At 41.3% G+C, this 72,089-nt stretch overlaps 1 protein-coding gene across 3 annotated transcripts; it reads right to left on the minus strand.

Annotated features, from left to right (window-relative positions):
* Window positions 1–12,016: 12,016 nt before the first annotated feature.
* On the minus strand, window positions 12,017–50,990 carry ccnd3 (cyclin D3). 3 transcript variants are annotated; one of them, XR_013500913.1, is made up of 7 exons: window positions 50,615–50,964; window positions 49,040–49,255; window positions 33,074–33,233; window positions 30,766–30,908; window positions 18,125–18,259; window positions 14,300–14,401; window positions 12,018–12,652 (listed from the first exon to the last, which is right to left on the minus strand). XR_013500913.1 is itself a non-coding variant. In XM_078242191.1 (6 exons), exons 1-6 carry the CDS (start codon window positions 50,810–50,812, stop codon window positions 12,593–12,595), a joined length of 912 nt encoding a protein of 303 aa, XP_078098317.1. In that variant the 5' UTR covers window positions 50,813–50,990; the 3' UTR covers window positions 12,017–12,592. The 3 variants fall into 3 exon arrangements, 2 of the variants coding, with proteins under 2 accessions (XP_078098317.1, XP_078098316.1); XM_078242191.1 differs by lacking the exon at window positions 14,300–14,401 and having other exon boundaries at window positions 12,017–12,652; window positions 50,615–50,990; XM_078242190.1 differs by having other exon boundaries at window positions 12,023–14,401; window positions 50,615–50,969.
* Between the last annotated feature and the right edge of the window lie 21,099 nt (window positions 50,991–72,089).

A 72,089-nucleotide genomic window follows, 5' to 3' on the forward strand; every position in this document is an offset into this window, starting at 1 on the left:
ATAATTTTAATCATGAGAAATTTTTAAAAAACGTAAAATCCTGAGTTTATTAAATACAATTTTAAACATGGAATTGTTTTTTTAAAAAAAGTAAAATCCTAGTTTATTAAATACAACTTTAAACACGAGAGAAATTGTTTAAAAAAGAGTAAAATCCTGAGTTTATTAAATATAATTTTAAACATTAGATAAATTATTTTTTTAAAACGTAAAATCCTAGGTTTTCATTAAATATAATTTTAAACATTAGATAAATTCTTTTTAAAAAGCGTAAAATCCTGGGTTTTCATTAAATCTAACCTTAACCAGTGAATAAACTATTTTTAAAAGTGCCACTTGCTGGGTGTTGTATTGAGTACTGTGTTATTAGATACTTCACAATTGTGCAACACACTGACAGCTTTGCTACATTCGCTTGCTACATTGCCATGACGTACGCTGGGACCTTCCTCTTCACCGCGCAGACGCAGCTTCTTGCAGCCCAGCTGTTGCCAGGCAGATGTGTCCTGAGGTGACCTCGTAGGTGCGCGTGCGCCGCGCTTCCTGACCATATATAGGGGTGCGGGTGACGTGTTGGGGACGGAGGCGGGCCCCCTCGCGCAGGCGCGCTCGCTCTCCCTTGTTGCAATTTGCCACATGCAGAGCATGCGCCATTGGCTTCATAGCTGCCAACTGGGGCAGGGGAGTGATGGGGCACTGAGAATGGGAGCCGAAATGTTTTTTTAAAAAAGCATTCAAAATCTGACGTGGCTATGCCAACACATTCACCCAGGAAGAATTGATCCCACCTTAAACATTCACTCCCTCCATCAACAGTGCACAGTGACAGCAGTGTACACAATATGCCCTACAGCAGTATATGTCATGTACAATAGACCCTACAGCAGTGTATGCCATATACAACACGCCCTACAGCAGTGTATACTATATACAGTAGCCCCAATAGCAACTCACCTAAGCTCATTCGACAGCAGTTTTGAAATCTGCAACTACCACCTAGAAGAATCATGGAATCCCTACAGTGCAGAAGGAGGCCATTTGGCCCATCAGGCCTGCACTGACAAACATCCCACCCAGGCCCTATTCTTTTAACCCCAAGTATTAAACTAACCTACGCATCTTTGGACTGTGGGAGGAAACCGGAGCACCTGGAGGAAACATGCAGACACGGGGAGAAAGTGTAAATTCTGGATAATGATCCGAGGCTGGAAATGAATCTGGGTCCCTGGCGCTGTGAGGCAGCAGTGTTAACCAAACTATAGTTTGCCTACCACCGCAACAGGTCCACAGCAGACATCATCTCCTTGGCCCTGCACTCAACCCTGGAACACCTAGATAACAAGGACACCTATGTCAGACTCCTATTTATTGACTATAGCTCAGCCTTCAACACCATTATTCCAATGAAACGCATCTCCAAACTCCATGGCCTGGGCCTCGGCACCTCCCTCAGCGACCGGATCCTGATCTTCCTAACTCTCAGACCACAATCAGTAAGGATAGGCAACAACACTTCCTCCATGATCATCCTCAACACAGGTGCCCCACAAGACTGTTCTCAGCCCCTACTATACTCCTTATACACTTATGACTGTGTGGCCAAATTCCCCTCCAATTCGATTTTCAAGTTTGCTGACGACAGCACTGTAGTGGGTTGGATCTCAAACAATGACGAGACAGAGTACAGTGAACTGGTGCGGCAACAATAATCTCTCCCTCAACAAAACAAAGGAGATTGTCATCAACTTCAGGTAGCGTAAAGGAGAACCTGCCCGTCTACATTAACGGTGACGAAGTAGAAAGGGTCGAGAGCTTCAAGTTTTTAGGTGTCCAGATCACCAACAATCTGTCCTGGTCCCCCCATGCTGACACTATAGTGAAGTAGGCCATTTTCCAAAAGCCATATTTTTATTATCTCATCAATATTCACCTCATTAAACATATTCATTTATTGGACTGATTGGCACCATTCATAACGTGCCCACAATGCAGAGGGGAACACCCGAATGGACATTCGTTTAAATCCCCCTCTGCACAGCTGAGAGACCTTTAATTTCAAAGCCGACAAAAGATCCTTATTCTGCCCAGCAACAGTACGAAGCTGCATTTTAAACCGGCCCTTGGCCAGAAGATCGGGATATCTGCGACTAAAGACCTGGAGTGGGTTATATGGCATAACCGGACTGTCAATAAAATATTACAGGAATAAAATGGCCAAGGCAGGCAAAGAAACTTAATAAACCAGGATAAAAAGAATAAAAGATTAGATTAAATCCCCCTACACACAGCAGGACAAAATGACATTAACACCTAATCTCGCAAGCATAGAATACAGACACAAAACATCAGAGGTCGATTTAGATAAGGGGACACATCGAGAGGATAATGGGAAACACATTAAAACACCGGGGCAAGAACAGGCAGTCCCATTAACACGGACACACACCATACAGATGCAAATTGACAAGCCTCCCAGGGAACTTCCTGACCAGACAGGCCACTTTTTAGGTATTGTAAAAATGTATGAGCAAATGTTCCCGCTCGAATTTGGATTCCTATAAATATCCAGAGCAAATGTGTAACTATTGAGATCAACGTGGCCAAGCACTGTTTCTGAGCTGGTTACAGGGGTCTCCCTGGGATCCCAGTAATTGTACAATAAAGAAAAACGCTTTGAACTTTGCCTTGCGACTCGACCTCCTTGAATGCACTGGTACAAGGGATTTTTCCCTACAACAATAGTTAAGAAAGCCCACCAGCGCCTCTACTTTCTCAGAAGACTAAGGAAATTTGGCATGCCAACTACGACTCTCACTCTTTTATAGATGCACCATAGAAAGCATTCTTTCTGGTTGCTTCACAGCCTAGTATGTCTCCTGGTCTGCCCAAGACTGCAGGGAACTACAAAAGGTCATGAATGTAGCCCAATCCATCAAGCAAACCAACCTCCCATCCATTGACTCTGTCTACACTTCCCGCTGCCTCGCAAAGCAGCCAGCATAATTAAGGACCCCACGACCATGGACATTCTCTCTTCCACCTTCTTCTGTCAGGAAAAAGATACAAAAGTTTGAGGTCATGTACCAACCAACTCAAGAACAGCTGCTTCTCTGCTACTGTCAGACTTTTGAATGGACCTACCTTGCATTAAATTGATTTTCTCTACACCCTAGCTATGACTGTAACACTACATTCTGCACTCATAGAATCATCATAGAAACCCTACAGTGCAGAAGGAGGCCATTCGGCCCATCGAGTCTGCACCGACCACAATCCCACCCAGGCCCTACCCCCACTCTCTCATTTCCTTCTCTATGAATGGTATGCTTTGTCTGTATAGCACGCAAGAAACAATACTTTTCACTATATGTTAATACATGTGATTATAATAAATCAAATCAGAAATCACTGTCACCGTTCCGCCTCTAATTTACATGCCATCTGGACATGGAAGTATCACATGGGGCTAAATCCTGAAACTCCCTCCCTAAGAGCACTATGGGTGTACCTACAGCACACAGATTGCAATAGTTCAAGAAGATGGCTCATCACCACCATTTCGTATTCCACGAATTATTGAAAAACAGGTACAAAACAAAATCAGAAAGTTTTACTGACTTTATCCAGGGCAAGGAGAGCATAAGAAATAGGATCTCAGGTAGGCCATTTGACTCCTTAAGCTTACTCCTCCACTATTCAACAAAATCATGGTTGATCTTTACCTCAGCTTCACCTTCCGGCATTATCTCTTAATTCCCTTTGTAGCCAAAAGTCTATCAGTATCTGTCTTTAAATGAGATCGTTACCATCAACTGGAGTCGTAGATAGTGTCCAGTTTAATATTTTGTCTGAGAAACAGCAACCTCCTGTAATGCATCACTCCCTGACTACTGAATCGAATTGTTGGCCTGGATTACATACTCAAGACCATAGTTGGACTACTCCAGGCACCACCTCATGGGCAATAGGACACCATAAAAGCAGACTCAAAGAGCCAAATGGCCTCCTGCACTTATTTCTTGTGTCCTTATGTTGCAACTCCATAGCCATCTCCATTGAGCGCTTGTGATGGAAGACTTAAGGCCAGTTGCAGTTTCTCTCCTGAATGCTCTTACTGGGTCATGGAGAGCTTGAAACTTCAGTACGCATGAGCCTTCCATGGCCAGATCTAATATATGGTAAGGATTGGATCAAGAGAAGCTTCATGAATCCTTCGTACAACTCAGTGCTGGCAAGTGTTCTGTTCCCATGCAGATGCTTGGATATACTGAGAATGTGCCCATTAGCTGGGTCATGTTAGTTATAGGAACAGATCAGGCTGATGCCTCATGGGAAAGTGCTATTCCCACCCAACAGCCTCAACTGACAGGACAAGTGCAAGATCACAGATAGCCATTGCAGTATCAAATATATTCCAGAATTCACAGGGACATTTCATAAAACCAACTGTAGAATGGAGGTAGAGACATTTGCAGACAACTAACAGATGGGCACTATACCTACTTATGCCCATGAGAAGTTACAACTCTGGAAAGATGCCAAAAGGTGAAGCTGAGGTAAAGATCAACCATGATTTTGTTGAATAGTGGAGGAGTAAGCTCGAGGAGTCAAATGGCCTACCTGAGATCCTATTTCTTATGCTCTCCTTGCCCTGGATAAAGTCAGTAAAACTTTCTGATTTTGTTTTGTACCTGTTTTTCAATAATTCGTGGTATGCGAAATGGTGGTGATGAGCCATCTTCTTGAACTATTGCAATCTGTGTGCTGTAGGTACACCCATAGTGCTCTTAGGGATCATTATGTTAACATGTATGTTATTAAGCGGTGCAAACACTTTTACATTGAATATAAATGCACTTCAGTTCCATTCGGTCCTAAGTGCCCATTTCTAATGGTACAGAATAAGATAATGGGCAGCACGGTGGCATCGTGGCATAGAGACCCAGGTTCAATTCCTGGCTTGGGTCACTGTCTGTGCAGAGTATGCATTTCTCCCAGCGTCTGCGTGGGTTTCCTCCATTTGCTCCAGTTTCCTCCCAGTCCGAAAGACGTACTGTTTAGGTGCATTGGCTATGCCAAATTCTCCCCGTGTCTCTAAACAGGTGCCGGAGTGTGGCAACTAGGGGATTTTCACAGTAACTTTATTGCAGTGTTAATGTAAGCCTACTTGTGACACTAATGAACTTTAGCAGATGAAATAAACAGGTGCACATGCATGGTATTTTGTGGTACTTGTACATAAGACTGCATAAGCAATTAAGGCAGTGAAAGGCCAGCTAAAAGCACAGTCATCAATTTCTTCAGCCTCATCTTACTCTGCTGACACTTTGTGAATGTATCTCGTCGTCTTTTTTGCTGCAATAGTAATAGATTTTTGTATTGTAAAGGTGTGATGTACAATGCCCATCTATTTTAAATATCTTTTCTGGATTAGGTCCAGTTTCCTCATTAAACCCGTTCACCCCTCAAACTACTTTTAAGGCAGTCCTTAATGCTTACCTCTTAATCAAAGGTGAGAAAAGCATACCCTAATTATCCAGCTTTGCATGCTTATGGTTCTGTGAAGCACACTGGGATGTTTCTCTATATTAGAGGCCCTATAAAAGGCACAGTACAAGTTGTATAGTGCAAGGCAACCTTGATCTGTCCAAGTATTGGAACCTGTGCTTTACCATGCCACTCGTTCTGGCAAATGGTTCACGAGTGTCCTTTAGGAAGGAAATCCTTACCTGATCTGGCCTATATGGGACTCCAGAGCCACAGCAATGTGATTGACACTCAACTGCCCTCTGAACAAGGGCAACTAGGGATGGGCAATAAGTGCTGGTCAGCCAACAACACCCATTTCCCACAAATTCATTAAGAAATGACAGTACAGTAGTGCTTGATGGCTAACCTTTTTGCAGGGGTGATCTTTTCAAGCAAGCCTTGAGCATCAAATCATTAAAATTTTAGTTGGTTAAATTAGTTATAGCTCCATTTTACAATTTAAATAACCTGTTTTGAAGATAACATTCAGTGCACTGCTCTATAGGCACTGTCTCAGATTGGCATACAAGAGGACCTTAGAGGTCTCATGAAATTCCTCAGTGACAAAATTAGTTCTAGCCAAAATGTTATCACTTTATTGGAGATATTAAAAGGACAAATCATTCCAGGTGATATATGACTAGCCTTTGATCCAGAGTGTGTGCGAACAAAGCAGCCCATTCCTTTTGTTCATATGTAGAATAGGTTGTATGGTGATGCAGTACATTTTGGCATTAGTGATTCACCCAGCTTAGAAAGAAGTATCATTTCAACTATCCAGATCCCTTCAAGTTACAGATCTTGGTTCCAGTGCCATAAGGAGGCAACCTTCCCCTTTCAGAAGCAGGTTGTTGGGATGTTGGCACTTTTGTTCCAGCAGGCAGTTGAAGAGTGCTGGAAGTGGCTTTCCAGCTTGCTGTCAAAGCTGTGGAAAATATAGTGCTAGTGAAACACATCAAATACAGCAAGGTCTTTGATTCTCAATTAAAATTGTAAGCTGTCCTCCAGTTTACCTTTTCAGGTCAATCCACTATTAGTTTCACAGTTTTCAAAGTTTATTAGTGTCACTAGTAGGCTGGCATTAACACTGCAATGAAGTTACTGTGAAAATCCTCTAGTCGCCACACTCCGGCACCTGTTCGGGTACACTGAGGGAGAATTTAGCATGGCCAATGCACCTAACCAGCACGTCTTTTGGACTGTGGGAGGAAACCGGAGCACCTGGAGGAAACCCACACAGACATGGGGAGAACGTGCAGAATTCACACAGTGACCCAAGTCAGGAATCGAACCCAGGTCCCTGGCGCTGTGAGGCAGCAGTGCTAACTACTGTGCCACCAGTTATGATCATCTGCTAGCATTATTTGTTGAAGTTTGATACAGGCAGGGTGTTTTTAATTATGGTGCAATATCAATGATAGGGACATCTGATAAAGCATTAAGAAATTACTTGACTACTACAGGAACGTAATACACTGCATACATACTAGTTTACAATGCAGCATACTATGCTTTTCAAAGGGTTATAGAACTTCACAAATCATCATCCAGAAATTAAATTTGCAGTTTTATCCAATGAAACACAATCTGCAACACTCTTCCGTATCAGTCTCCTTCAAAACCATAATTACTGAGTGCATGGGTCCCTTACCATAAGGTTTCCCTTCTCACTTAGCTGCTTGTTTCAAATTCACTGTCTGGCTTTTATTGGTGCTTCCTTTCTTTTGTTCAACATATATGGTGAAAAAAAGCATAATCACAGGCTTGCTATGTAAGGCTAAGACACCAGGAAATACAGAGCATATCTTCCTGCAAACTTTATTTTGGCGCTGTGTGTTGAAATAACCAGTGCCTTCAATATTTGCTTCTGGTTCGCATGTTATTCATTGAAACCTTACTGTAGTGCATCTTAAGCCATATTGCTGAAGAAAATAGGCACCAGTCCCTTGGTGTAATTCATGCTGAGTCTGATGTACTACGGATGTGTGTATCCAAAGGTGCGTGGGAGGCATAGGCAGCTGAGAGACACCTTGACTGAAACCCATGTCTAAAGAGGTGTGAAGTATAGAAGTGAGACATCAGATCATTCAATTTCTAAAGAGTCCACTACCTCAAAAAAAAGAAATATGATACCAGCATACATTTAATTTGGAAAAACTGCATTTATTGTTCAGTGATTGCCCCTGCCGGTATTTCACAAGGTTTGTACAATGGAACAGTGGAATCATGTAGCTGCTTAGGGATGCCACCACATATTCAACTCGTATGATATTTCGCTCAAGCTTTGGTTAAATCTTCAGGTTTATTAACATTTTTGAAAGCAAAATAAACTCCAGCCTTTCAAAATATACCTAATACTTCTAGTGACAGTAAAATTTAATTGAAATTAATGCACGAATGTTAAACCCATTTAAATAAAAATTCAATATCTAAATTTAAAACAACGGAGATTCACTTTCATTAAGCATGCTGGTAAAATCACTCTGTAGTTTCCAGGCTTATGTGGTTAGGTAGGAAAGATTAGCTAGATATTATTTTTTGCAAGGATTTCACATGTAGTGCACGTGTGTGTGTGTGCATAAATACATATTTACATACAAAACACACGTGTCCATAATAACAACAAAACTGAAAGATGGAAAGAATTACAAAACTGATGGCTCAATGCTCCTTGCCTGTCATGCAGGCAAACTGTTGAACCATTAAAAAAAAAATGGGGTTATTGATGTTATCAAATTGGGACACTAACACCAGCCTAGCAACAGGCCTGTTCAGTCATCAATTAAAAATGTTCACTTTCTTTCTAGAGTTCATTTTGATTTGCATATCCAATCAGCAACTAGATTTCTTTGAACAAATCTGTCACTACGGTGAGGAGCACAAAGCTGGACCTTACTTGGTGAAGATGTGGTATTTATGACACACCTAACGCATTTAACAATGAACAAAAAATACATTTCTTCTCTAAGTACTGATGACAAAATACGAATAAGGACTGAAGAATTAATCATGACAAGGGTACAATCCAATGCCAAAAAAGCAAACACAAAACAAGCAGAATGAATGAAAATTTAAAAAGCAAAAAAAGAGTTGAGGATTCGTTACACCCCATTGTTAAGATAGCAATTGTAAGGGCTCTAATTCAATGTGTTCTCTTAAGGCGGCTGCATTTGATAGCACTTCTTAAGTCTGTTTTACCTCCTGAAATGTTTCCATTGCTTTGAGTCAGCAGCAAGCGGGAGGGAGCATTTCAAAACATGTGACACTTCAATGACCTTCAACGAATTATTTGTTATGTTACCCTGCTTAATACCCAGGTTGGATGAAACTGTCACTTCAGATTGTTAGGCAGCAAACATTAGAGAAACGAACAATTGTAGAGAGCCCCCAAGTTGCAGGAATAATGCACCCAATAACCAAATGGATGAGGAGGGTGAAACGCCACAAGAATGGAGTACTCTCAAAGAATTGAGATAACAGGTGAAGATATTTTTAAAAAATACTTTCATGGCAACTAACAAGACAGACTTAAAACCGACATAAACCAAACTTCATGACATTTGCACAATAAGCAACCAAAGCCAACTGCACAAGAGGCTTCTAACTGCTAATGACTAGTAGAACTAGCTCACGTTACTGAGCAATGCTGTTCTTAAAACCAAATCTTATTTGTGAAACTATGCCGTAGCAACATAGAACTTGGATCCAAATGATTTGATACTTGGCGGTTTTTGATGGCATCCCAAAAAATTACCATTGTTTCACACTTGTGTACAGTTTGAGCTGCGCGGAGCCTTTTCTATTAAGCAATTCAAATCTATGTATACGAGTCCCTCATCAGGATGGAGGATGGTCCTTCGCTGACGATCTTGCTGGAAGATGTTTTAATACAATTCTAAAGGTGACGGTCAGTTTCTGTCATGTGTCCACACTTCATGTCAAAGCCCGGAGAGCTGGCAGGGCTTGATTTTATTTTTAAAAACCGTCACCTTCTTGCCCGAAAATTGAGCCATCCAGCAGAGGAAAATTAGGGGGAAGGAAATGAAGGCTCCAGCTGCTGTGGATGGCAAAGGCAATTTTCAGCTGGGCCTGTAGATCAGAGCACAGCATTTCTGCTGATTTCAGGTGGGAAGCTATTTTGCAATGCGAGTCGTGGTCCTGTCCCTATCCATTGTGGGGCACAGTCTGCAAACTCTAATGTACAAAAAATGGCTTTTGTGGGGCAACACGGTGCAATAATAATCTTGCTCTTGGAATGACCCTTCACACCCCAACCCTCTTGCTAGACCTGCCGGCTAGTCGAGGCATTTTTGGTTGCTTTCGCAGACGCCCTGTGTACTTTATAGCTATTTTGGCCATATGGATAAAATTGCCCAGTGTCAGGAGGCAATCTACCGTAGGGGAACATTACAACTAATTCTAGTCTGAACCCACCTAATGGACACCTTAGTTCTGCTGAATCCTTGATCGTGCAGTTGGCTGGTGCTTTCAATGTATTATTAATGCTTCAGTCCTGCATAAAGTTACTGAGTATAGTTTCCGATAGATAATCTTAAGTAATAATCAAACTTTTGTAATATTCACGCTTTTTTTCTGTTCGAGTTTTCCCCAGTCCTGCTACATACAGAAACTCTCCTTCAGTCAGGAAGACAAACATGGTTATTCAGATTAAGATGCTTTATAATTGTTGCAGAAGCTACTCTATGATCAGCTAAAGGAGGCTCTCATGTTGCAGGTTGATAGGGTCGTATCTGTGTTCCACCGTACGTCCACCTAACAGCTTGGCTGGCGATTAATAAAACTCACCTAACCTGCTCTAGGGTAGATAGGTCTGCTGTAACATTCCTCTCATCCTCCATAATCTGGTTGTGCAGCCATTGCTAGACTAACTGAACCACCAATTTAAATTAATTAAGCTTTTCACTACCTTTCTTGGACTAACACTAGATTGTAAGGAGGGCTTAAAATTACAAAGGAAAGTTATTGCAACAAATTTAGCTTTTTATGTAATGTTTACATTAAAACAACCACACACACTTGAGTATAAGGCAACACATAGGTAAGTAAAACAAAAACATTACCCCCAAAAAATTACAATCGCCTCATATTAGAAAACCAAAATTCTGTCTATTTTTGGCTGGTGTCCATGAATACACATTTGCCCTTTCTCATGTGCACTCATGCTAGTTGTTGCTCCATTGTTACGCTGCTATTTAAATGAAAAGACTGTTTCTCCCGCACCCAAATACAATCCTGTCCTCTGCTCCATCTATGCCATCTCGGATCCCAGAGATTAGTCACTAGTGCTGATACCCTACTGCTGGAAAAGCCAGGCAGATTAACAGCTGACAGCAACCATGGAGGAAGGCACTGATATGATGCCGTATCCAAGTGTTGGAGAAATTGCTATGCTAGGAAGGAAACCAGCCGTGACTGAAACTTAAAAGCAGATACAACTCATAGTTAAGATGATCCCTATTTATTGCAAATTTGTACAGTAAGCACAGATTGAAATCCAAAAGTAATTACTACCAAGCACCCATTGCCTTAAGACCCTGTTGTATTTATTATTTTCCTACAGTTTCTATCATGACTTGTAAAACAATTTGAGCACATGGATTATTGAAGCAGTGAAAGAGAGTTGCACAGTTTTTTGACAAAGAATTAGACCATATTACTGACAAGAATCAAAACATATTATACCTAAGATGGGCTCCTTAATGCTAGTCAGACAATACACTGATATAATATGGTCCAAAAGTTTGAACGAGGGAACAACGCTATGAATTGTGAAATAATCACCTTAAAAAGTACCAGATACTTCATAGACTAAAAAAAAATGAAAATTGCAGAAGCATTGTCCCTTTTGGTAAAATGGAATAAACTAGATGATTGTTCAAAACTCATTAGTTATTCAATAAAACAAAATTAAATGTTACAGTTGGCTCACTGTCACCACTTTTAAGTTATCCAAAAACAAGGGAACAAGCTTTACTACTCACTCTAACTTCACCCTTCACTCTCGAAGGCACTGATTCAAGCTGGGAACAGGTTTCCACAAGTATCAACCACCCTCTCGTGCCATGTCCAACCAGCTAACCTTTTATGTAAGAGTCTTGGCAAAGAGCGCTAGCAACGAGAGACATTCTAACGTTGGGCACAACGCCCTGACCGAGCAGAATTCTGTTCAGTACACCTTTCACTTCCTAGCAAGGGTAAAAGCAGCAACTGGGAACAGGAACTCCCCTCCTCCCTCCACCCCCCCCCCCCCCCCCCCCCCCCCCACACCCCAAACTGACTTTGCTGGTATGTACGGTTCAACTTCACATTGGGTGGTGCATTTACCAATGAAGAACTTGTAAACTAAAACTTTTATCTACATAATGCACAACTAGTCATCAGTATATATGGCACATTAAGCATGTAGCTATCCAAGAAAATATTATACAGTGGATTTGTAAGTGTGCTCATTTTCAAAAGACAAGTTCAAAGGGCTAACATTTATTTTTTCCAAGGATCAGATGTACAAGTCAGAGTGACAGTAATTAATCGGAACTATTGCCATTCCAGAGCAATCAAAGCTTTTGGTTTATACAAGTCAGTGAAATCAATGGAGAATGTTACGGGTTAAACACACAATTACTGTATTAAGAGCCATCCAGCCATTTGCTAAACTTTGGTCAAAGAGGTGTCATTTTTATACCAGTTATTTCTCAAACGGTTTTCACTGACAAAGCATTGTAACTTTCCCTAACTTTATACAATGATGCATTTATTAACAAATTGCTGTTGCAGAAATTAATTCTAAGGTCTCAGAAGAAACCATCAGCAATGCTTGCTATAAGTTTTCATAGTTTAAAATAAAATGTTAATACCAAAATATATGGTGTGCAACGAAGCTGGCACCAAACAAGAAAAACAACAAAATGATACCAAACAGATGCCCACAAGGAACAAAAACTAGTGATTTACCCGACTCTCAAAAACATTTACACCAACTCCTGTCCCCGAGGAAGGGCTTCAGACAATGCTATCTCCTTAGGACATTGTGTAATTGTGATCTTTAAAAAGCCGAGGTACCGTAGAAACTGTCTGGTAACCTGAGATACTGTAAGTGGAACATCTGCAGACAGAAGAGGCAACTGAACAAAGTCAAATTTACATAGGTATTTGAGTACATTAATATTCTTGTAATTCCCCCGCCCCCATTTTACTGTCCGACTTTAAACGTAAGCAGCAAAAAAAAAAATTATGATCTCCTTTTATCAGGCATAAAACAGTGATGCACAACCAACTGAACCAGTTCTTATTTGGTCTCCGATATCCAAGCATACGCAGGGAACAGCTCAACAGAAACTGTGTTCGATACAGACCATTCGCCTTTCTCATTAATAATTAATAAATGCGGTAGCAATATTAATATTTAACATATCGAAAATACCCAAGAAAATTACAAATCCACCTCAAGGTCTTACGACGTGAACACCACCAATGGTTTTCCCCTCCTTTCGAAAAACCACCACAGCATTCAACATCATTTTTGAAAACATGAGAGGTTTTCGAACTGGTTGGATCACTTAAGTATGGAGATTTTAAATAGTTTTAGACTACATCCTTGAGAGGCCAAGATACACATCCCACTGTCTCCTCAATCAACAGATACTTTCAGTTCAGTTGTCTGTACAATTCTGTATACAAAATAAACATAGCAGCAATTTTCATCAAACAATACAACTAAAATAAAATGTAAAACATCGGCCCTTTTAGCAGCGCAAAAAAAAATAAAAATCACACCATTTATTTATCGCCAAACTCAGCAACAGCAATGCACAAATGTTTTAAAGGCTTCAAACTCAAGCCTGCTTTCGGAGTGATCGCAGGGACCAAACTCAATAACCAGAAACGGCTTGATTTCAATAGGGTCCCACATGTCGCCATTTTTTAATAAAGAGTTTCAATTTTTCGTGCAGTGACAAGCAGAGGAAAATTATTAAAAGTGTCCTAAATAAACAGAAAAAAAAACATGCTTTTGATTTTTAAAAAAAACGGGTGCCCCAGAAATTGTGAAACTATCAGTTTAGTCCCTTTTAATTTGGTCTTTCGCATCTGCCAGGTTTTACGTGGCATAGATATTTAAAGTACAAGCAGATCTGATGTCAAAACACTGTCAATGTTTGGCTTAACAAGCCTCTAAGATTTGATGAGCTTCCGCAGAGGAAATTAGACAGCATGTTACTCTGTTGATCAATCATTGATTTGACAAGAATCTGGTTTGGGGGGGCGGGGGGGGATGCATGTTGGTAAGAACCAGTCAAAATATGATTAATTGGCTCAGGAAGATATACAACCTTCACAACACAAAGGGACTAAGAACACATCATTCTGTTCCTGGGACAGTTCTGTGTCCACCAAGTCTTTGTGGGCAATTTTCTGAGCAAGTCTTGAGCAGTGATGAACCACAATGCCTCAATTATTTGAGCATGGAAGGCAGAGAGGGTAAGGTTCCAGTCTCCCAAGCACATGCTCAGAAAATGACTCCTTACATGGTACTGCCCAATTATACAAACCAGCCACTCAACAGACTGCACTAGTTTAAAAAAAAAGCTGTGCGTGTATTAATGGTGGCAAGCTGCCAAAATCTGTAATATTCTCAACGATAGGCTGATTGAATATAGTTCAGCAAAAATAAATGAGCTGCAATCGAAGTGGCTGATGTAGGGCAACTTAAAATCTCCACGAAAGAGAGCATTTTGCCATATTTTCCATTCACCTGGAGCCCGCGACCATTGGAGGCAACACTGTGTCAGAACTGACGGGCACATCATCATGGCTGTCACTGCAGCAGGATCAATCTCATTAAAGAACCAATTACCTGACAAAAGATAGTACCAAGAGAAAGTGAGGGGTGCATTACTTTTTACTTAATTAGGCACATATGAATCTTAAAAGGGGCTGCATGGTGTTCCAAAACCAAAACTCCATGGAGCAAAATTGTAGATATTGGCAATATAAAAATAGAATAGAGTCTTTACATGCAGCATGGGAGCAGGAGGAAGTGTTCTCAAGATATTATACAAGTATAATTCAGGAGAGATATAATGTTATACGATTTTTCCCCTTTGAAAGACAAGCCTGATTTATTGGAATGTGGAGGGTGAATGAGTTAAGGAATATAAGAAAGAATCCAAGCGAATTAAATGACTGATGTCATAGCTAGTATAGGAATTTCATGCAATTTAGTGTGTATCGAGTTATTTCTGCATGACAATACAGCCCTTTAAGCTCATACTAAACATCCAATCACATACATTACTAACTCAAGAGCTTATTTCAATTCTCCTGTTAAAATCCATGCATCTCTTGGGATATTTCTGATCACCCCTAGTTTGCTAAAGCATTGTACTTAATCAGCAAATAACTGTAGCATTTAACGCAATTAAAAATAGGCAGACAAGTCCGTTTACTTATCAAGGGAATAAGGAATACATAACTATAAAGCAGAGTTAGGAAAAATAAAAGGCAACAACACATTAAATATATTATCCATGTCTGTTGACTATTAAATGCTACACTTCAATTCAGGAACATTTTATCAAGTGCTTTTTAAAGCAGATTACAGCATGACTGAATTGTATCTCCAGGTATAAGATGCTGCAACAGGTTGTGGCCAAAGGGTTTAAATCACTTCCAGAAAATATCAGGTAAATCTAAAGTTTAGGGTCTCATTACTGTATGATACCCACTGAAGAATACTACACAAATCATTGCCCTGGCAGAGTTAGATTATTGTATCCATTTCTGGGTGCCCTTCTCAAAAAAGAATGTTAAGGCCATAAAGAGGGGTGCAGAAGAGATTTACTAAGAAAATGTCCCGAGATAATAAGCCTTATTTATGAGGAACATGCAAACTGGGTTTTGTCCAATAACACGGATGAGAGGCGATATGACAAAATTACAAAAATATTTAGCCAAGTTGAAAGGGAAAAGCTATTTCAAGAGTTGCTACATCAGTAAGAGGGCAGAAATGTCAGATAATGATGAAAAGGAACAAAGGGAGGGGATAGGATTTTTTTTTGTAGAGGTTTACTTAAATTTATATCAGAAACAAATGTACAATGAAAACAGAATAATGAATAACTTTTAAATAGGGACATAGTTAGGTACTTGAAGAAAGGCATTAAGATGAGTGGGTGGCATTAAGTGGGCAGCTCTTTTAGAGGCTACACAAGCACCATTTAATTTGTACCTGAAGTGCTTTTAGATTTTTTCTGTTAAAGGTTGGCTATAAACGAGTGTTGTCAGGCTGAATAGCTGACAACTTTAGCTGCCAAATTCTGTGATTTTACCATTAACCCTAGAAATGTAGCCCTTTATGAAAAAGCATCTGAAGATTTTTATTGAGGGGGCTGAACACATTCACACACACACACACACACACACACACACACACACACACACACACACACACACACACACACACACACACACGTTATCTATCATACATGTTGGCTTATTACTGTGTACACAGACACATCCATCCAAGGACTTTCGGACCGTCTACTGGAAATGTAAAATTAGCTTCAATCTACAAATTTAAATAATTATCTATAATAATGAACAGTGGAAATCTCTCCTCGGCTAGACAAATTCTCAATGCAAAATTGCCTTCAAAAAGGGGAGCAGCCTTTGCAGGGAATGGCTTGCCCCGACTCTGGCAAGCCAATACTATTTCCTTCAATTGATACATTTAGGCAAGGAAGCAATAATTACAAAAGTTGCTCAAGTCACTTTAGTCATTTGCTGCAAGATCAAACTATTGATAATTTGCTATTATACATCCTTTGGCCCACCATGCTGCAATTGTGGCCCTGGTACTTATTGCATTTACCCACTTGGATACTTGAACACATTCTTACTTCCATGAGCTTGCCAGCATCCTCTCATTAGTGAGCGAATGTGGCTTTGGAGACTTGTTCTTTTCATGATTCAGCAACACAGCTTTGTTTGCTGAATCAGGCTAATGCTGCAAGCAACTATTGTGGACGCAGTTTGCTAGCAAAATCCATTAACTAATCTGCAAGAGACAACTTCAGGTTCCTCAGTCACCCTCAGCTCTCTTCTGTATAGGAGGGTTTGCCACAGTTTAATATTCAGCAAGTGAAAAAAGCTTTAGCCTTCCAGGAGAGGCAAACATTAAAGAATTTTGTCTAAACTAACACATTTCCTGTGACATTACTAATGAATGCATTTTGTTTTTTTGAGAGTCATTTTTATGTACATAGTATCTTGCAGCAATGTTCACCCCTCTGACAGGCTAAGGTATGAACAAGTGATGCTGCCAGAACGATGCGGATAAGCCTCGTTTAATCAAAAATAAAACTGACAAGTCCACTGTAATCTTATACAATAATTAAGTTTTAAAATAGATTTGGTTTGAACTGTAAAATTTTGACAAGCATTGTAAAGACTGTAGTGGACTTTCATAGCTCTAGCTCGTCCTTTTTTGTTTATATACCCGAATTCTGGTTTCTGTGACGTTGTGTCAAGGTCATTAAATATATTTCATGATGGTATACATTTTATGTTCAAGAAACCAGTACTCGTGCGTGTATACATATATATTTTTAAATAAGGGCTGCACCAGATATTTTGCTTCAGAATTTGAGTCTGCTTTATCTCCTCATTTCATATCCCACCAGGAAATCTTGCTTTCTGTTACAGCCTTATTTTAAATATATTATATACAATTAGATCCTGATACACAATGTTAATTGTCTCCAAGGATCATTACTAATCTACACATTGTGGAATTATAATATCGTACATCACTGTGCAAAATAGTCAAAGTCTGTTAATTGGGACATCATAATATAAAATGCCCCACTTATCAGATTGTCTCCATTAAGCAAAATATCAATACGGATTTAAACAGTGAATCAGATGGCGCTGAGTGATTTCCTCTAGTAAACGAATGGGGAATGTTGCTGGTGTGTCAAAATGGTGCAATATATCCTTCTTTTCTCTTAAATTGTGGGATGACGTTCAGTTTAGACCCAAGGCGACAATCTTCATATGCCCCTGAACCTCTGCTTTTTGTGTGTGAGATGCTGGACGCCATCAAACTGTGTGACTTGTACCCAAACAAGTTAACATCAAAATAACGGCTTGATAAACAAGTACCTTGCACTTTTTTTTGGGTGGTCATTTTTGGGAAGGCACTAAAAAAAAAATTAGAAACCAGACCCCTGAATATTTATTACAATCTGCCAACTTCACAATGTGCAGCTGTCTTCAGTATGGGTTGGTCAACAAATCACAATCAAACCTTATATTTAAAATATAGGTAGTTGCTGGGTGCAGGAATTTCACAAGATGATCGCTGTTATATTTCTCTCCACCTTGACTGTCCCTTCAAGCTTTATCCTCTTTTCACCCCACATGTTATATAGAAGTAGATCTTGCTGGGATATGATTGCATCTTAATTATAATGAAACTAAATAGTACTAATTCGCTACATTTGCCTTCATAGCGCAGCAGGGGTGTATATAAAAAAAAACAATTGCACGTGGATGATCACAGGTTGACATCCCTTACGTCTGTAGGAGTGCTGATTTGGTCTGACTCATGTACAGTCTTTGAGGACATGGTTTGCTCCAGCTGTTGTTGAGAAAGTTTTAAACTCTCTGCCAGGGTAACTTCAATCTGTTCTTGGCAAGCCTTCAGGCAGTCCTGGTATAAAGAACAATGACATCAATGAACAGGTAAATGAGATAACTCGTATACATTTTTTAAAAAAACCTTCAAGGTGGCTCAGTCTCAGAGCTACTGAGAACATGATGATGAAGTAATAACACCATTCAGTCGCAACATGTCCTGGTCAATATTTATTCCTCGAACAACATCACTAAACAGATTATCTGGTCATTAATGTGAGTAAACTGACAGTCAGGTTCACTAAATTACAACAATGACAACATTTCTAAAGTACTTCATTGGCTGCAAAACTCTTTAGGATATCCCGAGGTTGGGATAAATGTTACATAGTTGCAAGATTTTCTTCTCACTAAGACAACGTGATGGATAAAACCGAATAGAATCAGGGGCGGAATTTTCCCGCCCCGCTCGTCACGGGCATGCACGGACCATGCAAAGGTCCGTTGATCTCGGGCGGGATTTTCTGGCCTTGGGGCGAGTGCGTCCAGAAAATCCTGCCCACAGGATCCCTACAGTGCAGAAGGAGGTCATTCGGCCCATCGAGCCTGCACCGATGACATTCCCACCCAGGCCCCATCCCTGCAACCCCACACATCTACCCTAGCTGGTTCCCCCGACACACAAGGGGCAATTTAGCATGGCCAATTAACCTAACCCTGCACATCTTTGGAGTGTGGGAGGAAACCAGAGCTCCCGGAGGAAACCCACGCAGACACGAGGAGAACGTGCAAACTCTACGCAGACAGTCACCTGATGCTGGAATCGAACACGGGTCCCTGACGCTGAGAGGCAGCAGTGCTAACCACAGTGCCGTCCATCTCGAATGCAAGGGCAGTGCAGGTAACCCACGAGGAGTGTGTGAGCCTAGCCCCAGTGAAAATAAATGAAGAGCTCCTGAAATCAAATTCAGGTTTCACCAATATATCTATTCATAAATCATTTTGCTTATGAAGGGGAATATTATGGGCTAAACTTTACAGATGGTGGGTTTTGCGTCCCACAACTGAAAAGTCGGCAGCAACACAGCCCCACCGACTCAGAGTGCCCACAGCTATTTCACGTTCGAATGAGTGTCAAGTGGCTGCAGGCGGGATTTCCCAGTTCCTCACCCGAGGAAATCCCACCTTGGAGACCTGCCATGTAATCAGATTGGCCGACAACTCTCCAGTCCCTGCAGCGACAAGAACTGCGCTGGACTGAATAGGAATTGCGTGTGGATGCCTGAGACTAAGTCCAGCCACAGGAGGCCACGGTAAGTTCAAGGTATCCCAGGGAGGAATGGGAGGGAAGTCCGGCGGTCACCTGATCTTAACTGGCTGGGAGGGGTGAGGAGACTTCAGAAGGGGGCTTTTTGACGGAGGGGTTTCTCTCCCACTTCCCTCCCGGAGATCGACGTCCACTGATTTTCAGGCTTCCCCTAAGCACGGTCAATCCTCCCGCCAGCCTAAAAATTGAGGTTAGGTCAAAAATGGCCCTGAACTGGGCACTCAAGGGACGCAATTGGGGCAAGGGTGGCTTTGCCCACCCGAGTGTAAAATCCCTGCATGGTCGCTGTGGTGGAAACCCAGAGGGAATCCCGTTCCTTCAATTTCACACTCCCCCCTACCTCCTTCCCCTCCCAAAAACCACTGGCAGGGGTGTGTGAAACTCTGGCCTGTGTGTCGATTATCTACCTTACACAGATCAAGGTGCTTACAAGACAAATAATCAGTGCAAACAGAGTAAAATCCAGGACACAGTTAATATCAAGCCTGAAAATTCCCAAGAACCCTGGTTCTTTTGCAATGCTTAAGTTTAAAATTAGACAATCAGGAATAATTGGTGTGTGATTAAACAATTTATGCTTGATACGCCTTTAATTTATACAGCTACCGACTAAGGCAATTCATACTCCCAGTCTGATGTTAGTAATGGTGTCATGCTGTCCATTGGGACAAGGGAAGTTGGAAGGAAACAGGCAAAGCACTTTCATGATGACAGCTATAAATGAAGAATGGAACACAGGTCACTATCCTAGTTACATTTAACTCACTTTCTCCACCCAACACCGAGGACAAAAGCCAGAAAACACTAGAATGGTCTCAACTAGAGTAGCATATCCAATTCTGGGCACTACACTTCAGGAAGGACATGAAGGCATTAGAAAGCTTGCAGCAAAGATTCAGGAGAATGATCTCAGGGGCGAGGAACTTCAGTTACACATATAGATTGGAGAAGATGGGATTGTCCTCCTTGGAGGAGATCGAAGGGGAGATTTGATGGAGGTGTTCAAAATCATGAGAGAACCTGGACAGAATAGATAACAAGAAACCGTTTCTGTGAGTGGAGGACAATGAACCAGAGGACATTGATTTAATGATTGGCAACATGAGGAAAAGCCTTTTTTAAAAATGGTAAATGCGGTGTGTGGTTAGGATCTCAAATGCATTGCCTAAGAGTACTGTGGAGGGAGATTCAACCATGGCTTTAAAATACAGAATCAGATAATTATCTGAGGAGGGAAGGTTTGCAGGGCTACTAGCAAAAGGTAGGGGAGTGGAACTGGCTAACTTGCTCTTTGCAGGGAGCTGGCATAAACACGACAGCCTGAATGGCCTCCCTCCGTGCTGTAAACATTCCATAATTCTACTCCTGCATCAAATCAACTCCCCACCCCACACTTACCTCTGATGGATCACTAAGATCTATCCTCCATTCCCTCCTATTTTGCTTCTCAGCAACGTCACCCAAAGGCAGGACATCAGGTTACACCTATAAGCTGACCACAAACTCCACCATCTCTATATTTTCTGAGCTTCAATTTTCGCCACTTAAACACTGGAAGTACTAAAGTGTTTTTCTTCCACTGCAACTCCACCATCAGCCCCACTACCTCTTCAACCAATGCCTGCTCCCTCACCACTGTCTTCGGTTCAATCAGGCTATTTGCAACCCATGTGCCCTATTTGACCCCAAGTGGATCTGCCAAACACATTGGCTCCTTAACAAAGGCTCTCTACTTCCGTCTCTATAATCTCGTGTCTCTGCTCTTGCCTCAGCTCATCAGCTGTTGAAACCCTCATCCATGCTTTTGTTACCACCAAACATGACAATTCCAATTCTATCCTGGCCGATCCCCCATCTTCTTGCCACCATAAAGCTCAGTGCATCCAAACTACTATCTATATCCTCTCGTACACAGTCTCATTCACCCATTATTCCTGTGCTAACTGACCTACACTAGACGTTGGTTCACCAACATCTCAGATTTAAAATTCTTATACTCATACCCAAATCCTCCATGGCTTTGCCTCTCTCTAACCTCCTGCAGCCCAATAACTCAGTGTTCCTGCAACTCTGGTCTCTTATGCTTACCCTCACCTCTTTTCCCTACCATCGACGATCTTGCCTTCAATGCCTCAGCTCAGAAATGCCCTCCCCAAAACTTTCTTCCCTCCTTCAGGTTGGTCCTTATGGCCTTCCCCTTTAGCCAAGCCTTTGTCATTTTTACTCGTATCATGCTCCCTGGGGCACTTTCCGACAATAAAGTCATGGCGACAAATATCACTGTTATCGTCATCTCTCTCCCACCCATGCGCTTCACTCCCCAGATGAGGATGGTATTCAATTAGAGTCAAATAGAACAATCCTTAATGCGTTTAACAGGCCAATGATCAGCTTTTGATCTGGTGAGTGGGGTGCTCAACCACAGGTTTCCCCATTTGGTTCCCACGTATACTCGACAGCAGCTTGCAAGGGCGCCACTCGACATCTTGGTGAGTGCTATGATTTCTCAAAAGCAGCGCAGTTACCAACTACAGAAACACATTACCAGCAAAGGTTATTGAATCAGTCCGTGAAATTACTGTTGTAGTGCGAACCACATCATTTTTTGCAGGAACATGCATAACAAAAGTAGGTGACCTTTTAAACAAGAGTAGGTGGCTGCAGTGGTCACTGAACAAGTTTAATTTCGAGTTAACTCAGCTACAGTATACACTATGCGAAATTCTCTACATGTAATTCATCCCCGACTGGCAGAGTTTGGGCATCCGACTGTCAAATTTTATACACCTTGTTAAGCTGCATACTTACTGCAACAGAAAGCAAATCTATAGCTTTGTCAGTACTGCTCATTTGTTGCTTTAACAGCTTAAGTCTTACGTTTAGATAACTTATTTGAGCTTATTAAGGTGGGGGCCCAATGGATAATATTCTAACCTGGCGCTCTTCACAGGAGTCTCACTCACTGGGTTCATATTGGAACATTCTTACCAGAGTGGAGATGGTTGGAAAATGATGATTCACTAATTCCTGTTCTGGATTTCTAGAAGGGAGCTAGCTCCACCCAATGTTCTGAATTCAGACAGCGTAAAGATCCAGAATCGTATTAGTTATACCATTTGTGACTGCTCAGATACTGAAGCAGTCCATGTTTAAATGTAACAAGACTTGGACTCAAGCTGACAAGTGGAAAAGTAACATTTGCACCACACAAGTGCCAGGCAATGATCATCTTCAACAAGAGAGAATCTAACCATCACCCCTTGGCATTCAATGGCATTACCATCGCTGAATCCCCCACTATCAACATCCTTGGGGGGGGGGGGGGTGTGTCACCATTGACCAGAAACTGAATCGGACTGGCCATATACATCCTGAGGCCACAAAAGCAGGTCATCAGATATGGGAAATTCTGCAGCAAGAAACTCATCCCCTGACTCCCCAAAACCTGTCCACCACTGACAGGTCAGGAGTGTAGTGGAATACTCTGCACGTGCCTGGATGAGTGCAGCTCCAACAACACTTAAGAAGCTCGACACCATCCAGGACAAAGAAGCCATTTGATTGGCACCACATCCGCAAACATTCACTCCCTCCACGACTGACAAATAGTGGCAACAGTGTGTACCATCTACAAGATTCACTGCAGGAACTCACCAAGGCTTCCGAGGCAGCACCTTCCAAACCCGCGACCAGTAGCATCTAGAAGGACAAGGGCAACATATACACGGACCTCCAAGCCACTCACCATCCTGACTCAAAAATATATTGCCAAACCTTTACTGTCACCGGGTCAAAACCCTGGAACTGTCTCCATAACAGCACTGTGGATGTACCTACGACACATGGACTGAAGCAGTTCAAGGCAGCGACTCACCACCTTCTCATCCCTGCAGTTAGGAATGAGCAATACAATTCTGGCCTAGTCAGCAATGCCTGCATCCTGTAACTGGATTTTTAAAAAACGAACAAACTGAAACTAACTTTCCAAGCCTACAGATGGCTAGACAAGAATAACTCCAGACTTGAAAGAAAGTGGGAAGGCTTCTATCAGTGGAACCAGCTGACATCTGCGTCAAAATCCTGAAAAAATGGCAAGTTTTTCTGCCTTATACCCCATTGCTCCAAACTATGCAGCCTCTCTAATTGCAATACACAGCTTCTTATGTACATGGTGCCACCCATTTCTGGCTTTAGCAGCTCTGGTGGATAGATAGAAAAGCTGTGAATGCGGAATACACCTCCTGCATAGGCAGTGCACATCTACTTTGGCATAACGCTGGTTTTATGCAACATAGAATGCATCGATTAATTCACAATTATAAATTTCCACGATCGCTTACGGAAAGAAAACTCAACCAAGTTTTAGAGCAAAATCTCTTGACGTGCGCAGTTCCAATCTGTGAGCTGCTATCGCGTTTGCTGAGTTTCCTCTTCAGCCTTTAAGGCAGCTTACAGGCAAGCCATGACTACCAATATCATTCTGCACCTCAAAATATAACTTCACTGTGGATGAGTCAATGGCAAGGTGCAAGTTCTCCATCATGATTCACCACAGTATATCTTTGTATTGCCATTGGCAACTGCTAACCGGAACCCAAGTACTGACCCTCCTCTGCCTTCCCCCAGGAAAGCAAGAGCATTGAAAGGTGAATGACCCAAGAAGAAACCTTCCAAGCCCAATCACTTGGCAGTTAAAGACAGCACGGTCTAAAAAGGCAATGGGAAAGAGAAAGTGAAATAGTTAATGCAGAAACTTGCAAGAATGCTCCTGGCCTTTACTTGAGTGCTGGCTGCACTGTTGTAGCAAAAGCTCAGATCAGAATGATTAAAAAGTCAACTGTACCTTTATCTCACAAATGCGACAATTAAAAAAAAAAATGAGGGCAGTCTATTCTTACCAGGAATTTAAAAGAAATGCTTCGAGGTTCAAATTGCAGAGGAAGTGGTGAACTAAAATAGTACCTCCACTACGTCAGTACTGAGAATTCTCACCTCCTGCACCAATGGAAACATTGGTGACTGCATTTGTCAATCCTAAATGTTATACAACAGAGTCAAGTGTTAAGAGTCCAGAGCCACGCCAGTTATAACCCAAGAAATTTAAAAGCAAAAATGCAACCATGAAGCATGTATTTAATACAGAGCTAATTCACGCCCGCCAGATCTTTATTAATAAAGATCCAAGGACAGTACAGCAGCGTCCACTGAGGTTCTGTTACTGTAATATGTTTCAATCTTAAAACATCTTTTGTACTGGGGTGGGGAGGGGTGAAGAAAGAGCCATCCTAGTTAATCGTCTTGATATTTCCCGACAGATACTGCGCTCCACTAAAAAAAAGAGATGAATGCAGCCTCCCATCTGTTCTCTTTCAAGCAGGCTGCCCCACAAGGCAGCGTACAAATACCTAAGCTATTGGTTTTGTCTGCATCTATGCGGTTGTCGTAACTTTAGAAGTAGCCAGATTCCTTTCACCTATTGCCATCTATTATACACCACTCACTGCAGCATTTCCAATCCACAATGCTGAGGCACATCCCTCAAAGAGCAGTTCCTTTTTTTTTATCTTCAACAGCTGTCAAGGAGGAAAGCAGTTGAAAACCGAAGGGAACAACAACTCTTGGGAAAAAAAAATAAAGCCAGCTGGAGTGCAGGTAACACTGCTGCAGAGCAGTGGTATTGAGTGCTTGACAGAAAGCAAGATCAAAGAGCGAGAATAATACACTGTAGTAAACTCATCCCAGTCTTTCTGCTGCAGAATGAATAGCAGAACAAGGGCCTTTGGGGCCAGTCGCACCATAATTGGTTCCAATTACCAGGATCAAAGGAGAGGCAGGAAACTAGACTCTGAGCAGCCTAAGCAGCTAACAGCTTGGCTATTTCTTATTTCTTCCCAGTTGACACCCCCCCCCACCTCCCCTTACTTCTGTTTTTAAAAAAAATCACAAAGGGACATGCAATAAAAGCAACCCGCTTAAGGACATGTTAAAAAAAAAAGCTTTGGAACAGTTCTGTGCAAAATATAAATATCCAGGATAATGTGATGAGTGTACACTCGCTGCTTCCTATACTGAAGGGAGTTACTTGGATATAAATACCAGCAGCCCCCCCCCCCCCCCCCCCGCCAGTCAAATTTGAAGGTTGATACTTTCTATGCAACAGAGCAACGCATCATTCTTGACAGCCCAACAGTGACCTCTTCTTTATCCTAATTTGCATGAGGCATCACCCAGATTCTGTGCTAAATAGGCAATTGTTGCTGTGGCAATCGGATTTCCAAAGCATGTCACAAGAGCAGGGCACTGAATAGCTGGATATATCCTGTACATACCTCCCCCAATGGCCTAGCGGGTAAATGCATCACTCGAGTGCAATACTGCGCCACTCAATACAATGCAGAGCAGGCAGCTTCCCAGATAAATCTCCAGCCTATGTCAAGCCTGCTGGGACGCAAGAACTGGGCTCACAGCTTCTGCAGAATAAACGAGAGGGGGTGGCTTGAGGAGGGGAGTGTTGGTGAAGCAGCCAAGGTTAAGGATTGGTATTCAGCATTCCATGTTTAAAAATGCACGGATGTTTCAAGTAAGTGTGTGATCAGTTAGGGCGTCCTGTATCGTTAGTCTGCAAAACACTCTGGGAAGAATGGGTTGCCAACACCAATGGAGCTGCGCCCAACATGAATCAGCCATCCCCAGGTGAGCAAAGGACTTCTGGAATTTCAAGATCGTTCAATGCAAGAGTTGATGCTCTGACGGAGCATTTTAAAAAATATATTCATTCGTGGGACATGGGCGTCGCTGGCTGGCCAGCATTCATTGCCCATCCCTAGTTGCCCTTGGATGGCAGTTGAAATCAACCACATTGCTGTGGCTCTGGAGTTGCCAGACCAGGTAAGGACGGTAGATTTCCTTCCCTAATGGACACTGGTGAACCGGATGGGTTTTTCTGACAATCGACAATGGTTTCATGGTTATCAGTAGATTCCTAATTCCAGATTTTTAAAATTGAATTCAAATTCCACCATTTGCCGTGGCGGAACTTGAACCCAGGTCCACAGAACATTAGCTAAGTTTCTGGATTAATAGTCTAGTGATAACACCACTAGGCCATCGCCTCCCCGGATAACTTATGACCAGTTGCATTCCACAGGTAACGTCCTAACAACACTGAATACATGATGAAAATTGCATAAATTGCTCATCTATAGAACACTACACAGACTTCAGGTGTTTTATGAAAAGACTCAAACAGGTTAACACCATCCCTTAAAAAAAAAATGCAGCACTCCAGACTATTAGAACAGTACAGCACAGAACAGGCCCTTCGGCCCACGATGTTGTGCCGAGCTTTATCTGAAACCAAGATCAAGCTATCCCACTCCTTATCATCCTGGTGTGCTCCATGTGCCTATCCAATAACCGCTTAAATGTTCCTAAAGTGTCTGACTCCACTATCACTGCAGGCAGTCCATTCCACACCCCAACCACTCTCTGCGTAAAGAACCTACCTCTGATATCCTTCCTGTATCTCCCACCACGAACCCTATAGTTATGCCCCCTTGTAATAGCTCCATCCACCCGAGGAAATAGTCTTTGAACGGTCACTCTATCTATCCCCTTCATCATTTTATAAACCTCTATTAAGTCTCCCCTCAGCCTCCTCCGCTCCAGAGAGAACAGCCCTAGCTCCCTCAACCTTTCCTCAAAAGACCTACCCTCCAAACCAGGCAGCATCCTGGTAAATCTCCTCTGCACTCTTTCCAGCGCTTCCACATCCTTCTTATAGTGAGGTGACCAGAACTGCACACAATATTCCAAATGTGGTCTCACCAAGGTCCTGTACAGTTGCAGCATAACCCCACGGCTCTTAAACTCCAACCCCCTATTAATAAAAGCTAACACACTATAGGCCTTCTTCACAGCTCTATCCACTTGAGTGGCAACCTTTAGAGATCTGTGGATATGGACCCCAAGATCTCTCTGTTCCTCCACAGTCTTCAGAACCCTACCTTTGACCCTGTAATCCACATTTAAATTAATATTAAAAGAAGTTTATTTTCTGACTCAATTCAATTGCTGAAATGCCTGGAACACTCATCATAGAATCCCTACAGTGCAGGAGTCCATTCGGCCCATCGAATCTGCATCGACCACAATCCCACCCAAGCCCTATTCGAGTAACCCCACACACTTACCCTGCTAATCCCCATGACACTAGGGTGAATTTAGCATGGCCAATCAACCTAACCTGCATATCTTTGGACTGTGGGAGGAAACCGGAACACAGGGAGGAAACCCACACAGAACACGGGGAGAACGTGCAAACTCCGCACAGACAGTGACCCCGAAGCCAGAATTGAATCCGAGTTCCTGGCGCAGTGAGGCAGCAGTGCTAACCACTGTGCCACCCCTAGTGCAGTGCAGTGCTACATTCCAGATCATCCAAGGAGCTTGCGTAGAGACACATTGTTTACACAAATGAAGGGTCCTCGCCCTCAAACAGAAAGATGCTGTGGTGTTCAACAACTGAGACTCTGTCAGGTGCACTCCAGCCTCCCAAGTCAGAAGGTTGTGGGTTCAAGTCTCAGTCCAGAGATTTGAGTACTAAATCTCGGCTGAGATTTCAATGCAATACTGAGTGCTCACTGCTGGAGATGCTCTCTTTTGGATGTGATGTTAAAATGAAGCCACCACCTGCTCCCCTCAAGTATATATAAAATATCCTAGAGGACTAATTAATTCCTCTTCTGTCCACACAATGTGAGCCCTCAATCAAAATCACTAGTTTTTTGGTCATTATCACGTTCTTTGTGGGAGCTTGTTATAGGCACAGATCCAACAGATATTACTATTGCTGCATCCTAAGTCTAATAGTGAAAGAACAGTACAGCACAGGAACAGGCCCTTCAGCCCACCAAGCTTGTGCTGACACATAACGTCCTTCTAAACTAAACACCTTTTGCCTCGATGCGGTCTGTATCCCTCTATTCCCTGCCTATTCATGTACCTGTCAAGATGCTTCTAAACGTTGTTGTTGTATGTGCTTTTATGACCTCCTCTGGCAGTGAACTCCAGGCACTTATCACCCTCTGTGTAAAAAAAAACTTGCCTCTCACATCTCCTTTAAACTTTCCCCCTTTTACCTTAACCCTACATCTCCCAGTAATTGATATTTCTACCCTGGGAAAAAGACTGACTATCCATTCTAACCCTGCCTCTCATAATTTTGTAAACTTCTATCAGGTCACCCCTCAGCTTCTGATATTCAAGTGAAAACAAATCAAGTCTGCCCACTCTCTCCTCATAGCTAACACCCTCCAAACCAGGCAACATGCTGGTAAACCTCCTCTACACCCTCTCCAAAGCCTCCACATCCTTCTGGTAGTCTGGCAATCAGAACTGTGTGCAATATTCCAAATGTGGCCAAACTAAAGTTCTATGTTAACATGACTTACCACTTTTTATACTCTATACCCTGACTGATTAAAGCAAGCATGCCATCTGCCTTCTTGACCACCTTATCCACTTGTGTTGCTACTTTCAAGGAAGTATGGACCTCTATGCCTAGATCCGTCTGTATGTTAATGCTTCTAAGGGTTCTACCATTTGCTGTATACTTCCCTCCTGCATTATACTTTCCAAAATGCATCACCTCGCATTTGTCTGGATTAAATTCCATCTGCCATTTCTCCACCCATGTCTCCAGCCTATCTGTACCCTGCTGTATCCTCTGGCAATCCTCCTTACCATCCGCAGCTCCCCCAATCTTTGTGCCATCCGCTAACTTACTAATCAGACCACCCTATGTTCTCCTCCAAATCAGTTATATATATTATATATATATATTACAAACAACAGGGGTCCCAGCACTGATCTCTGTGGAACACCACAGATTCCAGATCTCCAGTCAGAAAAACACCCTTCCACCATTATGACCAAGCCAATTCTGTATCCATCTTACCAGCTCACCACGGATCCCATGTGACTTCTCCTTCTATATCAGCCTGCCATGAGGGACCTTGTCAAAGGCTTTGCTAAAGTTCATGTAGACAACATCCATCGCCCTGCCCCCATCAATCATCTTTGTCACTTCCTCAAAAAATTCAAATCAATTTTGTGACCCACGACCTCCCCTGCACAAAGCTATGCTGGCTATCACTAATAAGTCAATATTTTTCCAAATGTGAGTAAATCCCATCCCTAAGAATCTTCTCCAATAATTTCCCTACCACTGATGCAAGGCTCACTGGCCTGTAACTTCCTGGATTATCTCTGCTGCCCTTCTTAAAGGATGAAGCAACATTGGCTATTCTCCAGTCTCTGGGACCTCTCCTGTGACTAAAGAGAATTCATGTAAGAGGAACGTGTAAATTTATCATCAATAGGAGAGTAATACGTGGAGCCCAAAATGTAACTTCAGAGTTGCTGATTACTGCAGGTTCCTTTGATCTAAAACGTTAATGAAACCCAACTGACAAGAAAAATGCTTAATTGGTTACTCTTAAGATGAGGCATTCCAGCAAACAGTGGCTCAGCTAGTGTTCCAGAGATGAGTCAAGGACACTGTGTACAGTGGTTCAAAGTCTTCCACTTACAAAAGTGAAGAATACTAGTAATCCAGTTCAAACACTTACAAAACTCATCTCAGCAGATACAGTAGCATCTGCATATTGTGTGGACTGAAGAGGAATTAATGAGATGGCAAGTAAGGTTTTTACTTTACAGAGTATGATTAAGTACTGATATTAATCACCATCAGTACTCTCTATAAAACCTACCTCCCTGACCAAGTTTTTAATCTTCTGTCCTGGTGTCTGTGCCCAATCTTATTTGATAATGCACCAATGAAGCACCCTGGTATGTTTGACTATATTAAAGGTGCTAAATAAATGCACGTTGTCGTCGTTATAATACGGGGGGTGGGGGGGGGGCAGAGAAGAACGAGAACCTTAGATTGCAATGAAACTTTGTGATGTATCATGAATATTTTTACTACCAAATGCAGTATCAAGGGATGAGCAGGTCTGGAATTAAAGCTGAGACTTCAGTGAAGCAGCTGCGACGCTGATTGATAAAAATGTTTAGATTACGTTCCAACTTGAAAGGAAAGTAGAAAAAGCATTTTTAGTTTTTAAAAAATAAAATGACCGATTGCAGATGAGTTCCCTCTGTTTCCCTGGTTCAGCCTGTAGATCCACGATGATCTAGGTGGTCCATTCATTAGTTATCATCTCTGATAAACTTTGTTCCAAACTCACCAGTTCTGTGCAGGTAATCTTGGCCAGCAGCTCGGTCAAAGACTCTTCTGAAAGGGAACCGCCCTGGATGTCAAGTCCATTGATTGCTGCAGCTATGCTTCCTGTTGCTATCATTGATGGTGGGTACATGGCAAAATTAAAATCTGAAACAGATAGACACAACAATCAAAAAAAAATCATTGCAGGATTTTCAAAACCTGAATCAACCGAATAAGAGCACCAATTATCCTACAAATATTTAATTTGTGTATTATTCAAATACATTAAAATGGATCGGCAGTGTTTAGCACTGCCACCCCATAGTGCCAGGGAGCCAGGTTTGATTCTTGGCTTGGGTCACAGTCTGTGTGGAATCTGCACATTCTCCCTGTGTCTGCGTGGGTTTCCTCCGGGTGCTCCGGTTTCCTCCCACAGTCCAAATATGTGCAGGTTAGGTGTATTGGCCATGCTAAATTGCCCCTTAGTGTCAGGGAGACTAGTGCATTGGGTTATGGGGATAGGGCCTGGGTGGGGTTATGGTCGGTGCAGACTCGATGGGTCGAATGGCCTCCTTCCGGACATTCGGGATTTTATGAAATTCTAACAAGATTCCACAGATAAAAAATAGATCAGTCACTCTTACGTTTTAGTGATGGTTGTCAAAACACAGACCACTCTCTTTGAATAATGCCTTTAAGATCCACTCGAACAGGAAGACAAGTTCTTATTTCAACATCGGTGCCTCTGTAGGTACAGTATCTATCAGCACAACACTGCAGCTTTAGTCAAAAAACTGTGCTCCACTCTGCCACTGAGGCTCAACCCCAAATCTCAAAGGCAATAACCAAAGTGAGTAAGGCTAGAAGGATTGTTTCATGAGTTATTGCTCTCAAAGGCACCGATTCCCAAACCCAATATTAATTGGCACCACCCAAAACGCTGGCTTTTCTTTGCCTTCCTCAGTCTGCTTCATGATGCCAAACTGGCTTTGGGGTGCATCATGTGCCCTGCACTAAGCCACTAACATCTTAAAAAGTCAGCTGCAATTCAAACTGTGCCATTCCCTTGACTGGAGGGAGAGATAAAGGCAAACAGGAGCCGCTACAAATGAAGGATTACGCCTGTATTTTTGGGATGTGTTAGCCCTCTTCCGACTGGCTCAATAATTTACAAAGAAATTAAGTTTTGTTTCCTGTCCAATAATAGTGTGGCCTGTGATTGTCCCCCACAAGTTCCTGGACTGACAGCATTGCCATAATTTACTAGTGTCACAAGTAGACTTACATTAACACTGCAATGAAGTTACTGTGAAAATCCCCTAGTCACCACACTCCGGTGCCTGTTCGGGTACACTGAGGGAGAATTTAGCACGGCCAATGCAACTAACCAGCACGTCTCTCAGACTGTGGGAGGAAACCAGAGGAAATCCACGCAGACACGGGGAGAACGTGCAGACTCCGCACAGACAGTGGCCCAAGCCGGAAATTGAACACGGGTCCCTGGCGCTGTGAGGCAGCAGTGCTATCCACTGTGCTGCCCCATATAGGTGTGACACAGAATGGCAAGCTGCTACATACACCATATGGCAAAATTTCCAACTTCAACTGCACCATTGGTGACCAGTTCATTATGGGACCAGACCTTTGCTTTATAAAAGGGAAAGGAGCGACTTACTCCAAGCTGTTTTTACACACTTTCCAGAGACTGATAACAAGAGTGGGATTCATAGAAGGCCGACATCAGCACACTGACTGCTCACCCCCACCCCCCTCCCAACTGCTGAACCGCACACGGCCTCCAGGCATTTTAGCATTCAGGATAATCGCGAGAGTCGGGTTTTCATCCTGCAACAGTGAGGCAAGGAACTTTCCTTTGTGCTTGCATCTTCTATGAACTAAATCCAACATAAAATCAAGGAAAACATGGCAACGAAACAACAGTTTTGCTGCTGCCAGAATCTTTATAGCACTTGTACACGCCCTGGGCAGAGAATGGGAATGGAAATCTTGGCCACCGATAGCATCATTTCCAATGTAGTGGGTATCTTCCCTGGTTAGTTAAAAACTACAGCCAAAGAACAATGGAAAGCTGTGATTGCATCAGCTTTTGGAAATACCATTCATCTATTATTCTGTTTCAGAATGTGTAACAAAATAACTTGCGAAGAGGAGATTTACAATTTTATTACACACTGCGAACTTGAAAAGAGCCTCCCCTAGAGATTAATTGGAGCTGCCCTTAAATAAGAACTAGCCTCTCAATCTCTGCATTCATATAAAGTAAACTTCCTTTATTTCTGATAAAAACAGAATGTCAAACAACAAAGTACCTGTAGCACACATGGCAATGAATGTTTGAGTGTGTTTCTTAATAAGTTCCAGCTTGTCCACTGGAATAGCCAGCTTCCCCAGGATATGTTCAATAAAATCATTTGGAGTTATGGCTGAGAGGTCCCACTTCAGTTTCCCAAGGACAATTATCTCCCAGTCCTGAGGAAGAGAAAGAATTCTCAGTGTTACACGATTGCTAAATGTCTCGACGTATTTATTTTTAAAAAAATGTCTTGCAACTGCACTATTTCACGCTAGGACACTTCAGTATTTCCTGTGCCATGATTTAGCCATGCCTCGTATGATGTTTTAGATCCTTGCCTGCAATGCCTGTCCCTGTGGAATGCATAAGGAATAACACAGTAACAAACTCAACTATCCATACTTACCATTATACTCACCTCACAACGTTTGGTGACGCTGCTACCCTTACTCGTCTCCCAAATGCCTTCACAACAGGCCTGTTTCCACCCACTTCGGGGCACTTTTCCATTTTTTTCCCCCACATAACTAATTGGCTTGCTTGCATTTTTCTCTGCCTCATGAAAATAAATATGCGATCCCACTTTAGGAAAACCATCACCGGGGCAATTGCTCCTCGTGGTCTTTGACTTGCCAGTTGAAAGCTTCTACCTCCGGACTTGACGATCCAAAATCTTCCACCTTGCCATGCAAATTTATCTGCCCCAGGAACGCTTCCCCCACCCCGCTGTGACTCCTAACATGCTGATCAGGTATTTCCCTGCACTGCCACCCCTTACACTTGCAGCCCTTTTAATTAGAAAGAATAAGAACCCACCCCACCTCCCACTGCCAACTTTGTCCAACGCGGTCCTACTGGCATAGCTCCATTCCCACGTCTGATCAATCTCATCCATTTGCACACTACCCTGAACTGCCATTTACATGACAATTTTCAATACTGATTGTGGCAATGAGTTGGTTTCAGATGTCACCGAAAGAGCAGATCAGATTAGGTGACACAAAGATGCCAGTGTGATCAGAGGACAGTGGGAAGGAAGAAGACAATGATACAAGGAAGCAGAGAAAGATAGGGGGGAGATATACTCTGAAAGGCGTGCTGGTTACGTGCACTAGCCATGCTAAATTCTCCCTCAGTGTACCCGAACTGGCGCCGAGTGTGGTAACTAGGAGGTTTTCACAGCAACTTCATTGCAGTGTTAATGTTTGCCTACTTGTAACACTAATAAATAAATATCTAATGGCAGATCAATATAGGGGTCAAAAGGGAAACACATCAGTAAGATAGGTAGAGTAGTAACGCCAGAAACCAGAGGGACAATGGGAAAGAGATCATAGAATCTCTACAGTGCAGGAGGCCATTTGACCCATCGGGTCTGCACAGACACTATGACAGAGTATCTCACCCAGGCCCTTTCCCCCACCCTATTCCCGTAACCCTGCACATTCACCATGGCTAATCCATCTAACCTACACATCGTGGGACACTAAGGGGCAATTTAGCCTGGCCAATTCACCTAACTTGCACATCTTTGGACTCAAATAGATAAATAAGACACAAATAGAAAATTTACCAAAACCACTATTAATTTCAGCAAATAAGATTTTTGTTCAGTCTCAGATTCACATAAGGCTGCGAGAGACAGGGTCAGAGATAAATACTGGACGACAGAGGGATCCAGGAAGAGAAAAATTAGGGGACAGAAATGAGGGGGATTGACAACAGAGAGAAAATAAAGTGAGAGACTCCAAAAGGGAGCAATATCAGATAGTCATTGTAGAAATGAACAATAATTCAAAGACAGTTAGGTAGAGAAAGATAGGCAATTCAGGCAACATAAAGGCACACAGATCAGAAGTGATGACATCAATTGTAAGCAGATCCACAATATTTATATACACAAGTGAGGTCCTTGTTAAAAGGTTTGAGCAAGCACTAAATGGAAATGGTTGTGGTTCCCACCTCTGCACCCCTTGCAGAAGAGGTCACTGAGGCATATGTCAATTCTTACATTGTATTAAAGACATAGGCATAAACTCTAGAGACCAATACTGTGGGCGGCACACTGGCACAGTGGTTAGCACTGCTGCCTCAGCACCAGGGGACTGAGTTTGATTCCCGGTTTGGGTCACTGTCTGTGTGGAGTCTGCATGTTCTCCCCGTGTCTGCGTAGGTTTCCTCACACAGTCCGTAAGACGTGCTGGTTAGGTGGACTGGCCATGCTAAATTCTCCCTTAGTGTAACCCAAACGGGCGCCGAGTGTGGCGACTAGGGGATTTTCAGAGTTACGTCATTGCAGCGTTAATGTAAGCCTACTTGTGACACAAATAAATAAACTGTTATGAAGACCCTGCCCAACTACTTTCCCTTTACTTGATACACTTACGTCAGGAAATGCCAAAAGCTGCATAAATAACACAAACATAAAAAATAAAAGCAGGATTAGGCCATTCGGCTCCTGCTCCATCATTCATTTTGATCATCAAATTCAATATCCTGATCCCGCCTTCCCGATGATCCCTTTAGCCTCGAGAACTATATCAAGTTTCTTCTCGAAATCACACAATGTTTTACCCTCAACAAACTTTCCTCGATCACCCACTACACAGGCCAAAGTCTGGAGTATGCAAAAAGATGTGAAAGTGAATCAGTAAAGTTTAGGGCAAAAAATAATTTCGGCACTTCGCAATCGTCGAGACGAAGAGAGTGATGAAGGTTCTGTAAGCAAACCATAGGGCATTTTCCCCAGTGTAGGGAACTCTTGGAGAAGAGGGTGGGGTGGACAAGCCTTGATAGGTGCTCAAGACGATGAAATTGCCAAAATCAGACAGTCATCTGGGGCTGAAAGGATAAAACCAGTGAGCAAAGTCTTCTCTGATTTGCAACATTCACAGGAAGAATCTGAGGGATGAACCATCTCAACTAAGAATGTATTTCTATTGGAAGGTTAGCAGGGAAGGTGCTGGAGGTTTTCCTTTTTGCGTTCATGCCCACAATACTGTGCGCACATTTTAAAAATATATCCCGATGCCTCAACTAGACAAAATCCCATAATTCTTATTTTGATGCCTTCCTAACATAATTGCCAACTTTTTAAATCTGTCCTGGTTTGGACAAGTTACATACACAAATTCTATTTGTTCTACAGCAGCCTTTATCTCCGTGATGTTGGTCAGCTGTTTCTTTACAATTTGTTCATGGAGTGAGGGTGTCACTGGCAAGGCCAGCAGTTGCAGCCCAGCTGTAGATGTCCTTGAGAAAGCGAAGAGCCACCTTCTTGAACTACTCCAGCCCATGTGGCAATAGTGCAACCATTTAATTTATCAAAATACTTATAAAGAACAGAGAACCTGCTTCCCCCTGACTTGGCCTAATGTACACGTAACTCCAGTTACACCTTACGTGGTATGTGAATCATAATTGCCCTCAGGGCACTTAGGGATTCCTTTTCAGTGTTGCCCACTCCACCAGAACAATTGGAGATACTGGATGCCTGTCAGTAAGTTTGAAGTGATAATCCAATGTTAGCGTTCATATAGGATATCCTACACCACAGGAAGAGTTTATTTTTACTATCTGAATGCCCAGACTCGATTACTGTTTTGTATGTCACTGACAGCCTGCAAGAATCCTTGGCTTGTACCATGACCTTGCCTTTACTATCAGCGCTATTTGAAGTCTCCGGGGGCCACTTGAATCACAGCACTGACTTGTGTAGACCCACGTTGCTCGATTGTGTCAGACCACACAGGAACTGAACACCTGTACTGACAATTTAATAGGCAAGAATTTTAATTAACCCAAAAGTGTGAGTGGAATAGAAGAGTGTTGACATTTCTCATCCCTTAATGGGTATAAAACCAGTAGCCACAGGAACTGCTGGCCTCTGCAGACATAACATTTTATGACAGGGATGAAAAGCAGTAAAAGTAAGAGGGTAATTCTCCTTTAATTCATAATTTGTAGTGGTGGATACAGATGCTGATAACCACTAATTAGAGGTGCCATCCATTTCAGTCAGGGTATAATACACAGACTAGCACTTGAAACTAAACAGATAGTAACCATTACTGCTGGCATTCCATAGAATAGCACCACTTTTGTGAATTCCAATGCATTTGCTCCAAATCAGTGATTTGTTTTTGAGACTAAAAGCCAATATGATGGAGGTAGACTAATGTAAATGGAAAGAATTGTTAGTGAAGTCTACAAATTACAATTGAAATAAATTTAAGGATGCCAAGTCACTGAGGCAAAATGGTAGGAGCAGCCACACAAAAGGCCAACTGGACTTGTTCCTTCTTGAAGTCAACTGGCGAAGTGATGGAGCAAACAGTGGGTGAAGTGTATTCCTCTGGAACTTTTAAAATTGATTGACGAGTTAAGAATAGTTTGTAAATATTCATAAAGGGCATTGCAAATTTCACTCTGTAGCACCGGGAGATCAGCAGTGATTAAGTTAGCTCAGAATTCCTGATACCCAAAGAACCCCAAGACCAGAAAGTCAGGGGCATCAAAACTGGACAACTGACAGGGTAGACAACGACAACTTGCATTTATATAACTCTTTTACATAGAAAAACATCCCAAGGTGCTTTGCAGGAGTGTGCTCGTGCATAAATTGACGCTGAGCCAAAGGAGGTACTGGGATCATTAGAAAGGTAAGCTTTAAGGAGGGTCTTAATAGAAGGGCAAGGTGGAGAGGTTCAGAGTTACCAGAAATTAGGGTCTCTCTGCTGAAGGTACTACATGACCAGCCTTAATTCTTTCACTGGATCCGGATCACAAGCATTTCTAAATGCATTCTGACTGTACAAACTACTACTTGCGGCACACTTTCACATTTAATCGGGTGTGTGGATGAGTCAGGCTTGTCCGTCGGTTCTTTCCCATTAACCATCTTGTGAACAAATGCAACTTTAACACACGAAAAACACGCTTTGGTTTAAAGAGCTGAAATGTCTCGCTTTTCTTCCCACTATTGTTACAGCATGTGGCGGCTTTCCCAGGTGCTAAGGTGCACACACACAAGTCACAGGATCCTTTTCTATGCGTTTCCTCAGCAAACACTTTGCAAACCGCCAACATCAGCACTGCGATGTATATCTAAAAACAAAATAACCCAACATCCAGCCAGCAAACAAAACTAAGGAAATGCCTTGATAGAGAACTTTACCTTGGCAAAAGTACTGTGAAGCTCAAGTGTGTATGTTGTGCCAGTGCAAGTCAAACCTCCTGCAGGCTGAATGGTATAAAGGTTTGTACCAGTACACAATCATACTCCCCAAGTTACTAAAACCCACTACAAGATACAACCTACACACTAGATGCTGTGTACATATTTGCGCGATTGTCCAGTTGTCTACTCCGGCAGTGGAAACCTGTGGCATAAATGGTATGTCCAATTTAAACGCTGAAGCTACATTTTTCCAACAAAGCTATTCTAGGTTTCTTTTTCTCCCTGTCGTCTTACTCATGGCTATGCCTGCTTAGTGACATTCCCAAACTGGACCATTAGCTTACTTGGTTTGTAACGAGTGCAGCAAGCTTCTGCACATAGGAGTTGCCTTTTACTTTCAGTCCCGAAACAGCAACCATCCTAGAGATTCATAAAGGCTGCAGTCTGATGTACAATTTGTAATTTTATTTATGACATTTGCGCAATGCTGACATCTCCTACTGCTCGTGCGCATCTCCCCAGCGCCCCCCCCCCCCCCCCCCCCGCCAAATCTCTAATCAAAATAATCTTCTCTGTCCAATATCTGTCTTCCTGCACAACTGTTTATGATCTGCTGCATCCATCTGTTTCTCCCATGATCTATGAGCACCATCTGTCTGCTTCTTGCGAAGCTCACCCATATCATTAAATGTTGCTGCCTGTGTCTTTCTCTCTGTGGTGTCTCACGTTCTTCATCTTGCAAGTGTCTGCCCTACAACCCTCAAACCTGCCACTCTAATGTGCTGTCAGGACCGCTTGTTTGATATCAGACAAGCCCTGCAACCTCCTCCACTTAAATTTAAAGACTGAAGCCAGCATCTTTTGGCCCCTGTCACAATACCTGAACTCCCTCTGCGATTATTTCTCTTATTCAATCCAACACCTGAAATGTACAATTTGGTTATTTATTTCTTTTCTGTTTGTGGACCTCACTGTTTGCAAATTGGCACGAACATTTCTTACAATAGTGACAACACTACAAAAGCAATTTATTGGACATTGCGAATGGTGCTATATAAATGCAACTTTGTTCCCTCTCTCCCCCTGGTTACTATCGTAGGCTGAATGATGATATTTGCAATCTCAATGACCTGTTTAAGTCTATGGTGAGTTCTAAATCTTCGAGCCTCCCAATTACAATACTATTGATTTTCACCTCAAAGCAGCTCCAACCCAACACACACTAGAACAATTGGTGCTTCTGTTAAATGGAAGCAGGATTACTACAGTGCTCTCATGCCCTGCTACAGCATCTGTAAACTTCAGCTCAACTACAGCCCCTAATTAAATAGAAATATTTAGTTTCTAATGTAAAACGCTGGCTATAGAAGTTACTCAAAATCATGAAAGTGTGCAACATTTTAATATATTAGGCGATTTCCCTGCACCCTGTCCCACGCCAAGTCATTGTCACCACACACATCTACAGCGGCTCGCAATTTTAAATCTTCCATGGTCCCCTACTGCCCCAAGACCTAAACTCAGGCCACCTTGTGGATCCCCCACATCCTTGTGACCCACCATTGGTAGCCATGCCACCAACTGCCATAGTCCAACTTTATGGAATTCGTTCAACTTCCCGGTCTTCCTAAAACCCATCCAACACAGAAGCTTTTGATCATCTCACCGAATGTTTGCTTCTTTATGCCTTTGAAGCACCACTACATGGTTTCTTCTACATCCATAACTATAATTTGATGCAAGTTGTTGTCTTTTCCCATTTTTATGCGGTCACTTCTCCCTGATCTGACATGGTCATGTCTCAACCACCTGCTGACTTGCATGCCTTTCCCTTTTTACCTCTAACGCTGACTCACAATAGAATCCCTACAGTGCAGGAGGCCATTCAGCCCATCAAGTCTGCACCTACCACAATCCCACCTAGGCCCTATCCCCGTAACCCCAGATATTTACCCTGCTAATCCCCCTGACACTAGGATCAATTCAGCATAGCCAATCAACCTAACCCGCACATCTTTGGACTGAGAGAGGAAACTGGAGCACCCGGAGGAAACCCATGCAGACACGGGGAGAATATGCAAACTCCACACAGACAGTGACCCGAGGCCAGAATTGAACTGGGGTCCCTGGCGCTGTAATGCAACAGTGCTAACCACTGTGCCACCATGCCTATGCTGTTCTCTAGCCTCTAATCTACTTTTGCATCTCTCTCTTCCCTTCTCATTTGTCCCATTTCTAATCTCTCTCATCCCATGCCTGTCAGTCTTCCTCTCTCCCTTGTGTGGCTCACTTATACCTCACCCTGCCCCTTTATAATTCTATCGTTCAAATCTTTACATTTTTCACATCTCCAAAGATGTGGGGGTTAGGTGGATTGGTCATGCTAAACTGCCACTTAGTGTCAGGGGGATTAGCAGGGTAAATACATGCGGTTACTGTGATGGGGCCTGGATGGGATTGTTGTCGGTGCAGGCTTGATGGGCCAAATGGCCTCCTTTGGCACTGTAGGGATTCTATGTTCCTGCTTTCGGTACCCTGGAAAGCCAAGAGAGACAGTAAAGGAGGATGGTTTGCCGGGGTCCGAAAGGACGTCAGAGCCAAAGCTTTTGATGGCGAATATTAGTGGTCAGAGGCTGAGCTGCAAAAGACAAGGGATCAGGAAAGGACAGAAGAAGAGAAGCTAAGATGCAGGCAGATCAGGAAACAAAATTATAGTTACAGGACAGGAAGGTAAACAGATAGGCTTAGAAATTTAGGCAAACGACCAGAAAAGGCTCAACAGTTTGGCGTTTGGATGGAGGGAGGCTGGTGAAGTCACGAGTAGGAAACACAATTACACCAGGGATGGCTAGGTGGTCACATAGCAAAATTACCACTTTTAATTCAAAGTTGCTTAATTCAAAGCTCTGATCATTCAAATTTTCACACTAAAGTTGCTGCCCTATTTATGTTGCTTAAATAAGTTTTTTTTAAAAAAAGCACAATAAAAAATTTAAATCAGTCGACGAAATATTTAGTTTCTAATGTAAACTCTGGCTATAAAAGTTACTTAAAATCATGAAAGTGTGCAACATTTTAATATATTAGGCGATTTCCCATTACGTTGCTAATGGCAAGATGGAGAATGTGCAATTCTTGTCACTGATGTCTTCATGCTACTGTTTCTTGGTTTCCTCTTTTCTGCACATCACCCTTCCCTAACTCTTGTCTCATTTGCTCTGTTTTTAAAAAAAATTCTTATTTCCAATCAGATGGGTGGTATGGCAAGACGTGATACCGAATGGAGCCAGCAACTGAAGACTGCATTTGTCCTGGTGGTTGCAAGGAAAATGGGGCCTTTGACCACTTCCACATCATTTACGCTACGCCCACTACAAGTTATAACTTGGGTGGTGAAAGGGTGGGATGTCACCTTAACCAGAAGCCACTTTCTGTAAGGCGGGCCCACCCTCAAGGCCCAGTAGCCTCCCAACCACACTTTCCACCCCACCCAGGCCTCTCTCCCCAGACCCTATTATCCCCTCCTAGGCCTTCCCCACCCCTCGAACTTAACTGGACGTCCTCCTGCATTTCTTCTTCTGTCTCTTGCGGTGTTGGTGCTACAGGGAATGGGGAGCTGCCAGCCAACTGCACTGACGGTGGGACATACTCCCGAGCGAGTAGTCCTGCCTGCAGCCACTCAACACTTACTTGAGCGTGAAGTGGCCGTAGGGCACTCTGAGTCAGTGGGGATGTCAGGTGGCAGGAATCAAGACTCTGCCATCCAAAAAGTTCACGTTCCTACTATCTCATCCCCTTCTTTCCCACCCCACCTCTTTGTTTACAAACCGAAGTTAATGGTTTACATCTGAGACACTTGGAGCCAGGCGTGGCCATTTAGCCCCTCATATGTTAACATTGTTCATGGCTGATTAGAACTTCCAATCTCTTGAAATACCTACCCACAATTACATTCTCCCTCCCATGCTCCAATGTCACCGTTTACTCTCCTCCCACTCGCTCCCCCTCAAATGCACCAGCATGCCCCCAAACATCAATTCCCATGCTTGGCTCCCCCACTCTATTTCCCTTGAAATGTAATACCTGGTTCAATATTCAACTATTTTCCCCCAAAAGCAAATAATCAAAATACAAGGAGGCAAGAAATTGCTGGTTTTCTTTCCTTTCTCTGTCAATTTCAACCTCCACATTTTTTCTCACCTGCCCCCTTGCTCTGATTTTGTCTTCCAAATTCTTCTATTCTATTCCCTCATAAACGTCTTCCCGAACACTTTCCCACTTCCTCTCCTTTGAACTACCTACTCAACCTATTTATCAAGGGGAGTGAGGGGCTGAGAACGAATGAAGGGTCAGAAAACCCCAAACACCAGTCAATTTGCCACCCCCTTCTACTCTCCTTTTCCTTTTTTGTCTTCAACAACGCTTGGTTTGCTTTGAAAATTCAATTTGAAAAGAGAAATCAAATTAGAATAAGGAAAGAACACGACTGTCTGCCTTTCTCTCTTTGTGCCTCGGTCTCTCGCTCATCGTCTTTCCGGGGCTAGAGATTAGAACTTCTAATCAGCCATGGTCCCACTGAACGATGGAACATACGAAGGGCTAAATGGCCACACCTGTCCCCAAGTGTCTCAGATATAAAACATTAACTTTGACTTGTAAACAAAGTACAGGTAAGGCAATTAAAAGGCTTAAAAATTTAATGGATGCTCATTCTTCGTCTGATAAGTGTGGTAACATTACAAGAACTCATTCTCTCCTCACTGCCCTCTTTCATTTATCTCTCTCACACATAAGACCTCTCTCATAGGATCCCAACAATGCAGAAGGTGGCCATTTGGCCCATTGAGCCTACACTGATAACAACCCCACCCAGGCCCTATCCCCGTAACCCCACGTATTTACCCTGCTAATCCCACTGACGCTAAGGTCTCATTAGAGAAAAAAATATATATTTTTACCTCTCTAAAGCTTTTGTAGTTTATCTCTCAAAACAACTTGGACAGAAAATGTTAGAATCTAAGCAAAAAAAAACTTTTAACAAATTGAGCATTGGAGTATTTTGAGGCTAAGGTGCACTTAAGATGTTCAGCCTGCACAAAGCATTTCAGTTCACAGCATTACAGATCTGGAAAAAATATCAATTCAAGCCCTGGCTATTGGGAGAGACAAAAAAAAAGACGCAAAAGACAATTCAATGGATGAGTTTAATCATATTGTGCTGAAATGCATATTTTTAAAATCTTGATTTAATCTTTATTTTGGGCATTAGAAATGTCAGTTACTGAAAATTGACAGATGAAAAGAGTTCTCACAAAGTATTGACAGAAATGTGTCAACTCAGTGACCACTTTTCAAAGTGACAGGTTTACATGAGTGTTTTTCATTACAGACATGGACATAGAGTCATAGAGCGCTGAAAAGGCTCTTCGGCTTATTGGACACAGAACAGAAAATGAAGAAAGTTGACAAAAAAGTGTCTAAAACTTGACAACAGAAGATCAGGTGGGTCAGACAGGAAGAATACGCAGTTGCTCGTGTTTAATCTATTATAGACATATAGCGATTTTCAACCACCCTTCCCCACCAGTTATTACTGTACTAGAAAACCAATGAGTACTGGCCATTAACCTATTGAAAATAGTACACCAATACCATTGCAAAATGTGGAGAAAGTATTAGACAACATTTATAAGCTCACAGTTGCAGAAAACAAACAGGTTTATAATAAACCTCAGCTCTGTATAATCACTTGTCGAAAGTAAACTCACTATTAATAAATTAAATTAGACAGGAAACTGAACTTGCATTTATGGCCAACTTCACAACCTCTGGATGTCCCAAATATTTTGCAACTAATTAAGTACTTCTGAAGTGTAGCTAATTTCCACACAGCAATGTCCGACAGACATCAATGAATTAAATGAACACACCACTTGTTTTAATGATATTAGAGTTTACTGTCTAGAAGGGTGGTAGAAGCAGAAACGTTAACAATATTAAAGAAAATTGGATAGTCATGTGAGAGAAATAAACTTGTAGTGCCAAAGGCAAAGTGTGGGGTGATAGGACTGGCAGAGCTGGTATGGACTTAATGGACAGATTGGCCTCTTTTTGTACCTTTATGATTCTATGACTATGAACAAAGAACAGTACAGCACTGGAACAGGCCCCTCAGCCCACCTGCGTGGGCACATGACAGCTCTCTAAATTAAAGACCGTTTGCCACTATGCAGTCCATATCCCTCTATTCTCTGCCTATTCATGTAACTGTCAAGATGCCTCTTAAACATTGCTATTTTATCTGCTTCTACCACCTCCTCTGGCAGCGCATTCCAGGCACTTACCACCCTCTGTGTAAAGAAACTCGCCTCCCAACTCTCCTTTAAACTTTCCCCCTTTTACCTTAAACCTATATCCCCTCATTTCTTCCCTATGGCTGAGGGACACATACAGACGAGGACACCAGGAGAACACCTCAAGTCTTCTTAGACTATGTCCACAGGATACTTTAGGGCCATCTAAGAGGCCTTGGTCTGATCTATAAATAAATCTCAGGACTACACTGAAGTGGTTAGATGATGGGCTCAAGTCTCTGGATTGCACCTTAAACATACATCTTTTAGATTCTAAGGCACATTTGTGAACAAGTCAAAGCTGACACCATTATGAGAATATTTTAAATACTTTGTCACAAGAATTCTTCAGAAAAAATATAGCTGGAGGTGAAATTCTTGTGTTCATTAATTTTACATCTGGAGCAAGATAAACTCTTCAAACCAGTTCTATTTAGGGTCCATAAAAAATTATTTTACCCCACATTTCATACCCATGCTATTTGAAGACCCTTCATTTTTGTAAAACTAATTTCCCTCTCCTATGTTTTCAGAGATCTGAAATGAAGAGAAAGCGTCCAAAAGATGACAGTACTCATGATAACATCTTCTCTTAAACATTAGATGTCTCTATTGTTAATCATAAGCAACTCAATTTTGTGTGGCACAACAGAATAGAAACAGGCCATTCGGCCCAACTGGTCCATGCTGGTGTTCATGCACTGCACATACCTCCCATCATTCCTCTTCATCTAACCCAATCAGCATAACCTCTAGACCTTTCTCCCTCATCTTATCTAGCTTCCCCTTAAATGCATCTGCATTCGCCTTCACTAATCGTGTCGCAAGTTCCCCTTTCTAGCCACTCTCCAGTTTCTTCTGAATTCTCCATTGGATTTATTAGTGACTACCTCATAATGATGGCCTCCTATCTTGATCTCTCTCACAACATCTTCTCCAAATGTCAAAGTAGATGATAAGTTGAACTGGAGGGAACAGTGACGGGCAGGGGACATACACAATTATACAACCTCAGAAAAGTTGAACCCTTTTGATTCGATCCTACTATCATGAAACTGTACTTTATGGCTGTAGTTGAGAGTGCTATTCATTTTGCACGTCTCGCCTGTTACTGCTGTCTTAGGAAAGCGGACTCTAAGAGTACAAACATCAGTGAACTAGGCAGGAAGGGTTTTTGATGAGCAGATCTTTCTTAACAAAATTGGCCCTTGAAATATTTTGACTAAAGAGAGTCTTGAACAATGAGAAACACCACTCCTTCTCAATATTACTGCTGGTTGCGGTCAGGGAAAGGTCAACAATCTCTCAGATGCAGGACAAATCGGTTCCTGAACTTCTTTGGATCCTTCTCCAGAACTTTTAACAGGAGTTTGATATATGGATGAAGATATGCACCAAGGGAGGGTCTCACTGAATGATTATTTTAATGTATTGGAATAGTTTTTAATACATAGGTTAAATCAAGTTAGATTTGTGTGACAGGTTAATTTTCTTTCATCATTAACTTGCACGTAATCTTTCAATGAGTTAGTAACATACCCAAAATGAATTTCCAGCTGAACAATAAAGTGAATTGAATCTACATATACCCTATTAAACCCCGCCATATATTTAACACCTCTAACACGATGTTCCCTCAGCCTTTTCTTTTCTAAAGAGCCCCAATTTGTTCAATGTTTCCTAGGAGCAATAACCTCTGAATTCTGGTTATCCTCGTTAATATCTATTGCACTTACTCCAGTGCCTCTAAGTCCTTTTTACATGGAGGCAGGTGGCAAAACTTCGGAATCTAAAGTATTAATCGGGTGACGATGGACCGAATGGTCTCTTCTGCACTGTAGGGGATTCTATGATAACCGATACACACTACAGTGCGACAGCATTCAAACTCAGGCCTACAGTTTCCAACACAGGAGAGCTCTTCAGAATTTTGCACAGTCACTGAGGAAATTGCTTTCGCAAAAGGAAAAGCAAAATATCAGTTGTGAGAAAGGTCTTGCACGCCCATTAACAGCTGGCGGCAAAGCGATATTGGCAGAGCTCTGGGGCTGGAGAGCTGTTCAAAGACCCAAATGAAGTCAGAAAAATAATAAAAAACCATATCAGAAAATTCTCCTTCTTGCAGCCAGAGGTGAGAATGTACGGACTTCAAATTCCTCAACGAAGTTTTTCTATTATTGGAAATAATCCAATCCAAGTATCCTGAGAAATAGTGAAGCTACAGTTGAGTGGACATGAAAGCTGAGGCTACAATTCCTAGCCGAGTTGCTCCAAATGGGAATGAATGTTTGGCCATTCTTGTGTGAAGGGGATTGGGAAAGGTCAAGCAAATGCTTCCATTCACCATAAAGAAACTGGCATTTCTTTCTCAAGTTGAACCATGCCAAGAGCAGCTGGTCCCCTGAATTCAACGCTTCCGCAGGTTAACGCCTGTCGCAAAGATCCAGGATACTATAAGCAGCAAAATAAAAGTAGGTAAAAGCATGAAAATTAGGTCATTCTTGGGGCCAACACTAATTTCCCAGCAAGGGAGTCACTGGGGATTGTGATGAGGAATGGGAGACCAAATGAGCTCAAGTAACTCATTCTGTATCACTCAGTACCACATCCTGCTGAGACGTTACCCACTCATTTAATAGAGAGAGCTAGGCTGGTTAACATGGACAATCACTGGATCGATGTTGCTGGTTTAGACCAAGTCAAACTTTTCAGGCACCTCTCCTCAATGAACCATTCTGTACACCCAGACTATGCACACAAACAATGCAAGTAATAATATATCTATTCCATACAACTAGAAAGAGTGACAAGTAGAACTCCTTTTAGACATGATTAAATAATACTGCGCTGAAACAACTCAAGTGTTTTCATGATAATTGGACAGCTCATTGGAGAGCATAAGTACGACACAGTGATAAACAGCAGTAGGCTCTTTTTCTGGTAACTATTACTAAGCAGATTAATAGAATCCTACATTTTTGTTTTGCATCTCAGGCAAAAGTTTGTAGTATGGATTCAGAATATAATGGAAGCAGATAAAAGAGACCAGAGTTTGAGCGCTCCATCCAAATTTGACAATGTGCAGAATCGCGATAGGAGCCCAAGGAAAGAATCTGCCATGTAAATGGGCCACACAACCACGAGTCACTTATCTCTTACACAGGATCCAAGACCATATCTTGGTGTTGCCAAGTTCTACATTAACACTTGAGGCTCTGGATGTGCAGCTAACTGCAATAGTGTGTTATCTGGCATTGTAAGGGTTGAAGCAGCAAAATTTCACATAATTATGAGGTTCACCAGCTGACATCTGTTGTAACATCCAGCAGCTCACATTTCTTGCTTGCTTCTAAGTCTGGTGCAAGAAACAACGCGAGTGGAAACTCACTGAAGCACTCGTAACAAACTTTCCCCAAGTAAAATGACAGGGTGCCCTGCAGAGTGTCGGGGGCAGAGTTAGGGTGTTAATGTAAAAAATAAAAATTGAGTGCGTCTCGAAAGGGAAACAAAAAGAAAAATGGTAACAAACTTCCACCTATGCAGGATGCTCGAGCAAATTGCATCTGTGTGGTCCTGCTGACCCAGTTATTATAATGGTGCACTGTACACAGCCAGATGCAGCAGGCTTTCTATCACAACTGTCCCTGAAGGATCACACAGGTGTGGAGTGGAGCCTGGCGACTTACCAGCACCCTATCCCATAAAAGGTTATTTGCAACTGAAAAATATATTCTTAGGAGTCTTAGATGCTCCAGAATGGAATTGCAACGGCCCTTGCATCTGATTCATACGAGCCTAACTAAAATTTAAGCCTTACAGAGGCAGATTTGTAGGCAGGTAACCTTCGATCAGCTCAAAGTTCACAATGCATAACATAATCTAAAACAATTTTCATCCCTATTACAATAAATGTTACACGCTATAAAGTGGTTATAAAACATAAACAGGCAGTCCAAAATCCAACCCTCATTACACTACCCACATTCTATAATTTTCACTTCTACGGCTGCATGGATCATGTTTCAGTGAAGTGCAAACCAGCAAGGATTATTAATTGCAAAATTATTAGAGCGACGCTTCATTTGAAAGCACCTAGATACAAGGCTTTGCAAAACTGCACCAGAGGGCGCCAGAAGCTCAGTCATTGAGTGTCAGTTCAATGGACTGGACTCTGATCAATAACTGCAACCATACAAATGAATCAATTTCTTAATTAGTGTCAGAAACTTTGCGACTTGGACAACAACAAAAAAAGTTTCTTGTGCACCTGGACATAAAAAGTTTTTTAAAAAAAAAAAGTTAAATCAAATTACAAAGTAATCTTATTTCTGACCTAAAATTTCCCAGAGAGGCTGTGCAATAGATATATATATTTTTTTATAAATAAAAAAAAGAGAGAAATGCACGAAATAAGACGTGTCAACTGGCAGAAATATGTGGTTGAATTTACCAGGAGGTCTTCTGGGATGATTGAATTGTCTGTGTAAATGCAGAGTTTCTCAGCTGTCAGGGGGATCGTCTCCTTCAGTTTTGACGCTAAGAACATGCAGACTGCCCCTAGCAGCTGGAGGTGACATTTTCTAGTGGGAACCGAAGATAGAAATCTATCCAGATAATTCATAGCCAACAGAAAGACTTCCTCTTCGCATTTCTGCTCTTCGCACACCTAGAATGAAGGGAGGGGGAAGGGAGGGAAGGAGGTCAAAAATAAAAACACAGAAAACAAAACAGGAAAAAAAAAGTCAAAAACATTCAACAAAGCCAAAAAAAAAATCATTCCAATCTTATGCACCGAAAATTTAATCGAAGGGAAGGCAGCAATTTGCGGAAAAAAAACGTCAGAAACACTACCCCTTTTTCGACCTACCCCACAAGGCAAATGTATTAAATATCCGATACATTGGCCCTCAAAGTTGTCCTTTTGATGCAAAGCTTGAAGAGTTTAAGGGCACAAGGCAGCCAAGCCGTGCCTCTCGACCGTGGTGGTGGCGGGGGGAAGGCAAACAAAAAAAAACAAAACATTAAAATTAAAAAAATATATATATGAAAAAAAATATCGCGTGGCTGCCACCTTTTGTTCGGCGCAAACTTTCGAAAAATCGGGAAAATTAGACGGTGGCGCCCACAGCCACGGTTCTCACATGTAAATAAAGGAGAAATCCTCAAGTTTGATCGGGGCCGGGAGCCGACAGCCGGGGAGCTTGGCCGGGGTGAGGAAATTGGGGGTTTCTGCCGCGAGAGCAGGAGGAGGAGAAGGAGAAAGGGAAGAAGGGGGGCCCCGAGGATTGTGCAGTCAACTCTCCTCACAACCCACCATGGCAGAGAGAGAGAAGTTTAGAGAGAGAGAGATAATCGACCGACAGGCTACTAAAATAAAAAGGACAACTTTTTTTTTGTGGGGGGCAGCAACAGGCAAAAGAAAAAATGATACAAAATACAAAACAAAATGCAACATCTTTTTTGTTTAAACCTTCTTAGCAATGTTACACTTTAATGATTCCCCCACCACTACTAACAACAACCCTTCTTTCTCTCTCTCTTTATTAATTAAAACCCATTTGATTTAAAAGGGGGGGGAAAGAGAATAAAAAGTTTTTATTGGGGGAAAAGTCGAGTCAACATGGCGACAGTATGTTGTTTATCAGCCATCATTTCAACTTCTTTACAAAATTGTGTTAAGGGGGTAGGGGGAGGGGAAGAGAGAGGGTAGAGGAAAAGTATTTTTTTTCATCAAATTCAGCATTCCCTGCACTGGAAGAGTTAGCTTGTTAAACTTGCACGCACACTTTACCACAAAAGCGACGCCTTACCTCCCCCCCCCCCTTCCCAATCTTGCTCCTTCACAATCTGCAACATTTTAAAATCACTCCAAAAATTATATATTAAAAAATATGACACCTCCCCAAATACTTTTGCCCAAAGCTCTGAAGAAGCATTTGCAATGTTGAATTAAGTGCAGCAAACACACACTCTTAATTACTCTTATTCCCCACCTCCTCTCTCTCTCAAGTTTTCTTTTTTTTACCTCCAACATCCAAAATGCAACCATTTTTCTCATGTAGGGTTCGATTTCTTTCTGGACACATTTGAAATAAGAAGTCCTCGGGATGTATCTGTCCTCGACGTGCAGCAGGTTTTGCAGGACTCGGTGGTCAGAGAGGAGTTTTGGGTCCGGGAAGGCTCGCTGGATTTTGGGGGCATTTTCCATGCAGAGGAGCTCCATAGTCTGATGTGTGTGTGTGTGACTGTATGTATGTATGTCTATGTGTGTTACTGTGTCTATGTATGTGTGTGTGTTGGTGATATGACCCTGCTGGCGATTAAGTTGCTGCTGCCTGTGCTGCACTGGGGGCTCCCTCTGTGTCTGTGTGTATGTGTGTGAGTGCGACAGGAGGCAGACAGGCTGAGAGGGGAACCTGAGCGGCGCCTGCGCGGGAGCCTCTTTGATTGATTGATACACTCGGGGCTGTGTATCCAGCGCGCTGCCGTCACCCCAGCAACCTGACGTTCCATCGCGCGGCCCCCGCCCAATCCGCGCCCCGCATTCCCTCCCCGCCTGCCCCGCCCACCCACGTCACAATCGGCCTCCGCACGCCGCCAGCCAATCAGCCGCGCCGCCGTGGGCGCGAGGAGCCAGGAAGTGGAGCACGTGCTTGGGGGGGGGGGGGGGGGCAGCGTGGGGAGCAGCCCCATTCATTCATTCAATCAATCTCGTAAGATACCCCTCTCAGTGTCGGAGGAAGCCCCATTCAGCCCCCACCCACAATAATCCCACCCCGGCCTTTATCCTTGTAACCCCACATGTTTCCCCCCTGACACTTAAGGGGCAATTTTAGCATGGCCACTCAACCTAACCGGCACATCTTTGGGAGTGTGGGAGGAAACCGGAGCACCCTGGAGGAAACCCACGCAGACACGGGGAGAATGTGCAGATTCCACACAGACAGTCACCCGAGGCCGGGATTGAACCCGGGTCCCCAGTGCTGTGAGGCAGCAGTGCTAACCACTGTATCACCGTGCTGCCCAACCTCCACAACCCAACCTCCCCTTCCAATCTTGCTCCTTCACAATCTGCAACATTTTAAAATCACTCATATAAAAGCAAAATACTGTGGATACATGTGATGGAGACTGGTCCACCATTGCTCCAGTAAATCTTTCCAACAGCACAGGTTATGGAGACTGGTTCATTCTGACTCGAAACGTTGGCTCTATTATCTCTCACCAGATGCTGTCAGACCTGCTGCGTTTCTCCAGCACTTATGTTTCTGGTTCACTAATGTTCTTTAGAGAAGAAAATCTGTCTATTTTACTCAGTCTAGACCCACAGCAAGTTGGTTGACTCTCAAATGCCCTCTGAAACAGTGGGTAGTTAGGGATGGGCAATAAATGCTGGCCCAGCCCATATCCCGTAAAAATGAATTAATCTGCATTCAAGAACATTGAAATCTTACATGAAAAATATAGTCCCGATTTTTTTTGGTATAACTTGAGGTGTATAGAAATAACAGTAATGAAATGTGTGGCATCTTTAATTTGTCAATATTTTCAGAGGAGCACATGGAGGGTGACAAGGACTATTACTCAATCCATGTTCTTGTTCATGAAAAGTGCTAATTGCATCTTTTTTTGCAGTCGTTAGTTTGGCAAAGAAAAACAAATACTTTCTGTACAGTTACAAAAATGATGAACCCTTTTGCTATTACTGTGCAGACTGAGAGTTAATTATTTTGGGGGGAATTCCTACATGGCTTCTACATTTTCAAATATAGTTAAATAAGATTCATTTGTAATTCTAAGAAAATATATACTGAATAAAGTAAACCACATTATTACAAAGTTTGACTCGTCTTGCCGAAGACAGCTCAGAATAAGTCTGGTTCCATCCATTTACTGTCCAGACTTAATTGTTAACGACACAGAAATAAATTTCACACACTCATAATGTACCTAAGTATTTGCGGCAGTTGCAAACATCGAGAGAAAGTTCCCATCACCACGAACAAAAAGCACAAAATATATTATATGCCTATTATAGTAAGCTTTGCAGTAACCTAGCAATGCTTTAAAACAGTAGTGTTTTGTGAGAAATGTAAGAATGTAAATGCACTGAAAATTTTCTACAGTTCTATTATAAAATAACATACGAGGAGTTTCTTTTTCTGTTTTTATTAAGAATCTCTGTAGGTTAAAATGCTATTTTTACTACTGTCATAATTAGAATGCAGAAGATTTCCTTAGTATACACTTAATGAATTATGCTTTACATTTTTTAAGTGTGTAGCTAACAAATGAATAGTAAGAAAATCATATTTTGTTCAATTAATTTTGATGTTTATTTGTTATTTTTAAAGTAACAAATATTGAAAATCTAATCATATAAGTTAACCAGTGAGAAACTAAATTGGAATAAATTAAGTTAATTTCTAATTAATAATCTAGTGTGTTTACTGTGTTCTGTTCATATGGTTCAGTTGTTTTTATACATCATGATCTTGAAATAAAAGACAACAAATAGACTTTTTGAAAATTTGGATTTATTGTAAGTTTGAATTTAATTAATCCTATTTTTCATTATTGAAAAACATTTGGTAAAATTTGAATTTTGGGAGATAACAAAAACAAACATAATGAAAACAAAATGTTACTTCTTGCCTAAGCAAATACAAGAATATTCCACGTTGGATTTGTCTTATTGGTAAATAAAGGTCAAATGAACTTGATTTTTTGTGTAAAGTATATAAAAAGGGAGTTAATACCTTAAGATTCATTTAAAGATCAAACTCCGTTATTAGAAACTATGAAAAATACTAATATATTTTTGTTATGTATAATGGTTAAATGTTTTTGTTTAAACAGAACGTAATAATTTTGAGGGCACTAGTTTGGATCAGTTAACTGTATTTCAATGTCAATTTAGCTTGCTAACAATTGATCTTAATGATTTCTTCCAAGAATATCCTGATATGTTAGTAAATAATAATTGTTAAGAGGAAAACAAATAACAATAGTGGGGTGGCAAAAAATTGTCATCTTAATCATAAATATTTATGAATGAGAATTTAAAAAATCTTTGCAATATGGCTCCTTTTTTAAACTAATATTAGTTTGCCTCCTTTTTTGTAGATGTAATGATGTAACAGTAGGCAGGAAGTCATAATAGGTGCATGAATTGCATTGTCTTCAATATTTGTTTTGCATTGATGACAATCAGGCAAAATTGTCACCAGAACATAAATACTGGAAAATATTCACGTAAGATTGCACTGATAAAGTTTATTAATTAAAAAAAATTAAAGGAAAAATACTTCCTGTGTAATACAGGAAGTACTGCCAACAGTTATCTATTGGTCATAGCTGGATGGTGAAAAGATGGTTTTGATAGCCTAATTTCAAAAATTAAGTTTGTTACATTAGTTTTTTACAGCAGAATAAACCCATTGAACAGAAGCATAAGTTCCCTTTAAAAAAACCCACATCTTTATTTTAATCATCCTTTGAATTCTGCTGTATTATGTAATGGTGAAGTCAGTGTTCTGATATGTGAGCCTCAGCTGCTGCAACTGTAATATTAAATTGAACTGTATAGTTAATTGTAATGTGTTAGAAATGGAATTAAATAATAGCAATGATAAAATAATAAGCTATCTTAAAGGCTACCATGAATGATCTATGTTTTAGAAGTTAAGATTTAGTTAAAATAAAAATGATCAGTTTAGGCTAATCCCTCAACATTTGCTCTGGTGCTTGCTTTTAGTTGGTAGTTTCCGTAAGATCCAATTCCTGCATCACGATTCACCAATGTGCCTGAGAATGCCCAAGTGTAACAATAAATTGCAAATCATGTACTGGAGAATGCATTGGGTGCTCACCATCTTATACTGCAACCTTGAAAGGCAGAAAATAACAAGTCAACAAATCTAAATAAACAGGCTATATCTATGCTGTCAGAAATATTTACAATTGAAATAATGCATAGAAGCAAAACCACTCAACAGTACACTAAAACAGTATGGTGAATAAAACAAACAGAACTAGAATCAGCTCGCAAGGGGCATTTATTTTAGTCCCTTCCTGGAAAACTTTAAAAAAGACTATGGTAGGTAGGCAGTGGTTTCCAATAGAGCTCTCATTGCCCTGACAGATGTCAGCAGCAAAATGATACAGGGAACTGAAAATAATGAGGATATCCGTGAAGTATGGTCCCCTTTTTTCAGCAAAGGGGGTTTTGAAAACTGGACTCATGTACCACGCATTAATGGTGCAAGAAAGAATCATTACCCATGTCAATATTCAAATTTGGACTAAAGCAAAAGAGAATGGATGCTGGAAGTCTGAAATAAAAACAGAAATACTAGGGAAAAAAATCTGCAAGTCTGGGAGTATCTGTGGAGAGAGAAAGAGTTAATGTTTCAAATGCATATGACTCTTTTTCAGATGGCGAATGAAGAAGAGGGGAGTGAATGGATATGGGAACACAGTGGATAAATGTGATTTGAACTACTTTCTTTCAAGGAGAGTATAAATTAAAAAAAGGCTGATTGAGCTGATTGACCTGTTCCCACATTATAAATTCTACATATTTCTGTGTATCAGAATATGCATTATTCACTCCCAAGTGAACATGAAACACTTCTCAAAGGATAAACTTCAGTCAGTGTATTACTATTCAACCCCAAACCTAACATTGAAAAGAACATACTTTAATTGAGGGAATAAACATCAGATTAACCCCCAGAGGATAAACACCCTCAGACAAGATGTAACCAATGTATACACCCTCAGAGAATAAACACCATAGCCATGTTATTCAAGCCCGATCTGTATATAACACCTTTCAAATTGCAAAAAACAAATTCACCTTCAGTCAGAGCATTAACATCAAAATCCATTCTCAATCATCATCAAAACACCATTTTCAATCCATAGCTGCACTAATAAAATTTTCAACCGCACTGAGTGTATAAGCACGATACCCACTCACAGTCAATGTACAAGCACCATATTTAATGCCAGAATATAAATCCAGTTCACCTTCAATCAGTGTAACATCACATTCACCTTCAGTTTGAGTATAAGCAGCTTAACCATCCGCAGATAAAATATACGCGCTGCAACTATTCTCAGAGCAGATGCATCAAATTAACATTCAAATTATAAACACACCAACCACTCAGAGGTTGTAAATGCCATATCACCCACAGTCAAATGATAGGTAGCACATCCATCCACCATTGTTTTAAAGCATAGTTAATCTCAGTCGGACTATAAACTGGATATCCACCCTGAATATAAACACCATATCCACCCTTAGACAGAGAATAAATAGTATATCTGCCATCAGTCACATTTTAGGCATTGTAATCACTGTAGATTATATCCATCATTAGTCAAAATAAATATCGTATCCAGCCTCAGAACATATGCATGCTGCACTCTTAGTTACTCTCGGAAGTAACCTAGCAAGTCACATTTTTGTATCCAAACCAATGAAAGAAGTATCACCGGTACACTCAGTGCAACTAGTAATGGGCAATAAATGCCAGTATTGGCAGTGATGCCCACATCCCAAGAATGCAAACAAAAGCCACAATATACTATCAAATTTACTGTAGTATCAAATCTCAGTGTTCTAAAAATCCCAAATTGCTGCTTTATTCCAGTTACTTACTTCATATATTACATAAAAAATAGAAAGTGCTGGAAAATCTCAGCAAGTCCGAGCACAGTTGTGGAGAGAGTTAACATTTCGATTCCAACATGACTCTTCTTCGAACCAGTAACTCTGTTTCTATCTCCAAAGATGCTGCCAGACCTGCTGAGATTTTCCAGCACTCTCTGTTTTTATTTCAGATCTCCAGCATCCTCAGTATTTTGATTTGATTTTACTTATTCCATAGGACTGGATATTTTGACTCTTTTACTCCAAAAAGAGAGTTCATCTTTTACAGGTGGACTCTATGCTCACAACCACGTGAACGGCATGCATTCTCATAGAATAGAGGCGGCACGGTAGCACAATGGTTAGCACTGCTGCTTCACAGCTCCAGGGACCTGGGTTCGATTCCCGGCTTGGGTCACTGTCTGTGTGGAGTTTGCACATTCTCCTCGTCTCTGCGTGGGTTTCCTCCGGGTGCTCCGGTTTCCTCCCACAGTCCAAAGATGTGCGGGTTAGGTTGATTAGCCATGCTAAAAATTGCCCTTCGTGTCCTGAGATGCGTAGGTTAGAGGGATTAGTGGGTAAATATGTGGGGGTAGGGCCTGGGTGGGATTGTGGTCAGTGCAGACTCGATGGGCCGAATGGCCTCTTTCTGTACTGTAGGGTTTCTATGATTCTATGATATATCCATTGCAACAATATGAATATCATACACCACCTTAGCATGTGTATATTTTGTGTGGCTTTTGCTACCAAATAAACGTGTTGGACTTTAACCTGGTGTTGTTAAACTTCTTACTGTGTTTACCCCAGTCCAATGCCGGCATCTCCACATTATGTTTTGTTAGTCAGATGTAAGCAACATGCGCAACCCCTCAGTGAATATATAAATTATAGAGAGCTGCTCCTCAAACTATATATAACCAATTGACCCTCTATAATGGAGATCAGTGCTTATGGACTTTTGTGGATAATGGCTAATTTTATAATCAATTGTTTAGAGAATATTAACTAGATATACACGCAATCAATATATCAATGACATTTAGGCATTTAGAGTATAAGCATTAGTTTTGACATTATTTTAATTATTACTTTTTAAATTAATATTCTTTCACACCTACCTCAATGTGAAGAAATGGAATATCAAAATTGAAGTAAAGTTAATTTTTAATTAAAGGGATAGTGAAAGCTTAAGGGATATATTTTGCATTCAAACTTTTTGCAGTTATTATTGTTAACAAATGAAAACCAGCCAATTATAATCCATCTGAGATAATCAGTGCTTTACATCTAAGCCCCTAACCTGCAACTTATCAGAAAAACTGATGGAATTTTCTGTAACTCTGACTCCCATTCCTCCTTCAATGAAGACCACCAAAATCAGGCTTCTCGGTAGTTCTTTTTTTGTTCTTTATAGGGTTGGTTGTGTGAAAGTTGGTTCCCAGGATAACAACAGTGACTGCACTTCAAAGTAATTCATTGGTTGTAAGACGTTTGGATAACCTGATGTAAGGTGCTAAATAATTGAAAAGGGTCTTCTTTGCTAATCCAGTTGTTCACAAGTTTTAGTCAGAATACAGCAATGAGGATCTTATCCAAGACTACGGCTCATTGTCTAAAAATTAAACTAGAGCTTGCAGGAATACAAATAGGAAATACTTCAATGCATACAGGGTGGTAGAAGTTTGGAACTCTTCTGCAAAAGACAATTGATTATATATCAATTATTAACAATAAGTCCAAAAGTGATAGATTTTTGCAATATGGGAAAAGGAGGGTGTATGGAGTTAAATCACAGATTAACCACAATCTTGTTGAATGCAGAATAGGTTTGAGGGACTCGTATAGTCCTGTGTTCCAAAATCCCGATTATCTGACTCCTGGTTGTAATCTCAATGTGCCTAGATCCTCCTGCACCGTCAAAAGTTAACCACCAAAATGCCAGAGTCCATACTGCAGTAAAGAAATGACAAATTCATCAGCCTTAATATTAGAGAGTATTGATATAAATGGTTTATTAATTTATAAGTATCAGGATTTTTAAGCTTATAAGAAAGGCACTCAAATTTGTAAATTCATACAATAGTGTTAGTATTTTTCTTATCTTAAAACATTGATACTTATGGCAACATTCTCCACATTAGATGTGGTGAACTAGTCAACCATGTGCTCATTTATTTTACACTGGGATTCCAGTTGGCTTTACAGAATTGTGCCAGATGAGGTAACTTAAATCTGGTTCATGGAATTTAAATTCAATTAATAAATCTGGAATATAAATTTAGTCTCAGGAATGATGACAATGGCAACTAAGATTGATTGTTGTAAAAGCCCATCTGGTTCACTAATGTCCTCTTGGGGAAAAAATCTGCCATCATTACCAGGTTTGGTCGACATGTGTCTCCAGACCCCGGATAATGCGGTTGACTCTTAACTGCCCTCTAAAATGGTCCAGCAACAAACTCAGCTCAAAGGCAATTAGGAATGGGCAACAAATGTTGGCCTTGCCAGGAACATTCACATCCCAGGAAAGAATAAAACATAAGGATAATACAGTTGCTTTTCACATTCTCCCTCAAGTCTGCTACTGATTCTGTCATGATATGGAAATGCTGGCGTTGGACTGGGGTAAACACAGTAAGGAGTCTAACAACACCAGGTTAAAGTCCAACAGGTTTATTTGGTAGCAAACGCCACTAGCTTTCGGAGCGCTGCTCCTTCGTCAGATGGAGTGGAAATCTGCAGATTTCCACTCCATCTGACGAAGGAGCAGCGCTCCGAAAGCTAGTGGCGTTTGCTACCAAATAAACCTGTTGGACTTTAACCTGGTGCTGTTAGACTCCTTACTGATTCTGTCAGCATACTATTTAAATTTTGATACCTTGACTAATCCTGGTGTAACTGGGAATAATGAACACAATCTTTGTAACATCTTGAACAAATCTCTTGATTGTTCTATAATTAACATTTCTGAGTACTGTTGCAAATCAAGATTTGCATTTGTACAGCACTTTTCATTGATGTCCTAAAGTGTTAGACAGACAATGAAGTGCTTTGGGCAGCGTAGCCACCACTGTCATGTAGGAAATGTGGCAAAGTGTAGGAGCACAGCAATATCCCATAGTCAAGAAAGCGATAATGACCAGATAATATGTTTTTTATTATGTTGGTGTGGGATAAACGTTGACCAGAACAATGAATAGAACTCACCTGCCCTTCTTTGTAATTGTCCCTCACAATCTTTTACATTCTCCCCCTCATTACTGCATTAACCTAAATTTTGTGCTCAAGTTTGGAGAAGGGGACTTGAACCCACAACCTTCTGAATCTGAAACAAGAGTGCGAAGAGTGCACAAAGCCACAGCTGACACATTGCAAAGAGAATGTTTCACTCTTTTGGGGTGGTCATCTCCGCAATAACATTTTAGCCTATTAGCAAGGTGAGAAATTAGCAAGCAGAGAAAATAATCAAAGGAAACTTGTTAGCTCTTCAATCGACTTACACATCTTGACTTTTTTTTCAAATAAGTTTTATCCACTCAGGCAAATATAGCATCAAAAGAGAAAGAAATCATAGTGGTGGAGAGGGTAGTAAAGACAGCTGTACAGATAGGTTTAAAAAATGATATTTTTGATCTATCAACAAATATATATTTGTTACCAAATATTAACCCTATGAAAGAAGCCTTTTTCCAATTTACAGCCACCAACTTGGCAATTGAAAAAACGCACAGCTGATGTTCAGTCATCATGTTCTAAACATTTCAGTTAAAATGAGTTTTTAAAACAGTTATTTAAAAATAAGGTCCCATCAAGAATTCATGGCTCTTCTAGTTTCAGGTTTGTGACACAGAAGAAGTTGTACTCTTATAGTAATTGTTGAGAAAAAGTCATCCACTGACTGTTTTCTGGAGAGTGGATTGAATATTGTGTTTGCAGCAGTAAGCAAAATGATGATCTGACCAATAAATACGACTCTGGGCTAAAGTTATTTTCCCCCCCCCAATGTAACAGGGAACGTGTTGAATGTATAAAAGCACGTTAAGCACATTGATTTGGAAAAGCAATCTGACTATGCCTTCACTTTAACTAAAAATGTAGGCAATTATTATATGAAAATACTATTGCCGCCAAGCCTCACAATCTGGTTTTAATAGGTCTAATTATGTGTTAGGTGTAAAATAACAGGTAACATTTACCTGGAAACATCACATGATAAGAAGGTGCTGAAAAACCTCAATTTAATCTGAAAGTGTACTTGCATTTTTGGGGGCAAATTAAGTAGAATTTGTAAAATAAGTGAACCAAACTAAATAACTGTGTTGCCATTAAGAGCATTTTGAATCAGAACTCCAGCCTGATAAAGTTGTACAGAGTTCAGGAGCACCTACAGTACTGGGAGTGGGCACAGCAGTGGGAAGTTGTAATTTTTATGATCAAAATTCAGCTAGAGACACTTATAATTGATCCAAATAAGAACAGCGAAGGTAACTTTGAAATTTCAACTTGGATGCTCACAGATCAACTAATTTGCCAAGACAAGTTATGCGTTCATCACAGTTTCTGTAAGCTGTAAATGTAAGTGAGCAATCTACAAACAGTTGGAAAGCATCGTAACAGTGTCCACAGTTTATTATTCATTTTTAACTACAGTTGATGAAGTCTGGTGGCGGACCAGCAATGTGTCCCAAAGCTAACATCATAACCAAAAGTGCAAAGCTTGAATGCTTTATGAAAGTCATCTGGTCCCAAAGTCTTTGTTATATCCTTCAGCGTCAACCTTGAGCATGTTAAAATTTTGTCCTTGACCTATCAACAAATCTCAGATGAAAAATTCTGATCTAACAGAATGGCTAAAATGTGTCCTTTATTGTCTGTACATTGAACATTATTGCAATAATAGAAGATGAAGTTGCTGTGTTTGGGGCTGAAAAACTTTATTAAACAAACTACAATTACTAAAAGATAACTACAACTGCCAATTGCTAATGCGACAGATGTAAAATCTTCAATCATGAAGAAAATAACTCTTGAATCTATTTTAATTTTTGGTATCTTTTAGTGAACAATTCCTCTTTCATGGGTTTGAGCACATTTCAGTTTTGACTACCATTGTTATTGCTGCCAAATATTGCCCTGCCCAAAAGCTACATCATGTCACAGGAAGAACTTATTCTTACAATATTCTGATTACCCTTTATTGGAAACTTTGCTTGTGAAAAGAAAAGATAATTTTACTGGTAAATATTGCTGTTTCAGTTAGGTGTAAACACTTCTGTAGGCTGCACCATTTGTATATCTTTCTTCTGGTGCAGATTCCAAAATGATATTTGTAGATTAACTTTGCATTTTTAGACTTTTGCTAGTGCAAGGCTTTGTTTTTGTTCCAGTGTGGGTGGCAGGCAATGGATTCAGAGCAGTTTCAGTACAAACAGATAGGAGAAATCTAGTGGAAAGTATTCAGGGTGGTGTAACACTTTTTATATTTTAGCCGCCTCATTGCTATCAACCCTGCAGATAATTCTTGTCACTCATTTGCTTAAGTTCTCCCACCTGGCAATATTCATGGAAAGATATCAAACGGTGCAGCAAAGAAAATGACAAGAAAATGACAAAAAAAAGACAGCCTCCATTTATGTCATGCAGCACCATATCTCCTATCTCACCAATTTATTAATGTGCTTTGGTAGCTTAATCAATAGTGGATTGGAATTTACAATGACATAGGAATGGTTCATTCATGAGTTTGTTCGATTAAAATATTGATAAATGATGAATGAATGACAATGAGCCATTTTGCCTTGTTTTCCATTGACAAACAATACTGCTGAATTAAGCTATGTTAAAAAAAAAATTACTTTTATTTTAAGAATAGCAGATTTCATTCAGATCAGTTTTGTGAAGTATCGGTTGTCTATCAAGCTGCTGATCGTAACCATTCAAATCTCCAACTATTTTTGTCTTAACTTTGCTCCAGATTGCTGGATTTAGTATAAAGTTTGCTCCCCCTCAAAGGGTATTCTCATCTTGCTTTGCATTCTTGTGGTTTTAGGTTTGATTTTTCATTGTGACTGAAACTGCTCGAGAGATACCGTGCTTTAAGCTCAACCCATTCTCAGCCGAGCTGCTAGGTGGTTCGACATGCCTTTGGGTAGAGAGCTGTGTACTTTGGGAAAGGAAATGACACTCCCACCAGCTGTCTTAACCTGCAGTAGCATGCCCCAGGGTTAGCAATCGCACGTGGTGGCATCATTGTCAGTAATTTTCCCAGCAATGACTTTTATACCAGACTGAGAACAGTCATTTCCCTGCAGTCCATTTGAACAGTGCATCTGACATCTGAGCCAAAACATCTTACATTTAATGAGGCTTTATTGTTTGTATTTTGAACTAATTTCTTTCTGAAGTGCCATATGTGTTTGACAAGTCTCGGATCATTTGTCAGTTCTTCTATCTGAAGGTTGGGGTGGAGCAAGTATTAAAGTGATAAAGGGAAACAGGCAGAAATAATAAAATAATTTTTGAGGTGGGGATTAACCTACTACTGGGAAGATATCACAAAACAACACATGGAAAACATGGAAACATAGGATCCCTACAGTGCAGAAGGAGCCCATTTAACTCATCGCGCCTGCATCGACAACAATCCCACCCAGGCCCTATCCCCGTAACCCCACGTATTTATCCTACTAGTCCCCCCTAACACTAAGGGGCAATTTAGCACGGCCAATCAACCGAACTTGCATATCTTTGGACAATAACGTTTTAAGTTATTGAGTATTTTTCTACTTGATGGCAAAATTGGTATGGACAAATGGACAGGAAGGGAAATGCTACTAATGTAGCTTCTTTGTGATAAATGGTTCAATAAATCACAATTGCCAGTTTTAGGACAGAATAATATTGGCTGAGTGCTGCTGGGAAACTGTCAGTATTGTGAAGGACTCTGGACTTTCCAGCTCAATGACTCACCACCTGCATGAGAATAAATGTGAGTTCTTCGCTACCCCTTGTGGTTGGGGGCTAGACCAAGGGATCCTCGTGTGAAGAAGCATCCTGTCCCCACCTACAAGCTCCAATTTACTGCATGAGTCAGTGTGTCATCTGTAGTTGATTTAATTAACCTCTCTACTCTGTAAAGAGCCAATAATGGACAGTGAGTGTCAGCAACACATGTGATATATTGGGAAGTACACAAACTGAAAAGATGTGAATAGTGAGTGCACCGGACTAACGATTAGCAAAACGTGTTATGAAATTGAGATGCTGTGGGCTTCACGTGGAGTGATGCTCGTGCGAATACTACTAGCAAAAGACGATCTAGACAAGTGTTCTTATTTTAAGAAGTCAAGGAGAAATAAGGGAGTATTGAAGGGCCATTTTTCTTTGCTGGGGTAAACCCGAGGTGACTCTGGAAGTAAGTGCTACAGTGGAGAACAGCATCTGCTTAGGTAATGGTACTGCTATCACAAAGAGGTGGTGACTTTAACTGATCATTGCAAACAAAGAACCAAAATACAGAGGCTTTATTTTCAAGGAGGGTTATTATGGTGGCTGACAAGAAAGTTGTTTTTCTATGCTGTTGTTCATCATGATCAGTTTAACCAATTGCTGCTTATTAAGCCAAAATCTTTACTTGCCATTTGCCGTTTGTTCTGCAGTCTGCAAGATCAAAATTGTTCAAGCTAGTGAAGATGGAAAGCCTCATTTCTGGTTGAGGAGAGTGTGTGGAATCTGGGCAGAGGTGATCTTGCCAGGATTCTGCTTTGCTTGTGCTGGTCTTTTAAGATTCTGCTAATCAGCCATAGAGGGAAATCAAGTGGATATGTCAAGGTAAGTTCAGGGGCTACCTCAGGAATTTGGCCCTTTACATCCTCGAATGGCCTCATTTGAATTCACGCCAATTGAGTGGTGACTTGAGCCTCTTGTAAGGTTAAGAACTCTCCCTAGGAACACTGACCTCAATTGGAGGCTACCATTGTCGATTGTTGGTTCACTAATATCCTTTAGGGAAAGAAATCTGCCATCCTTACCCAGTCTGGCCTACGTTTGAATCCAGACCCAGGGCAATGTGATTGACTCTCAACTGCCCTCCTAAATGGCCTAGCAAGCCATTCAGTTTCAAGGGCAACTAGGGATGGGCAATAAATGCTGGCCAGCCAGTGACACCCAGGTCCCACGAATGAATAAAAATAAATTGCTCCTTAACAAATCAAAGACAAGTTACGTTGTTTTTTAACCAACGCAGAAAATACCCTTAGGAATCTTGTCAACTAGTGCCTTAAGTTTAGCCTAAGCTGCTCGAAATACATATACACATAGAAAATGTCAAGAATTAATCACCTGGGAATGACTGATCATCGGTTATTTTGTGTAACTTTCATCTTTAAATGTAAAAGTTCCATTTGCAGTAAAGCGTGGAATTTATAAGCAGTGCATGTGTAAACTAATTTAAACTGCAACACCTTAGATCGAAGGGCCTAAGATGTCATTGGAAATATGAATGATGAAACCTAGATAACAGAGTTCAAAGTTAAACAGAGTTTGCTGTGATCATAGAAAATACACAGAGTTCTAATTTAGATTGGGCGTACATGTGTCTAAGTGCGCGTAGCATGGTTAATAATGTTCGTGAGATTCAACTGCAAATAGCCACGTGGAAGTAAGATTTAGATAGCCGAAACTTAGCTTAATTTTCCCAGGTACAAGGTATTCATGAAATGGGAAAAGGAGTAGAGATAACAGGAATACATTACAGTTCTAAAAGGAGAGAATGTCCCTTGACCTTTGGCTGAGATCAAGTGCCAGATCACGCCCAAGATGGGTGCAATGCCTTAGCTTGCCAGCTTGGATCTTGTTTGTCTCTTGTGTGGGGACCATGAATTGGACTCAATTGGATTTTGAATCTGGTTTTTGGAGCAAGGGAAGAATGGACTTACATTCTGGTCCATTCTGAGCATTGGATTTGTAACTTTAAGAATGGAGTAAGAATCAAAGAGAAAATCTATTTCGTTGGAATTCAGAAACAATACAGGTATTTGTTTTTAATTAGGAAAGAGATGAAGGATCAGATTTGCCAGGAGAAAGTGTAAAATTATGGAATAGTGATAATCAAGATTATTTAAAGGGACAGTGATGGTGTTAAAGGCAGAGAGGGAGGTATTTCTGAAGCATGTTCGGGAGAACATTCTTGATCAGTATATTTCCTGTCCATTGAGGAAGGAGACATTGCTGGATCTAGTCCTGGGGAATGAAATAGGCCAAATGGAGAATATGACAGTGGAGGAGCATCTCAGGAACAGTGATCATAGTATTGTATGTTTTGGATTATAGAGGAGGACAAGGAGTAATCTAGAATATTGCACCTGAGATGGGCTCATCTCAGTGAATTGAGGAGGAATCTGGCCCAGGTAAATTGGAGTCAAAGGCACGCAGGCAAAAATATAACAGGAGCAATGGGTGGCCTTTAAAGAAGAGGTGGTGCAGGAACAGTCTAGATATAGAGCCACAAGAGGGAAAGCAAAGGCAATAAAAGCCAGAGGTTGCTGGATGATGAAAGTGTTCAAGAGTAGGATGAAGCAGGTAAAGAGGGGGCGTATGACAGATGTCAGCTTGTTTAATACAGGGGAGTGTCAGCTTGAGTATCAAAAGTACAGTGGAGAAGTGAAAAAGGAAATAAGAGGGGCAAAGAGACAGTAGAAGAATAGGCAAACATAAAATGGAATTCAAAGGTCCTCCATTGGCAGATTGGCAGTGAAAGGGTTGTCAGAAGAATGATAGGCTGATTAGGGACCAAGTGGAGATCTATTGATAGAGGTAGAAGACATGGTTGTGTTACTACATGTGTACTTTGCATCAGTATTTAACACAGATGAGGTCTTAATTGAAGCTAGAATGACTGAAGGGGGTGTGCAGATAAAGAATGAGAAAGAAGGAGATGAAGAGGACATAGAAGAAAGATTGGCAGTAATTAAAACTAGATAAACCAGGATGGGATACACCTTGGGTTATTGAGGGAAGTAAGCATAGAAATTGCAAAAGCGTGGTCACAATCTTCCAGTTCCCCCTTAGATACCAGGGTGGTGTCAAAGGACTGGAGGATTAGAATAGATACATCCTCATTCAAGGCAGGAGAGAAGGACAAAGCTGGCAATTACAAATCAGTCAGTTTAATGCTGTTAGTGGGGTAGCTGTTAGAAACAACAATCTGGGAGAAAATGAACAGTTAATTGGACAAGCATAGACTAATAAAGGAGGGGCAGCACAGCACAGATTTCTTAAGAACATGCTTGAACATGCTGATTAAGTTATTTGATGAGGTAAGAGAGGGTTAATGAGGGCAGTGCAGTTGACGTTGTATACGTGAACTTGCAACATGAGACTGTTAGTGTACCTTTAAGGATTTTTTTTAACGTCATGTTCTCTGCAGCTATCACAGCTTCAGTTCTTTTTAATTGCTGCCAGGCTATCTGGAGAAGTCCTTTTATTGCTGCTTCAATGGCTTCAATGGGGTTTTGTTTATTTTTACTGTGGGCCTCAGGGACTTTCTGGAATTTGTTTTATGACCCTGTATTGGTAGGGGGAAGACTGGTTGACAGAGCAGATGACTGGAGCTCTTTCATTTTCAGTTTTGAGCTGCTGTTTTGGTTTAGAAGGGGGTGGACATCAGACTGGAAAGCAGTGTTTCTCTCTCTCTCCCTGATATAGAGTCTGCTGGCGAGCTGGAAGCAGGACTCTTGGCTTTCCTAGAGTAGAAAATCTGCTGTTGGTGATTGGCTTAACTAGAGTCTCTTTACCTTGTGTTTTGGGAAGCCGTTCTAACTCCAAGCTTGTCTATGTGTGCCTCAAGAGAACTGCAGCATTCAGCCAAAGGGCTAAGTTCCAGTATCACGTGAGCATTAGTCTTTGCTGTGTTAAACCTTTGAAAAGGGCTTTGTTCGTGGGATTGGTTTGATCGGGACATTTCTTATGTTCATTTAGGGTTATACAATATCATGATTGTTTTTTCCTTGTTTGTAATTGGTAAAAGTTATTGCTAATTTTCTTTCTATACATGTTAACTGTATACTTAAATAAACCTTGTTTGATAAAAGCTCCTTAGTGGGTCAGTTGAATCAGACCTGAAGAGAAATATCTCATGCTCACCCTAGCCAAATTCAAAGTACAAAACTTATGATCCAGGCAGACTTCATAAAACACTTTGGAGTTTCTCAGCTGAATTATAACGCACAACATTGTGAGTTTGGTGAATCTTTAGCAGATACTCTTTGAGATCATCTAGCTTGTCATCTCCAAAATGAGGCTATTCAAAACAGATTGCTTACCGAACATGCTTGGACTTTAAAGACAACAGTAGAAAGCACAGTATCGATGGAACTGGCTGCTATAGAGGCTTCATAATTTGGTGCAGGAGTGAAGATGCACAAATTGGGAACTGCCCGTAAGAAGTTAAAGCACCAACAAGCATGTCACAGTTGTGCCAAAATGGAGTGAGTGAATGCTGGAGAAAGGATAGTCAATGCAAGAAGTGTGACAAAATGGGTCACATTCCAACAGCTTGTTGTGTTCGACCATCTTCCCCTGAAAAAAATATTCAGAAGAAGAATCTGGGTACTTTCCAGAAGAAGAACAAATTGCATTCTACAAAAAGAATTTACAAAAAAAAATGACTGTGAAGAAGAGAATGTCCAGGGATATGATGAAGAGCTCCAACTGAACATTTATCTATACAGAGTGAGTCACAGATTCTGGGTGACTCCAAAGTTAAGTGGACAACATGTTAGGATAGAGGTTGATACGGGTGCTGCTGTATCTTTTATTCCTGAGACTACATACCAACAAAGCATCTTTCTTTAAAACCAGTTGATGTTATTTTAAGGACATACATGGAAGAGATTGTGCCATTAAAAGGTTCAATCATGGTTAACATAGAGCAGAGTTGCCTCTCCATGTGGTCCGTGATAATTTTCCACCTCTATTTGGGAGATCGTGGTTGGAGAAGGTAAAGGTTAACTGGAATGCTGTCAACAGATTGGTTGATGTCAAAACAGACCTCCAGCACCTTCTGGATAAATACAAGAGTGTATTCAAAGAAACACTTGGCTCAATAAAGGGAGTTCAAGTGAAACTCAAGATAGTCAACCAAAAAGTCTCAAAGCCATATGCAATTTGTCCAAAGGTCGAAGAAGAATTAATATGACTTGTTAACATTGCTGTGTTAGAACCAGTTACAAGGAGTGACCTTCATCGTACCAGTTATGAAATCAAATGGTTCAGTTCATATTTGTGGTGATTTTAAAACAACCATAAATCCAATGTTGTGTGCTGGTCAACATTCACTTCCTTTAATGAAGATTTCTTTGCTGAGTTATCAGGTGGGCAGAAATTCAGAAGTTTGATCTTTCACAAGTATATTTACATATGCATGTGGCTACTGAATGACAATCATTGCTTACCATCGTTACTCATATAGGTCTTTTTCATTGTAAAAGATTGCCTCTTAGAATAGCATCCACACCAGCCCTATTCCAAAGATCCAGTGAACAGGAGCACTAGAATAATTTAGAAGCAGCATTTGGGATTTCTTCAAGCACATGTCTGTGTATCAAGTGTTGTGAAGTTAGTGTTTGTAAAATTATAAAAATTATGAAACAGTTGTTAAATTGTCTGTTTAAAAGGTGGTTTTGTTTTTTTTTGTACAAAAGAGCTGCAGGTGCAAAAATACAGTACAGACTGAAGCAATATATCAGGGCAAAAACAACAGGGTTTCTTTGATAACAGGCATTTGAATCAGAACATGTTTTTGAATTTTAAGCAATCAATTTGAAATAGGCATTTGAAAAGCGGCAGCCAATCGGATTTGAAATTTGATGTTTTGTTAACCTGTAAACCAATCCTTTGTGCCAATTTTGGTATGTTATCAGGGGTATAAAAGGCCACCACTCCCAGCTCCAAACAGCCAGAGCCACTGCCTCCGCCAAAAACTGCCACAGCTCACAGCTAGAGAGACACAGACAGACAACTTTCTGCCAGTGTAACAGCCACATTTATGTGTTAAGCGAAAGCCTCATTTCATCTCAGCAGAACAGATCTCTGGAACACAGGAGAAGTCAACAAAGAAGAAAGAACATTTGGGAAGATGACCAAACCTGACTGCATTTTGAGTGTAACAAAAATTCTATTTTATTTTTGTTAATAAGTGGGAATTGTAATGATCTAAACAGCATTCCGTTAGAAAAGTGTTTTATTTGGTTTGTCAATAGTTTAGTTAACCTGTTCACTGTTAGTTAGATAAGATAAAGTGTTACTGTTTCGTTTACAGAGAGAGTCTCAGTTAGTTATTTTGATTTGGCTACCAAAAGTTGCTGTCGGCAGATCTTACTATTTCTCACACACTCTTTAAATAGATTATGTAAAGGAGGTTCTTCGCTTTGCGTGGTTAAGTGTTAGTTCCCTGAGAGGAGATCACCCTCCCCGTCATAACACAAGAAAAGTGCGACTTTTCCCAGACATCGGTGCAGTTTTTGGGTCACATTATTGATAATAAATAGCTACATAAAGTAACTAAAAAGATTGACACTATTTTAGCAGCACTCTGTCCAATGAATGTGATGCAATTGAAAGTCCTAAGTTGTTTCTAGCTTAGCGACATTGTACAATTTACTACATGTGAAACAATCATGGGACTGGACAACAGAATGTGAGAAAGCCCACAAGAATATCAAAGATCCTTTGCAGAAGTCTGATGCACTGGTTCATTTTAATGCAAAGCTCCCATTACTGCTGGCTTTTGACACTTCACCTTATGGAGTAGGGGCAGTAGTTTCAAATATTATGACTTTGGAAGAAGAATGACCAATATCTTTTGCTTCCAGTACTCTGACCAGTGTTGAATCTAACTGTGCTCAGCTGGGAAATGAAGCATTAAGTATAATTTTTGGTATTTTATAGAAACACTGCTCATGCAACTACCCAAAGTTCACCAACATTACTACCCTTAAAGAGAAAGTTGAGAACGACATTTGATCTGTTATTACCTCCTGAAACTTCAGAGATAGTAGACCATCAGCAACAATCTCAACTTGCTGGACGAGAAATGAGGCCACAACAACGCTCATTTCAACAAGGAGATTAAGTAATTATGCCACGAGTGAGAAATGGGTATCAGCTATAATTTTAGCAAAAACAGGTCCAATTTCTTAATCTGTTCAAACTGAAGATGAACTAGTTTGGTGACACCTTACTGACCAATTATTGTCATCTCAAAATAATTTCTCAGATTTATTTCCAGAAATGCCAACTTCTTTAGTCCCTAGTTTTGTGAATACTACTACGGAAGACTTCATTGAATCTGAGTTGCCGCATGATTGTGTGTTCGCTACAATACCACGTGAGAATGATGCAAAATTAGTTCCAAGAGAGATGTTTACTGAAGTTCCAGATCATACTCCTGGGGTCAAGGACAGCCAAAGTCCAGAACGTCATATACAACCAAAGATGGATAGGCATCTTCCTGATTGACTTTCTTATTGACTGTTATATTGATAAATGATGCACAGTACCATATGTAGAATATATTGAATACTTCATTATAGATAAAGCATAAAGAAAGCATAAAGAAAGTTTAGTATGATCAAAAGTAGTCAGCACGGCTTTGTCAGGGGCAGGTCGTGCCTTACGAGCCTGGTTGAGTTCTTTGAAAATGTGACCAAGCACATTGACGAAGGAAGAGCGGTGGATGTGGTCTATATGGACTTCAGCAAAGCGTTCGATAAGGTCCCCCATGCAAGACTTCTTGAGAAAGTGAGAGGGCATGGGATCCAAGGGGCTGTTGCCTTGTGGATCCAGAACTGGCTTGCCTGCAGAAGGCAGAGAGTGGCTGTGGAGGGGTCTTTCTCTGCATGGAGGTCAGTGACCAGTGGAGTGCCCCAGGGATCTGTTCTGGGACCCTTGCTGTTTGTCATTTTCATAAATGACCTGGATGAGGAAGTGGAGGGATGGGTTGGTAAGTTTGCTGACGACACCAAGGTAGGTGGTGTTGTGGATAGTTTGGAGGGATGTCAGAAGTTGCAGCGAGACATAGATAGAATGCAAGACTGGGCGGAGAAGTGGCAGATGGACTTCAACCCGGATAAGTGTGTAGTGATCCATTTTGGCAGATCCAATGGGATGGAGCAGCAGTATAAAATGAAGGGTACCATTCTTAGCAGTGTAGAGGATCAGAAGGACCTTGGGGTCCGGGTCCATAGGACTCTTAAATCGGCCTCGCAGGTGGAGGATGCGGTCAAGAAGGCGTATGGCGTACTAGCCTTCATTAATCGAGGGATTGAGTTTAGGAGTCGGGAGATAATGCTGCAGCTTTATAGGACCCTGGTTAGACCCCACTTGGAGTACTGCGCGCAGTTCTGGTCACCTCATTACAGGAAAGATGTTGAAGCCATTGAAAGGGTGCAGAGGAGATTTACAAGGATGTTGCCTGGATTGGGGGGCATGCCTTATGAGGATAGGTTGAGGGAGCTTGGTCTCTTCTCCCTGGAGAGACGAAGGATGAGAGGTGACCTGATAGAGGTTTACAAGATGTTGAGGGGTCTGGATAGGGTGGACTCTCAGAGGCTATTTCCAAGGGCTGAAATGGTTGCTACGAGAGGACACAGGTTTAAGGTGCTGGGGGGTAGGTACAGGGGGGATGTCAGGGGTAAGTTTTTCACTCAGAGGGTGGTGGGTGAGTGGAATCGGCTGACGTCGGTGGTGGTGGAGGCAAACTCGTTGGGGTCTTTTAAGAGACTTCTGGATGAGTACATGGGATTTAATGGGATTGAGGGCTATAGATAGGCCTAGA

This window comes from Mustelus asterias, chromosome 25, assembly GCF_964213995.1.
Source record: "Mustelus asterias chromosome 25, sMusAst1.hap1.1, whole genome shotgun sequence".
Classification (NCBI taxonomy): Eukaryota; Metazoa; Chordata; class Chondrichthyes; order Carcharhiniformes; family Triakidae; genus Mustelus; species Mustelus asterias.

What these genes read in the sequence shown, in the direction of transcription:
- ccnd3 (XM_078242191.1), bottom strand. Translation starts at nt 50,812, where the DNA reads ATGGAGCTCCTCTGCATGGAAAATGCCCCCAAAATCCAGCGAGCCTTC. An exon ending in TCATCCCAGAAGACCTCCTG is followed by an intron (nt 33,234 to 49,039) that starts GTAAATTCAACC and finishes TCTCTTCCTCAG; the next exon opens with GACTGGGAGATAATTGTCCT. An exon ending in AAATCAGCACTCCTACAGAC is followed by an intron (nt 12,653 to 18,124) that starts GTAAGGGATGTC and finishes TTCTGTCTGCAG; the next exon opens with ATGTTCCACTTACAGTATCT.